This window comes from Canis lupus, chromosome 13 (assembly GCF_048164855.1).
Source record: "Canis lupus baileyi chromosome 13, mCanLup2.hap1, whole genome shotgun sequence".
NCBI classification, from domain to species: Eukaryota; Metazoa; Chordata; class Mammalia; order Carnivora; family Canidae; genus Canis; species Canis lupus.
This window is the reverse complement of record NC_132850.1, coordinates 52,758,808-52,830,626: the sequence shown is the minus strand read 5'-3', so window position 1 is coordinate 52,830,626 and position 71,819 is coordinate 52,758,808. Positions and strand designations below refer to the sequence as shown.

General features: G+C 43.1%; 2 protein-coding genes across 6 annotated transcripts; one reads left to right on the top strand and one right to left on the bottom strand.

The window, feature by feature from the left end:
• Positions 1-21,725: 21,725 nt before the first annotated feature.
• On the top strand, positions 21,726-56,987 carry RNF175 (ring finger protein 175). Of its 2 annotated transcripts, XM_072773712.1 has the most exons (7): positions 21,726-21,861; positions 37,587-37,741; positions 41,974-42,081; positions 44,863-44,983; positions 49,580-49,713; positions 52,954-53,055; positions 54,779-56,987. In XM_072773712.1, the coding sequence occupies exons 1-7, from the start codon at positions 21,736-21,738 to the stop codon at positions 54,897-54,899; spliced, it is 867 nt and encodes a 288-aa protein (XP_072629813.1). In that variant the 5' UTR covers positions 21,726-21,735; the 3' UTR covers positions 54,900-56,987. The 2 variants fall into 2 exon arrangements, with proteins under 2 accessions (XP_072629813.1, XP_072629814.1); XM_072773713.1 differs by lacking the exons at positions 49,580-49,713; positions 52,954-53,055; positions 54,779-56,987 and adding an exon at positions 46,169-46,537.
• Positions 56,988-59,848: 2,861 nt separating this feature from the next.
• Positions 59,849-70,655, bottom strand: TLR2 (toll like receptor 2). Of its 4 annotated transcripts, none has more exons than XM_072773708.1 (2): positions 70,637-70,655; positions 59,849-62,418 (listed from the first exon to the last, which is right to left on the bottom strand). In XM_072773708.1, exon 2 carries the CDS (start codon positions 62,400-62,402, stop codon positions 60,045-60,047), a length of 2,358 nt encoding a protein of 785 aa, XP_072629809.1. In that variant the 5' UTR covers positions 62,403-62,418; positions 70,637-70,655; the 3' UTR covers positions 59,849-60,044. The 4 variants fall into 4 exon arrangements, with proteins under 4 accessions (XP_072629809.1, XP_072629810.1, XP_072629811.1 ...); XM_072773709.1 differs by having other exon boundaries at positions 70,526-70,643; XM_072773710.1 differs by lacking the exon at positions 70,637-70,655 and adding an exon at positions 70,029-70,145.
• Positions 70,656-71,819: the final 1,164 nt, after the last annotated feature.

Genomic DNA, 71,819 nt, shown 5'->3' with positions numbered 1-71,819 from the left:
CTGAAGGCAGCCACTCTGCAGTAAATAATTTAACAAACACAAGGTATTCCTATGAACTGCATTCTAGATTGATTCACATATATATAAATGCAAACATAAATTCCCTTAAAATTATGAAATGTCTCATAATTTTATTTCTTAAAATTGGTTTCTATCCCCACATTCTATTGATTTAAACTTTTTAAAAAGTAATTTCCAACAGTTCTGCTGTTTTTTTTTCTGAGCACTAATTCTTTGATAGCTAGATATATGCACATTACATTCTCTTGGCCCATGGCTTGCTTCTTTTTAATGTCAACTTTTTATTGTACAGAAATTTAAAATTTTGACGTAGACCAATTTACTAATCTTTTCCATTATGATTTGTTCTTTTTGAATTTTGTTTAATATATTTTTCACTATCTTGAGATGATAAAGATATTCTTTTAAACTGTCTTCTTCAACTTTTACTTTTTAAATCACCTGTTTTTTCTTGGCATGGCAAACCAACTACTAAATAGTCCATGCATCCCTCCTACCAATTTGCCACTCCTGTCCCAAAACTAGCTTCCCATAAACGCATGGGTCTATTTCTCTACTCCTGCACCAAACAGCATATTTAATTTTCTAGATATTCTTGAATCCGCCTTTTTTTCCAAACACCTTTATGACATTAGCTCATTTCTTTCATTACATCATTACAATCACCTCAGGGCTCTAGACCAAGACATGACAGGAGGATACATGAGCTATGGCTAATATGCTGAAGAGATGAGCTCTAAGCAACAGGAAGGCTGTTGATCTACTCCAGAATTTGGAGCAGTCAGTTGCCAAGCATTCGATTTGGGAAACAAAGTTGCAAAGTAACTAACTTTGGTTTGGGCAAGCCACCCCAGAAAGCAATGGTTACTTTCTGGAAAACAAGATATTAGTTCTGTATCTGGAAAGGAGTCACTAAAGGAACCAGATATGATAGAGTAGAGCAGAGTAAGTCCATTACTACCAGTAGGGAAGAAATGGTCTTTTGAGTTTTATTCCCTGATGACTGTTGAGCTGAAATCAGAAGGAAGATGATTTCCTTTGTGCTTACATGTGTCTCCAGTGAAACACGTGGACGTTCCTGGTGTCAGTCATCCAGGGAAAAGAATCTCATATCAGGGAATCAGAACTTATATAATGATAATGGACCAGAATTTTATAGGATAGAAAAAGTCTATTTCCATCCATACCTTGGGGGGCAGGAGTAGTTGACCTAGAGGAATCCAGAGGAATTTGAGACATCCTGGAGTGGAGAGGGGGGAAAATGGCCTTTTCCACATGAAGAAAAGCCAAGAGCCAGACAGTGAGGCAACATGTCATTATCTTTGTTCCCGGAAATCTGCTGCTCTTTCCATATTCCCATTCTCAGCACCCTCTGCCCAGATACCGAGCTGCTCAAGCCACATGCCTGGGAGCCATCCTTGAGGATCCGTAAGTCTTATGTAGTCTATCACCTAAATCTCTTGGCTCCATCCACATCTCTCCACCTCCCTTCCCCTCCCCGCCATCCCTGCACATACGCACATTCACCACCAAGGTCATTGCTGTGTTTAACTGGAACTACAGCAAGAGCTTTCTGACAGGCCCCCCTGTCTTGAATCATAGTTGAGACCTCCTGCTCACCCTTGAAGCTAAAAGGCAAATTCCCACTGCACCCCCTACTGGGTTTGAAACTTGGACAAACGTCTGCACCTGTCTGTGATTCAATCTTCTCTGTAAAATGGAGGTAATAACACCCCTGCCTGGTGGCCTTTGAAAACTGAGTGAGTTAACACCGAGTAAAGTACTTGGAATAGGAAGCACTCGGCACAGTTAATGGCACTGGATGTTTGTCTCTACACCCTGCTAGACCAGACGTTCTACGATGGCCGGGAGGTGTCCGTCTGTTGGTCAGTCCCCACTGGTAGCTCCTTGTAGGTGTGGAAAACAATGAGCCACCACAACCTGGGATGGAGTGAGCCGTATTTTGTAAGTCAGACTATCTACTTACATGTTCCCTTTTTGTCTATTGCCCTACCAGTGCACTCCTCAAAGCCTCCCCAAATGTTCCAGATTGTTCCCAGCCATAAGACCAGACTCAGGGACTTCTGGGTGGCTCAGCGGTTGAGCGTCTGCCTTTGGGTGAGTGCGTGATCCTGGGATCCCAGATCGAGTCCCACGTCAGGCTCCCTGCGTGGAGCCTGCTTCTCCCTCTGCCTGTGTCTCTGCCTCTCAATCTCTCTCTCTCTCTCTCATGAATAAATAAATTAAAAAAAAAAAAAAAAAAAAAAAGACCAGACTCAGCCTTCTGCTGGGGACCCTTCTGTCCCCAAGGGACAAAGGCCAGCTGAGGGTGATTTCCCAGGGGCGAGTGCAGGGCAAAGCAGCACAGAGGCCTAAAGGGCCAGCCCTCTCCCCACAGTTGAGTTTCCCTCCCTTGTCATCTTTGGAGGAGCCAAGTGTGACCTCACCGGGGACCTGTCTAGATCATCAAAACTGCGGATAACAGGGCAGAAGGGGCGGCGGGCCCGGAACTGGAAGGCACTGGAGACGCAGCAGGGAGGGCTCAGTCTCGGGGCTCCGCGCGGCCACCTGAGCTCGTGTCTTCGGTAAAGGCTTCTGAAGGAAGCGGCCGGAGGAAAGGACCCTCCCGCCTCTCACTCCCCGAGCCCGCCGCGTCCGCAGCCCCGCCCCCCGGGGACAGCGCGGGCCCGGCCCGGACGCGCAGGAGCCCCCGCCGACCGCGGGACTGCGGGACCCACCCGCGCTGCCCCAGGGTCCCCGCGGCGGCGGCGGCGGCGGGCGGGAGGCTCCCGCAGGGCCCGGGCGGGGGGCCGCAGGCACCCGGGCCCGCCCCACCCGCGCGGCCGGAGAAGGCGCGGCCCAGGGCGGCGGAGGCATGGCCGCGGGGGCCGCGGGGCGCGGGGCGGCGCCTCCCCAGCAGGAGCAGGTGCGGGCGCGGGGCGCGGGGCGGCGCCTCCCGAGGGGGGCAGGTGCGGGGCGCGGGGGGCGGGGCGGCGCCTCCCCAGCAGGAGCAGGTGCGGGCGCGGGGGGCGGGGCGGCGACTCCCCAGGGGGAGCAGGTGCGGGGCGCGGGGCGCGGGGAGGCTCCTCCCCAGGGGGCGCAGGTGCGGGTCGCGGGGCGGGGGCCGCGGGGCGTGGGGCGGCGCCTCCCCAGGGGGAGCAGGTGCGGGGCGCGGGGCGCGGGGCGCGGGGCGGCGCCTCCCCAGGGGGAGCAGGTGCAGGGCGCGGGGCGCGGGGTGGCGCCTCCCCAGGGGGAGCAGGTGCGGGGCGCGGGGCGCGGGGCGCGGGGCGGCGCCTCCCCAGGGGGAGCAGGTGCAGGGCGCGGGGCGCGGGGTGGCGCCTCCCCAGGGGGAGCAGGTGCGGGGCGCGGGGCGCGGGGCGCGGGGCGGCGCCTCCCCAGGGGGAGCAGGTGCAGGGCGCGGGGCGCGGGGTGGCGCCTCCCCAGGGGGAGCAGGTGCGGGGCGCGGGGCGGCGTCTCCCCAGGGGGAGCAGGTGCGGGGCGCGGGGCGGGGGCCGCGGGGCGCGGGGCGGCGCCTCCCCAGGCGGAGCAGGTGCGGGGCGCGGGGCGGCGCCTCCCCAGCAAGGGCAGGCGTGGGGCGCGGGGCGGGTCTGGCCTCCCGAGGCCCACGCGGGGCGGGGCGTCCGCAGGTCCCCGAGCCTCCCGCCGGGGCGCGGGATGGAGGGGCGGATGACCTCCCCGGAAGGTGCTCGTCGCTTCGCCCCCCACCCCGGGGAGCCGAGCCCCTCCCCATTTCCGTGCCCTGCCCCTTCTCCGGGCCCCTGCTGCTTCTCCCGCCCGCCCTCCGCTCCCCACCCCGGGGCCCCTCCGAGCCTCACCTGCCGCATCCCTAGCTGTTCCCCGTGGTCCCTGCTGGCGGCCCCCCTCCCCGCTCCCCGCTCCCCGCTCCCCGCAGGAGCCCCAGGGCCCCCAGAAGGCGGAGGGCGCAGGCAGCGGGCGGCTGGAGGGTGCTGGGTGGGCAGCGCCTTCGACTGTGGGCTCCGGAAGGGCGCGGGCATCGAGTCCCTCTCTGAAGGCTGCTTAGTGGCGACGGCGCCGACGGGGGCACGTGACGGGGTGAGCGCGGGGTGGTTCACTCTGTGGTGGCAAATAAATAAATGTAAACAGCCCTCGTCAGTTGGTCACAAAAATTATAAAAATAAAAAGCAGATAGTTGGGCTCAGCCCCCAGGGTTTCCAGCTCCTGACGTCAGGGATAGTACCTGGTCATCCCTTAGAAGTCTGATTAATTACCAGAGGGGCTAATGCTGACGTTTTGAGAACTCCTGGGCTGGCACTTTCTATCCCCCAGGCTCTCCCCACCCACGCCCTTTCGTGATTTCAAATCTAAGTCATTACTATTTTTCGTTCATAGACGAGTCTTAGGCCATGATCACATGCCAAGAACTGTGCTGCTCGTGGGTAAGGGTAAGGGGGCCGCAGGTAGAGGTAGACCTTTCCTCTGGGAGCTCACATCCTGGAACGAAAGTGTAACAAGGAGAAAATAACTCATCGAGGGTAGAAGGGATTACTGTCCCCAGAAGAGGTTCAAATGAAGTTTTGTAGGATTTCTAGGAAGCAAGGAATTGCTTCTGGCAGGGAGGGTGGGCACAGGCTGGCTGATTGGGAGGGGATGGCGTGGATTTTGTGAGCTGAGCCTCAGATGGATGAGATTCCATGTGGCCAGGAGGGGAGATGAGAGTTCTCTGCGGAGGAAACAGAAATACCAAAACTACATGGAGATGAAAAAAACTGTTGGGAGATGAGAGGTGAGCATGGAGAAAGGTGGGGTGGGGGTGGATATTCACTGTGACCTGGATAGAAATCCAGGGTTCGTGAAGCCTAGCCAGAAGGGAAAGCTTGGTAGTGACAAGTCTTTTTTTTTTTTTTAAGACTTTATTAATTTATTCATGAGAGCCACACAGAGAGAGACAGAGACACAAGCAGAGGGAGAAGCAGGCTCCATGTAGGGAGCCCGATGTGGGACTCGATCCCGGGACTCCAGGATCATCCCCTGAGTCAAAGGCAGATGCTCAACCACTGAGCCACCCAGGCATCCCAGTAGTGACAAGTCTTGTACCGTAGTATGCACTGGAGATTTTTTTTCTAAAAATGGGGAAGCTATAAGGGAACTCCATGACTTACTTGCTGATTTCAAACCCAGATCAAGTCCTTCACTGTGGGTTTCAGATGAAGAAGTCTGCAAGCTGCGAAGGGCCGGAGACTGGGAGAGTCACTTCTGCAGCTAAGGTCTGCTGTCCCTAAGGCTGCTGTCACCGCCTTGCCCACTGCCCTCAGGAGGCATGGTCCCCTGTTAACGCTGCCCTGGGAGGAACTCAAAGCTTTTCCCTTAATCCCCCAGAGCAGAGCCATGTGGTCTAGGAACCAATAGCCAAGGTGTCACCTGACAGCCGATTAGAAATGCAGAGTCTCAGTCCCCCACCCCAAACCTACTGGCTTCCAATCTGCATTTTAACCAAACGCACATTGAGTAGCACATCAAAGTTGGAGAAGTGCTAGTTTAAAATAGACTTTATAAGAGCTGAGGATAGTGAAAGAAACATAGGTATGGTTACTGACCACCCCAACCCCATAAGAATTAACTGAACCCCCTGTATATTACGGAACCCTCTGACTCTAAACCTTCCCCTATTTTATTGTCATTCATCATCCTTATTACCCCTTGAAGAATGTCTATTTGTTTTTCTGAGAATCTCTAACACCTTGGAAGCTCCAGCAAAACAGACACTTGATCTGCTTTGCTGGCTACTGTATTTCCAGAACCCAGCACAGAGCCTGGCAAATGACAGGGCCTCAGGAAATGTTTATTGGACAAATAAGTGAGTAAATAATAAACCTACAACTTCATGATCTGCCCACCTCCCTGTATACCTTTTTGGGACAAACAACATCTCCCTATTCCCCATCCTCCAACCGCCACCCCCAAGCTATACACCCTGTGGTCTTTTGAGCCAGCTACACACCCTGTCTACTCCCAAGACTCCTCAAAGTTGAGGTACAAGAGAGCAGACAGGGTGGATCCAGCAGTTCCCTCTTCTGCTTGTCTGAGGCCTGCTTTGCAGCGTCTGATTTTCCTCAGAGGACCCACCTCTGCCCCAACATGGTTCTCTGCCTTGGAACAAGCCAGACACAACACTTCCCTCCCCTCCATCCATGGAAGTTTTGTCCTCACCCAGTGCCATGGATTCCATTACATTAAACACATCTCTCCTAGCTTAACACGTCCCTACCGCCCTCACATAGGTCCCAGGGACAGCAGGAGTTTGAGTTGACTATTCAGGTTTCTCCACACATTTCTAGCAAGATTTTCCTAACAGATGGATTTTTGTGAGGGAATCATTCAAAGTGGGGACACCAATTTGGAGGCGACAGCTGAGGTGAGAGGGGAGCACTGGCCCTAAGAGAGAGGCATCTTCAAATACGGTGGACCCTTGAACAACATGGGTTTGAACTACACGGATCCACTTAGATGCAGGTTATTTACAGTGCAGTACTGTAAGTGCATTTGCTTTCTGATTTTCATAACATTTTCTTTAGGGGACTTTCTCATAAGAACACGGTCGTCATACATATGACATATGTAATACGTGTTGCTTGGCTGTTTATGTTATTGGGAAGGCTTCTAGTCCTCAGCAGACTGTTAGCTAAGCCTTGGGGAATAAAAGTTATATGCAGATTTTTGACTGTATGGGGACTGGATTGGCATTCCTAACCCCTGCATTGTTCAAAGATCAACTGCATATTGATTGAGTACGCGATGTGCCAGACAGGGGGTACCCAGGGTGGGGTGAGACAGGTACGAAATCACCAGTGACCATGCAGTTCGGTAGCAATGTTCCCTGGAGAGTGGGTCTCCTGGAGAGGCCTAACCCAAAAGGCTTCCTGGAGGAAGAAGAATACAGAGCATCCCCAAAGTATGCCTGGGGGTGGAGGAAAAGCGTTCAGGGGAAGGAAGGTACTACTTGGCTGGAGCGAAGGGTATGCAGGGGCTGTGGAGAGAAATGAAGCTGGAAAGAGCCCCAGGAGCCATGTTAGTGACAAGGGCAGCCACTTGGCTTTTGAGCAGGGGATCAAACGGCATCAGTTTGCTTTTCATTGGATCACCCTCCCTGCTCGAAGGGAGAAAAGAAGTGAAGGCAAGAGCCCCTTGTGAAGAACACTCTGCATGCTGCGTTGGATCTCTCTGCGGGCTCAGAGAGGCCTTCCCTTGCCCACCAGTCTAGAGAGTAACAGCCCCTCCCCATGCTGCCTTTTTTTTTTTTTTTTAACTACACAACCTGTTTAGTTTCTTCAGAGAATTGACCACATTCGGTCTTTGTTTTCCTTGTTTATTGTCCATACTTTGTCTAGAACACAAGGCTCAGTTCATGAGAACAGGAACCTTGTCTGTCTTACTCACCTTTATTGCATGCCAGCTCCTGCCCGAGTGCCTGGCACCCAGGAGGTAGTCAGTAGATGTTTGTTGAATGAATGAAATGGCAGAAGGGTACTGGGTTGGGGGTGGAGGGTTAGGGTCAAGAATGGTGCCCCACAGTTCTGTTTTGAAAGATGGGATGTGGGTCTATTGAGTGAGAAGGGGTGCACTGAGGTGGAAGCAGGTTGGATGCAAATTGGTATGTTCAGTGTGGGCCAGGCTGAGCTTGTGTGTCTGAGGGACATCCCAGTGGAGATCTGTGGAAGGCACTTGGAGAGAAGAATCTGAAGCTCTAAGTGAGCTAAAAGGGGAGGAGAGGTAAATAGGGAAAAAGGACTAGGCAACCGATAGACAAGGAGGAGAAAAGAGAAGCAGCATCAGAATAACAACTTCTTTTAAATGACATATGTTCATGCAGAATATATTCAATATAGACAAGTATTAAAAAGGAGTAAGTATTCCAGTACACATCAGCACTCACGGATCATTCCTGTCAGCACTTGGGTGACCATTCTGCACATCTCTTTCTTCTCGATGTTTCTTCACTCTTTTTTTTTTTTACATCAATGTTTCTTTATTCTACGTAACTATATATTTACATTAATAGGTTTACATTATATACAACTTTTTTAAAGATTTTATTTATTAAAAAAAATTTTATTTATTTATTCATGAGAGACACACAGAGAGAGGTGGAGACACAGGCAGAGGGAGAAGCAGGCTCCCTACGGGGAACCTGATGTGGGACTCGATCCCGGATCCTGGGATCACGACCCGAGCCAAAGGCAGATGGTCAACCACTGAGCCCCCATACAACTGTTTTTTAAGCATGTTTTTTCTCTTAAAATGTCATGGAGATGCTTCTGTGTCAATAAGTATAGATCTGGGCAGCCCGGGTGGCTCAGCAGTTTAGCGCCGCCTTCAGCCCAGGGCCTGATCCTGGAGACCTGGGATCAAGTCCCACCTTGGGCTCCCTGCATGGAGCCTGCTTCTCCCCCAGCCTGTGTGTCTGTCTGTCTCTCATGAATAAATAAAAATCTTTAAAATAGATAAATAAGTAAATAAATATCTGCACAATGATTTTAAGAGCCAATAGATTTCCTTTGTTATAGATGTATCATAACCGATTAACCGATCCCCCACATAGGGGGGTTGACACATAGATAGTTTCTCAATATCATAAATAAAACTATGAGAACACCTGTGTCATCTTTCCCTGTGTTTTTCTCTTCGCTTCATGAGAGAATATTCCTAGACCATTCTACATAGGATAAACGAACACTTAAAATGTTGACATGCCTTGCCAAATTTCTGTTCAGAGAAACTGTCTTCATGTACACAACATACCTGAAGGGCACAGGAAGGCTATTTTCCTCAACAGCACTGGCTGATGCCAGCACTAAACGTTTTTCCCTTTTAAATGAAAATTTTGTCTTACAGTTATGGACATTTTTTCTTATTAATGTTAATTTTTATTAAAACTATGGATGCCCACATTTTAAGGAGTCAAATAGTTCTACAAGACTTTTTTTTAAATTTTTTTAATTTTTATTTATTTATGATAGTCACAGAGAGAGAGAGGCAGAGACACAGGCAGAGGGAGAAGCAGGCCCCATGCAGGGAGCCCGATGTGAGTTTCGATCCTGGGTCTCCAGGATCGCGCCCTGGGCCAAAGGCAGGCGCCAAACCGCTGCGCCACCCAGGGATCCCATTCTACAAGACTTAAAACAAAAACACCCAATGGGACCCCATCACCACCCCACTCTTTCCCGTTCCTGATTTCCCACTCTCCAGAGGCAACAACTTTGAACTGTTCTCAGGAACCGGTAGTGGACCCTCCCTGGCAGGTGGCAGGCAGGGGCTCAACACCAGGGCAGCAGCATTCTCATGCTCACAGAAGATTCCAGTGCTCAGAGGGACTTATCCTCCCCAACCCCAGGGATGACCTTCTCACTCTCAGCCCTGCAATAGGGGACATCCAGAAGCAAGAGAGTGCAGGAGCCACCTCCCAGACCACCCCGTGTGTCCCACCTCCCTACTCCCAGGCGGCAGGCACCCTGGGTCCTCTGCCCACAGTAATGAAGTGACTGTACCCCATCACCTCCCTGTCGCCCTGCATGTGGGGTCAAGGATAATGGGCGAGGTGCAGTGAATGGACTCATCCATGGCTGGAGTGAGTGGACAACCCCCCTACCTTTTCCCCTACAATGTCTGCCTGCCCCTTGGCCCCACCAGTCACCTCACTGTCCTAGAGAAGGCAGGGCTGGGGGATCCTGGGATCTAAAGATTCAACTAGCTCTCTCAGTGGACCCCCTGAGGCTCTCCGTGTGACCCCAACCTGGTTTCTGGTCCAACCAAATCCCCCTCAAAGTCCCACAGGTTTTAAACCATCCCTTTGGGCAAGGCTCTGACCCTGAGCTCCTCCTGGCTAACCACTTTCACTACCAAAGTAAAGTTCTAACTTTCATTCTACCCAGGAAAAACAAAAACAAAAACAAAAAACAACTGTTGCCTTTGTTGTTGTTTTTTTAACTCTATAATTTCTGGTCTCTACCAGAAATTTTTCGTGGCTGGCACAAAATTTACCAACTGTCTTTAATATAGCTTAGTCGAACTTTCGTTCATGGCTTAATTTTTATCACTGCTGTATCCCGTGGGGGTTAGGCTCAGCAAGGTGTCATGAGCTACTTTATGAGTGTGCTTGATACCCACTCCTTTAAATCATCGGTGATGTTGAGGGCATTCTCACTGGGGTGTGGAGGGTGCGTGTGTAATCTTACTAAGGACTAATAGGAAGGCTAGGACCAAACCTTTGTGTTTATGGAGTCTTATGACTCATCCAGGCATTTTCAGTGCCTTGCTTTATTTATTAAGCTACATTAACAAGTATATTTGTATTGGCACAAATTTATGTAAATGTTAAGTTTGAATTTATTATATATTAAATGGAAGGATGGAGTCAAGGAAGGCCTATCTATAGATTGCAGATCTAAGGGTTGTAATTGTTTTGCTGAATTAGCTAAGGTGTTAAATTTGTTGTATGAAATTTGGATACTAGCATATATATGTTGCATTCACTTAGTCCTGTTTGGGGGATTTGGTGGGACACAAATAAGTATATTGTGTACATTGTGTACATTATAAGTTTATGGGCATAAGGGGGGTTTGGTTAAGTTAATGTCTTACGTGTATGTGCATACATATACGCATATGTCTACGAAAATTTGTATGTCCTTTTTTTTTAAGATTTTATTTATTCATGAGAGACAGAGAGAGAGAGAGACACAGGCAGAGGGGGAAGCAGGCTCCATGCAGGGAGCCCGATGTGGGACTCGATCCCGGGTCTCCAGGATCACACCCTGGGCCAAAGGCAGGCACTAAACCGCTGAGCCACCCAGGGATCCCTGAAAATTCATATGTCTTGTGACCCTTGACTGAATTGCACCTTATAGTTATGTGATGCTGGTTTATGATATTAATTAAGCCTGGCTACAAGTTATTTGACTGCATCAAGACCTTTACAGTCATAGCTGAGTGATACCAAGTCCCCTACCCCTAAAAATTAAAAGATACCAAATGCATGACACCACAGTTATGTGTGATCATGGGCTGATTAGTCATTAGTCCATCGAGATGTCCCATTTGAGAGGATTATAGGATAGGAGTAAAGGAGAACATGGCCCTGAAGTAAGAACCAGAACCAGATGCCAGGTATAGTTTCAGGCTAGAAACCCCCACGTGGAAATGGGCCCAGAGCAAGAACACTTCACACAAGGATTGATGGTTTCTCGAGGCCTGGGGATCAAGCCCTTACTGGACTAAATAAAGAGCAATAGTTCATTTCCAGTTGAAGAGAAATAGTGATTGAATGTATGTCCTTATGTAATATTAATATTAATAATAACATGTAACATGCTTATATGCATGGGGCAAACCACTAATGCACAACATACGTAGGGATGTCGAAGACTATGGGCCATTGATGTATGGCTATGGTAGAGAGGAAAGGGTTCGAGAATGTTGACTTTTGTATTGGTTGGGTAGTGGGAATGGAAGTTTTTTTAGGCATACGGGCATAGCACATTAGAGTTATAGCAATATATGAATTGAGAAAGTTGTCGGGTAGGATTTGTCTATCAGGGAATAGTTCAAAAATAGAATTTCAGCTTTGAGTGCTGATGGTGGAGATGATGCTTCTTTCTTGAGTCTTGGGGAGAATGATTATTCTCCATCTTTGGTTTACAAGACCAAAATAATTATTATACTACATAGACTCTTCACTTTAGGAGGTTGTTTTTGATAATGCTAGTGATTGGTATTAGGATTAGGATTTTGAAGTATAGAATTGATGCTATTTGACCAATTATCACTTATATAACTATAAAGGGATGTTCTACTGGTTGTCCCCCAACTCATGTAATGTGAGCAGGTCTGCTGTTAATAATCAAAATATGCATTGGCTAAGTGGTCAAAATATCATTCCACGCTGTTTGGATGTGTGAAGTAAGGGGATGATTGCTAGGATTAGGATGGAGAATACTAGGGCGAGCACTCCTCCTAGTTTATTGGGGATGGATTGTAAGATAGCGTAGGCAATTAGAAAATATTATTCAGGCTTGGTATGTGGAGGGGTGTTAAGAGGGTTTGCAGGAATACAGTTGTCCGGGTCTCCTAGTAGGTCAGGTGTGAATAGGACTAGTGATATTAATGTTAGAATAAGGACTGATGCTCCTAGAGTGTCTTTGATTATATAGTAGAGGTGGAATGGGATTTTGTCTGAGTCGGATGAAATTCCTGAAGGATTGTTGGATCCTGTTTCATGTAGGGACAGTAAGTGAACTATAGCTAGGGCAGCAAGGATGAATGGGAGAATAAAGCGGAATGCAAAGAATCATGTTAGGGTTGCTTTGTCGACTGAGAAACCACGTCAGATTCATTCAACTACACTTGTTCCAATGTAGAGAATTGCTGAAAGTAAGTTTGTGATGACAGTTGCTCTTCAAAAAGATATTTGTCTTCATGGTAAGACGTAACCTATGAATGCCGTGGCTATAGTTGCAAATAGGAGGATAATTCCAATATTTCATGTTTCTATGAATACGTAGGAGCCGTAATATAATCCTCATCCTTTGTGTATAAATAGACAAATGAAAAATATGGAGGCTCCATTTACATGTATATATCGGATAATTCAGTCGTAATTTACGTCTTGGCAAATATGGGTGACTGATGAAAAGGCTGTTGCTGTGTCTGATGTGTAGTGTATGGCTAGGAATAGTCCTGTTGGAATTTGTAGGATTAGGCATACACCCAGTAGGGATCCGCAGTTTCATCATGCTGAAATATTTGATGGTGCAGGAAGATCAATGAATGAGCTGTTAACAATTTTGGCTAGTGGGTGAGTTTTTCGAATGTTGGTCATTAATATTCTTGTAATCGAACCACAACGATGATTTTTCATGTCATTAGTCATGGTAGAGTCCATGTAGGAATAATGATAACATGCATTGTCTTTATTTTAAGTATTGTCTTTGTAATAAGTTTAGTGGGTTTTGCCACGAAACCTTCTCTTATTTATGGTGGGCTCGTACTAATGATTAGTGGAGGTATTGGTTCTGCTATTGTGTTGAATTTTGGAGGATCCTTTTTGGGGCTGATAGTCTTTTTAATTTATTTAGGGGATATGCTTGTGGGTTTTGGTTATATGACTGCTGTAGCTACTGAGCAGTATCCTGAGGTTTGGGTTTCTAATAAGGCTGTATTGGCTGCATTTATTACTAGTTTGTTATCTGAGTTGTTGAACTGCTTGCTATATTTTAAAGGATGATGAGGTTGAGGTAGTGCTGAAATTTAATGGAATAGGTGATTAATTTATGGTACAGGAGATTCAGGGTTTTTCAGTGAGGAGGCTATGGGAATTGCCGCATTATGTAGTTATGGAACTTGATTGGTGATTGTTACTGGTTGATCATTGTTGACTGGTGTTTTAGTGATTATAGAAGTCACTCATGGTAATTAAGAATTAGTAGGCTAAGGGCTATAGTAATTATAAAAGAGAGAAAATAGAATTTAATTAGGCCTTTTTGGTCAGAAATTAAGGGGGAGGATTTTATGTGGAAATAAGAAATCGATTTGGGTAATACATTTTCTAGTCCGATTATGTCTAGGAGTATTAATGCTGATTTTTGGCTTATTAATAGGTTTATTTTTGGTGTGAAGTGGTGTATGATGATAGGATAATAGCCTAAGAGATTGGAGAATTTGAAGAAATGTGCTGGGTAATTAAACTTGAGGCCTTGTATTGTGCTCCAAAATCTGTGGATCCAATCATAGTTTTATAACAATCGTTCTTGAAATAGTCCCACTTTCATATTTTGAAACTTGTTCTGCCTTAATGCTATATAATCACTGAGACCATTCTCGAATTCACCATGGCCTTAACTCAAGCCTATGTTTTCACCCTGCTAGTGAGTTTATATCTACATGATAGCACCTAATGACCCACCAAACTCATGCTTATCACATAGTAAACCCAAGCCCATGACCACTAACAGCAGCTCTTTCAGCCCTTCTTATGACTTCAGGCTTAATCATACGATTTCACTTTAACTCAATAGCCCTACTAGCATTAGGGCTGACAACCAACACACTAACTATATATCAATGATGATGAGATGTCATCCAACAAAGTACATTCCAGGGATACCAGACTCCCATTGTCCAAAAAGGACTGTGCTATGGAATAATTTTATTTATTGTATCAGAAGTATTCTTCTTTGCGGGATTCTTCTGAGCTTTTTACCACTCTAGTTTAGGTCCAACCCTCCAACTTGGGGGCTGCTGGCCGCCTACAGGCATCGTTCCCCTTAATCCCCTAGAAGTTCCACTACTCAACATCTCTGTTCTCTTAGCCTCCGGAGTCTCGGTGACCTGAGCCCACCACAGCCTTATAGAAGGAAACCGCAAACACATGTTCCAAGCCCTATTCATCACTATTTACCTAGGTGTTTATTTTACACTTCTTCAAGCTTCAGAATACTACAAAACATCTTTTACTATCTCAGATGGAGTCTATGGCTCTACCTTCTTCATAGCCATAGGATTCCACGGATTACATGTAATTATTGGCTCAACTTTCCTCATTGTCTATTTCCTTCAACAATTATATTTCCATTTTACATCCAACCACCATTTCGGATTTGAAGCTGCTGCATGTTACTGACATTTCGTTGATGTAGTCTGATTATTCCTATAGTTTCTATTTACTGATGAGGATTCTACTTCTTTAGTATCAGCTAGTACAATTGACTTCCAATCAATTAGTTTCAGACAAACCCTGAAAAGTAGTAATAAATATAATATTAACCTTAATTATCAATGTATCCCTAGCGTCTTTACTTGTAATAATTGCATTCTGACTTCCTCAACTAAATATTTAGTTTGCAGATAAGGCAAGTCCCTATGAATGCGGTTTTGACCCCATGGGATCTGCATGTCTACCCTTCTCCATAAAATTTTTCCGGTACTTAAGAATATTTTGTCCACTATATGATTACCAAAACATTTACCCATATTTTCTTCTAGTGCTTTTAAGACTTTCTTTTTTACATTCAAATATTTGGTACATCTGGAATTTATTTTGAGATGTGGAGTGTGGATCCAGCTGTATATATATTTTTTCAAATGCCTAACCAGTTGTCTCAGCAACATTTGTCGAACAATCCATTTTTTTTTTCTCGCTGATTTGAAGTGACTCATTTATCATGCGTACTTGGATCTGTTCCTTGGACCAGTAATACTTTTAATTAATTTCTGTGGCTTTATTGTGCATTTCAGTACGTGGCAGGCCAAATGTCCAGTCTTTACTCTTCTCTTGAGTTTTCCGCACTATCCTTAGACATGCTCATCTTTCCAGATGAATTTTAGTGTCATTTTAATTTCCAAAATAAATCCTCATAAGATATTGAATGGGCTTGCATAATAGCATACCAGAAAAAAAAAATTGTCAAAAAGTAGACTCCACCCTCGAAAAAAAATATCGTACTACGGGGGACTATCACTAGAAAAGAGATGTCTCCAAAAATATCATCATCATCATCATCATCATCATCATCATCATCATATTCACTTTATCCCCAGGAAATGAGTGTTTTTCAGTATACTTGATCTAACAAAGTTCTTACTTGTGTTTAGTAGAAATCTTTTCAGCTATAATTTCTACTCCCTAAGCTTTCCTGGTCTTCAGTAGAATAATTTATCATGCTTCATTAAAAATGACTTGTAATCTGGTGAATAGTTACACATTTATGCCCAGGGTTATATAATTAGTCATAGGCAAAAGTAATTTTTCTTCTCAACTAAAGACTCGGTTCCCTTTTTAAAATTGATTTTTAATAAGAAGCACTGTGAACCTGTGATGCTGAATAGCAAAAAGAGAAGTAGAAGAGAGTAGTAGAAGTAGTAAGTTATAACTTCTATTGAGATAATTGGCCCTTGGGTTGAGCACCAACAAATCTTATTTATACTCACAACAGTCCCACCAAAGCTAACAAGAGCAGCTATTCTATCAATCCCCAGTTTCTAATAAGGAAACTGAGACAATCACAGGCTATTGATGTGCCCAAAGTTACCCAAGGAACGAGTTAGCTCAATGTCCAGTGCTGGCGGTGCTAAATGGGTGCATCATTCATGGCTCTAAACCCATAACAATGTTTTCTACCCCAAAACACCAGTCAGCAGAGAGGGACCTGTCAGGTGGGGACTCAGGTGCTGCTACTCCCTAAGGGTTGCCACTAAGGCTTTGCTCCTAGAGGGCAGCATGAAGCCCAGCTGTTCTGACCTCTGTTTGAATATCAGGGACCACCTGATGGGATCATCCAGGAGCAGGGAGCCATAGAGAAGCTGCCAGCATCACTTGCTGCTTTCCCCACTTCCTCTTTCCTGGCATTAACCTGGCAAGTCCTGGCATTGTGCAAATATTGCCCAAGCCCCTACTTAGCTGTATTATCTGAAGTCTTGTTCTCTCTTCTAAGAGAATCCCTCAAGCCTCTGGCAGAAGCACAGATTTTATTATGGAATCTTTACCGGAGCCAGAGAAACCTAGATTGAACTATAAATGGCATTGTTTTTTCCCATTTGTCAAACTTGCTGATGCCATTTGAAAAAATATATAGAAAAAAACCTAGGTAGTATCATATTTGTGTAACAAATGTTATATTTGCCTTCCCTTCTTTGCCATCATTGGGGAGCTTAGCTTTTAACATATAGAACTAGGGATTAAGCTCTCTGTGCTCTCCATAAAAATTATAAGTTATACCTTTTCAAGGATTGCCTTAAAGGCTCCAAATAACCAAATGTAGTGGATTAGCAGTGATCGAGGGAAGGCAGGCAGCCTGTGGCTACAATCTGTAGGTCATACAAAAGCACTTCCTGGGGTAGTCTCTATGCTCTCCAGCTCAGTCTGCAAGGGCAAGGCCTTAAATTAAATAAGCAGGACACAAAAAATGCTCTAAACAGGTAGAGCCTCTGGTCAGCTCTGTCTCCAAAACCTTGAATGTGGAGATATTCATTCATTGGCATCACTGGGGACACCAGCAAGAGAGATTCTCTGGGATTCGCATATATCTCAAAAGCCAGGGTGATGCTGCCTATTGGGAGGCCACACTCTACAACCTAGACTAAATTGCCTGGTAAACTACAGAAATGAAGCTGCATCTGGTTCTCTGACTTAGGAGCAGAATCAAATATTTATTAATAGTAATCTTATTACCCTTTTGTTTTGGGGTGTGTGGGTGTGTGTTACTTCCATAAGCAAATATTCTACTAGGGCTGTCATCTTAAGTTATTCTAGTGCTAGAAAACATCACTATTTTTCATGGTTTGGGTTTTCCATTTAATGCTGTAAAATACAAGCTGCAAAAACAAAGAAATTTTGAGAAGGGCTCTTTTTGTTTCTTTCAGATCTCTCAAACAAAGCTTTCTGCGGATGATGAGTGGAAGTAAGTGATTAATATTTACATTTTTTACAGCTATTATACTAAAAGTTACATTTCCACCTTAGCATTTTGAGAAATTAAACAAAGCATGATTTATTTGTAAATACCTTGAGCTACAGAAGGTGGGTTAGCATAGCATGGATGGGCAAAGATAAACCGACACCACAGGGATTCCATGTTTCCTACAGTGTGTTCCATGCAGTCCTACAAAGCTGGATTTGTATGTCCTTCAAAATAAGGCAGTGTCAAGTCAGTATTTATTTTAGGCACAAGATCCATCTGGTTTTCTTTATATGCTATTTCCCCTGTGTTCTGGTACTTACTATGGGGCCATTAGGGCCCTTGGGCACCAAATGAAATGAAATAAAAATGAAAAGTTCCTCCTTTTTTGCATGATGGTAATCAATTCTGAATGTATTCCTAATCAAAATAGGAAACACTTACTATATTTGCATACTACTTTATACTTTGCAAGGTACATCCACATAGGTTATCCATTTCATATTTGAGATGTGTTTTCATTATATATACACAAAAGAGATGAATGTCAAAAAGCATATTTTGTTTTATTTTTTTTTTTTTTTGCAATATTTTTTTTTTTTTATTGGTGTTCAATTTACTAACATACAGAATAACACCCAGTGCCCGTCACCCATTCACTCCCACCCCCCGCCCTCCTCCCCTTCTACCACCCCTAGTTCGTTTCCCAGAGTTAGCAGTCTTTACGTTCTGTCTCCCTTTCTGATATTTCCCACACATTTCTTCTCCCTTCCCTTGTTTTCCCTTTCACTATTATTTATATTCCCCAAATGAATGAGAACATATAATGTTTGTCCTTCTCCGACTGACTTACTTCACTCAGCATAATACCCTCCAGTTCCATCCACGTTGAAGCAAATGGTGGGTATTTGTCATTTCTAATAGCTGAGTAATATTCCATTGTATACATAGACCACATCTTCTTTATCCATTCATCTTTCGTTGGACACCGAGGCTCCTTCCACAGTTTGGCTATCGTGGCCATTGCTGCTAGAAACATCGGGGTGCAGGTGTCCCGGCGTTTCATTGCATTTGTATCTTTGGGGTAAATCCCCAACAGTGCAATTGCTGGGTCGTAGGGCAGGTATATTTTTAACTGTTTGAGGAACCTCCACACAGTTTTCCAGAGTGGCTGCACCAGTTCACATTCCCACCAACAGTGTAGGAGGGTTCCCTTTTCTCCGCATCCTCTCCAACATTTGTTGTTTCCTGCCTTGTTAATTTTCCCCATTCTCACTGGTGTGAGGTGGTATCTCATTGTAGTTTTGATTTGTATTTCCCTGATGGCAAGTGATGCAGAGCATTTTCTCATATGCATGTTGGCCATGTCTATGTCTTCCTCTGTGAGATTTCTGTTCATGTCTTTTGCCCATTTCATGATTGGATTGTTTGTTTCTTTGGTGTTGAGTTTAGTAAGTTCTTTATAGATCTTGGAAACTAGCCCTTTATCTGATATGTCATTTGCAAATATCTTCTCCCATTCTGTAGGTTGTCTTTGAGTTTTGTTGACTGTATCCTTTGCTGTGCAAAAGCTTCTTATCTTGATGAAGTCCCAATAGTTCATTTTTGCTTTTGTTTCTTTTGCCTTTGTGGATGTATCTTGCAAGAAGTTACTATGGCCGAGTTCAAAAAGGGTGTTGCCTGCATATTTTGTTTTATATCCATGCAAGTCCATTTTAGATCGATGATAAATTCACTCTTCTATCTACATGGCATAAGTTGAAAGTCTATTCACTGAAAAGAATATTAAATAGATATTTTGGACTAGGGACTGTAAAAACTATAAGTGCTTGTACTTTGTTTTTCTTCACTTCCCATTTCTTCAGAGGAATGAGTGCATTTTTTAATGAGCTTCTGAAAATCAGTCTTGTCTTAAGCTCAGCTTCCAACACACACAGACCGTTAACAATGTAATTTTATTCAGACTGCTTACCTGATACGGACTTAAGCCTCTTCATTTGATAAACGTAGGGGTTTCAGCACATCTAGTGTACCTTCCAGCATTAAGGCTCTAAGATTCCATCCCAAAGAAGCTCAACTCAGGCAGGAATATTTACTAGGCTCCGCAGGCTCATTTCCACACATCTCCAGCAGGGGGCAGCCTCAGTGCCCTTTTCGGAGGCACTTGGTACTTTTTAGAGTAGCTGGATAAATTACTGGTAAAGGGGGAGAACCCAACCGCAGACCCAATGAGTGCCTTTAAAAGGCCACAGTCTTATAGCACAGACATTACCCTGCAGTGTTTTCTAATCGGTACATTAAATGCACACTATAGCCAGTCGTAAGTGGAAACTTCAAGAGATTTTGTGACATATGGTGCCCCACTGGGGTGAAAGATAATGCTAACCACTATTTATAAAGTACTTGATTGGCAACATTCATAATTTTCCCACTGTCCCTAATCTTGACCCTGGACTGCTGGGTCTTCCTATAGCCCAGTGGTTCTCGATCTTGGCTGCACCTAAAAATCACATGTGGATCTTGAAGTGCCATACCAGTACCACAGCCCTGGTGGCTTAAACAACAGAAATTTATTTTTTCACCCTTCTGGGAGCCAGAGGTCAAAGGTCAAGGTGTCCCAGGTTTGGTTTCTCCTGACACTTCTCCTTGCCTTGCAGATGCCTGCCTTCTCACTGCATCTTCACACAGTCTTCCCTCTGTGTGAGTTTCTATCCAAATATCCTCTTCTTCAATGGACACGGGTCAGATTGGATTAGGGCCCATTCAGCGATGGCATTTCACCTTATTTGCCTCCTTAAATTCCTGTCTCCACATACAGTCACCTGAGGAACAGGGGCAGGACTTCAACATATGAATTCGGGTGGGCACAGATCAGCCCAGAACATGCAGAAATGGTCATTTGATTGATCTGGTCACAGGTTGGACAGTGGGACTTTTAAAAGCTCCCCAGTGGGCAGCCCGGGTGGCTCAGCGGTTTAGCGCCGCCTTCAGCCCAGGACCTGATCCTGGAGACCCAGGATCGAGTCCCACGTCGGGCTCCCTGCATGGAGCCTGCTTCTCCCTCTGCCTGTGTCTCTGCCTCTCTCTCTCTCTCTCTTTCTCTCATGAATAAATAAATAAAGTCTTAAAAAAAAAAAAAAGCTCCCCAGTGACAGGTGCCTGGTGGCTCAGTCGGTTAAGCATCTGCCTTCGACTCAGGTCATGATCCAGGGTCCCTGCTCCAGGGGAGCCTGCTTCTCCCTCTGCCTCTCCCTGCCATTCCTGCTCGTGCTCACATGCTCTGTCTCGCTCTCTCTCTGTCAAATAAACAAATAAAATCTTAAAAAAAAAAAAAAAAAAGCTCTCTAGTGATTTCCAATTTGCAGCCAACATAAAGAACCACTGCGCTCGGCTTTATCTGAAGCCACCTCTGCTATAGGAATTTAAACCAGGTGACATACTACTATAGTGTCTCCTCTACCGTTATACAGACCCAGAGTCCAACTAAAAACTGAGATACTCAGCCATCCTCCAAACGTTTATGCCTGCCTAAGGTAATAGTTAGGCTTCTTCTTTCTCCTTAAAATAAAATAAAAATGTATACAGCTCCTTCAGGAATTTTCTGGAGCCCTTTAGGTAATATTCGGTCCATTGGCACCATCTGCAGGATATCCTTTTATTTCAGAATATTAAAGGTTACTTGAAATTACCATGATTTTAGTATTTTGACTTTCAAAAATGGCAATTTCATGTTTTAATCTACTAATTATTATGCTTCTTTAAGAACAAATAAAATAACATGGATGTTGCAGTTCTCGAACAATCTCATGAAGTACAGAGGGATCATATTTTAAGTTTGCAAAGGAGGATACTGAGGTGCCAAGAGGATGAGTGACTTCCACGGGTCTGTGTGGCAATGACATAGCAGATCAGGGACTGGCATCCCCCGGTCTTTCCAGAGCCCATCCCTGCCCTTTTTTTTTTTTTTTTTTTTTTTGCCCCATCACTTAACGTGAAAGGACAAGGCTGAGACCAAAACCACACAGGCTAGCTAAGGCTGAGAGGAACTGGTTCCCCTGCTGCACTCAGGCTCCTCCCCTCTGCCTCCCCCTCCTCAAGCCTGGGTATAAAGGAAAAACCAAGAAAAACTTAGGAAAACCATAATCAAAGCTTAAAACCCCCTATGTTTGAAATCTCCGATGGCTTTCTATGAGCCCAGACATTTCTTTTCCCCCTAAATGTGCTGTGCAAGGGTTGAAGGCTTTTTCAGATGACCTCATTTGCTGGTTGCAGCCTGCAGCAGGAGAAGATGTACAAGATGCACCGTGGCCATGAGTCCATGCACGTGGAGATGATCTTAATCTTCCTCTGCACCCTGGTCATCGCCCAGATAGTGCTGGTACAGTGGAGACAGAGGCACGGCCCATCCTACAACGTGAGTTGCCCCCCGGGGCCTCTGGGAGCCTGCTCCTCCTCCTGCCACATCCCTCCCTTCTCACCACTTTGAAGGAAATGCTTTGGTTTCAGTCAGTGGTTCTCGACAGGGTGCAGTTTCACCCGCAGGAGATACTTGGCAACATCTGGAAGCATTTTTGATTGTCATGCCTTAGTGGGAGCGGGGAAGAGGATGGGAATTGCTTCTGGCATCGAGTGGGTAGAGGCCACAGATGCCACTAAACATGCCCAGGACAGCTCCTCACGATAAAATATCAATAGTGACAAGACTAAGAGACCGTGGTTTAAGTAAATCAGTTTTCCTTTAGCCTGAACAACTTCGACCAATGGCCTAGGAGAAGGAGGATTTGGAACAGCAGAAACAAAAGATTGAGGCTAACTTCCTTTTTGTTAGCAAGAAACTCTCTTGGCATCCATAGATTGCATATCTATGGAAATGTGTTAGTGCAAACGTTGTGCTCACCTCAGCAACACAGAGCGTGATCCCATTTGCACAGATCAATCCCACCTGAGCATGTCCACTGGAACTTTGCCACCTCAGGGCCTGATCCTGAGATCACAGCCAAGGCCATCTTGGAATGAGACCTTGCCATTGCCATGTTTGGAGCAGTGGTTCTCAATTCTTAAGGTGCATCAGAATCACCCGGAGAGGTGAATCAGATTATTAATCAGATTCCCAGGTCCCACCCCCAAAGTCTCTGATTCAATAGGGGCCCAAGAATTTGCATGGCTAACAAGTTCCCAGGTGGTGCTGGTGCACCCGATCTGAGACCACATTGAAGAACCAATCATTTAGACTTGAGTATGTTGCAAAGAAAGAACGTCTTCAATTAATACTCCACAGGGCTCTGGGTCTTGGACTGGTCATTGTAAAAATAATGTCACAGACGTAGGAAGTGCTGGCTTAGACCAGTATTTTACTGTATTTTATTTTTACCCATCATAGAAATTATTCCCTGTCTAGCACAGGATCTAAAGGAATTCTTTTGAATTCTGTATAATGTTTAAGTTTAGACAATTGGAGTGTTTTCTTTAGAAAGGGAAATCTTGTCTCTTTGCTTTTTTAAGCAAACACATTCTTTTGCTGCCTTGCCTCCAATGTCTTGCCAATTAAACTAAACATCCTCTATATTGCTCTTGAACAAATTGTTTTGACTAGAGTGAAACTGCATTAGTTATTCACTAATATCAAAAAAAGCTCCTTAAATATATCTTAATCATGGTTTTCTTATCTGCAAAACGGAAATAACCTAATATACAGAATTCTGGAATTCTTAAGTAGGAAGAACACTGGCTTCCTAAGGAAACCATTCATATCCCTGTTCCATCATCCCTAACCCTAACTGATAATAATCTCTGGATTAGATATTTTAAAAAACATGTTCAGTTCCCATGGCAACGCAGGGGTAGATTTTGCATAGAAAGCCCCCTGCCCTTGCAAGGAAATGTCATGTGCACCAACTGACCTACACTGTGTCTCACTACTCCTCTGCCATTTGTATTTGATGTATTTGATGATTTTGGGGGTGGCTTATGCCAAAAAGAATCTGTCCTTGTCTTGTGTTTGAAGAAATTGCCCCTTTGTCAACCCTGTGAAGATGTATATCATTGTACCAACTCGATATGGAGCTAATACCCTGGCTCTACCTGCCTCATAGACCTGCTCATAAGTCCAAAGCCACTTGAAGGACTTGTTGCCTTTGGAGGTTCTAACCCTTGACAACTCAGGCGACATTGGAACCAGGTAGATAGATGTCCCTGAGCTTAACAACTCTTGATTAGCTGGAGTGATCTTCTCAAACTGTTTCCTGTTGCTCACTGCACAAGCTGTGCTGCCTGAAAAAACTTTGTGGGCTTGTTACTTTTGCTTGCACCCTATACCTCACGTACAACTGGTCTCCCTTAGTCACTGCACTTCAGCTCTCCAAGGTTGCTGTTTCTGTGTTCTGTCACACAGCTCCTCTATTTTATGGCTACTGAGAGGGACTCTGTGGTCCTAAGGATCCCCTTGGAGGTGGCCAGATGCCTGTGATAGTGGCCTTTCTTAGAGTGATCCTACCCGGCAGTTTAACAAAGCCAGGAGCCTAGATAAAGTTATTCCACAGTGGTCAAGGACAGATTTGGGTCTCATGGTGGCCCTGTTGGGACTCTGTTAGATTAGCTCTTAGACATGGTTGGCCTTTAGACTATTTTCTACTTCTTTGCCCATCAGTACATCTATATTTATTAAAAACTTTAAATATTTTATTTATTCATGAGAGACACAGAGAAAGAGAGAGAGAGGCAGAGACACAGGCAGAGGGAGAAGCAGGCTCCATTCCATGCAGGGAACCCGACGTGGGACTCAATCCCGAGTCTCCAGGACCACATCCTGGGCTGAAGGTGGCACTAAACCGCTGAGCCACCCAGGCTGCCCATCTATATTTATTATCACATGTCTCAAAGGAATGGGTGGAGTAGCCCCTCTCCCCTGCATGTCTCTGTTGACAATCTTTGGCTCAAGGTGAGAGCCAATCAACTAACAGTTGCATTCAAGAGATACTGATGTAGGGGCACCTGGATGGCTTAGTGATTAAGCGTCTGCCTTTGGCTTGGGGCATGATCCCAGGTTCTGGGATGGAGTCCTGCATTGGGCTCCCTGCATGGAGCCTGCTTCTCCCTCTGCCTGTGTCTCTGTGTCTCTCAAGAGTGAATGAATGGAATCTTTAAAAGAGAGAGAGAGAGTGTGTGTGTGTGTGTGTGTGTGTGTGTGTGAGATTGATGTATGTAACAGTTTTACAAATTTAATCATACACTATAAAACCAGTTTAGTAATAAAAGAATCATTTTCTGAACACTTTTGTAAAGCTAAAGTGAACACTCAGCTATTAGTGTGCGCTCTCTGTTAGGAGATTTCAATGCATTGTTTTTTTCAAAGCAGTACACCTTTTTCTCCCGCCTTGCCATACCCTCTGCTCTACCATATGCTTTACCTGCAGAGGGTTCCCCAGACTGATTTTGTGAGAGGTATTAATAGCAACCAGAGGCAAGATGGTGAAGGGAAGAGCACCAGCTTAGGAGTTAGAAGACTTTAGCCACTCGTTTAACCACAATGAGCCTCAGTTTCCTGCTCTTTCAAATGATGGAATTTTTTTAAATGGGAAGGACTTTTGGTCATAACTCTGACATGTAAAAAGCTTGAAAGTCATCACCCCATCTTACAATGAGAAAAAAATAGACAAACTGCATGTCAAGAAGCTTTCTTGGATCTATCTGAGAACTGAGGTTAGTGAGAAAACCACCACCTCAAATCAAGAAACACAGGAGAATGGAGGGAATCACAACCAAAATCTGCTGACTGGGAGCAGAAGCTGTAAGAGCCACACAATGGTAGAAACACTTAGGGGATAAATTTGAAGAATTCCTGGAAGTAGAGTTTAGACTAGTGTAAGAGTGTAAACTCTTGGGGGCCACAATCTTAGGGGCTTTTCGATATTTTTTTAGGTTTTAGCTCTAGGAACCCTAGTAGATTCCCATGATATAAGACCAACAAAAAAAATCCTTGTGCTTCTGACTGGGGGAGGGAGAAAGTAATCATTCTAGATGCAGAGTGTTCCCCATAACAAAGACGTATACAGCAATGGAAAGCAGACCCTTCTCCAATGTGGGGGAAGAGAAATTACCCACCCCAACCTCCTAGAGACTTCCTGCCTCACTTAAAGGGAAAACAAAATTTTAAAAAACACTTGTGAAGGTCATGCCACAGAGACAGAGGCTCACAAAGACACAAAGACTTAATCACAGAATGATAGAATACTTGCACTGTCCCCATGCCTTACCACCACATCAACAGTTGTCCAATATAACAGTGGATTATAGCTGAGAGAGCTGCAAGACTCAGATGCTATACAAGGAGTTTTTATGGAAACCCAAAGACAAAGATGGAGACACAAACAAGTATACTAGTGCAAATTGAAGCCTCTGATACCTACAGCAAACATTGATCTTAGCCCAACCCCTAGCCAAATTAACACAAAAGATCTATTTATCTCAGTTCTTATTACCCTATACATTATGTATACCTTTCAACCAAAATTGAAAAGTCATACTAAAGGAAGACTAAAACACAATCAGAAGAGACCAAAGCAAGCATCAGAACCAGGCCCAGATACTGCAGACTTGGGAATCATCACACTATGAATGTAAAATAATTATAGTTAATATGATAAGAACTCTAATGGAAAAAAGTAGACAACATGTAAGAATAGATGTGTGATGTAAGCAAAGAGGTGGAAACTCTATGAAAAAAATTAAAGAAATGTTAAAATTAAAAAAGAAAACTGTAATAGAAATGAAGAATGCCTTCAGTAGGCTTATCAATAAGGTAAACATGGTTGATGAAAGAATCAGGGAGCTTGAAAATAATATTAGCAGAATCTCCCCCAGACTAATAATATACAAAAAGGAAAAAAATAATTTAAAAAGCCAGAATATTAAAGAACTGTGAAACAATTCCAAAAAAAATAATATACACATTTGGAATGCCAAAAGGAAAAGAAAGAAATGTGGAGCTAAAAAAATATTTGAAGTAATAATAGCCAACGATTTTTGTTTAATTAATGACAGACACCAAACCAAAGACCTAAGAAACTCTAAGAAGAAGCAGAACAAATATCAAGAAATCTATACCTGGGGACACCTGGGTGGCTCAGCAGTTGAGCATCTGCCTTTGGCCCAGGGCATGATCCTGGAGACCCGGGATCAAGTCCCACATCAGGCTCCCTGCATGGAGCCTGCTTCTCCTCTGTCTGCCTGTATCTCTGCCTCTCTCTCTCTCTCTGTCTCTCATAAATAAATAAATTTTTAAAAGAAAAATGAAAATCCATAAGAGAAAATTATAAGAAAAAATATTTTTTAAAAAATAAATCTATACCTGGACATATCCAATTTATAACTGCAGAATGACAAAGAGAAAATTTTAAAACAGCCAGAGGGGAAAAACACCTACCTATGGAGGAACAGGATAAGAATTACATCAGACTTTTCTTCACAAACCATATATGCAAGAAGAGAATAGAGTGAAATATTTAAAGTATTGAAAGAAAAAAATCCACCAACCTAGAATTCTATATCCAGAGAAATTAACCTTCAAAGTGAAAGTGAAAGTAAAAAGTATCTTCTCTCTCAGATAAACAAAAAAATAATGAGGGAATTCATCACCAGTAGACTTGACCTGCAAGAAATGTTAAAAGAAGTGCTTCAGAAAAAAGTAAAATTATATAGGTCAGAAACCCAAGTATACATAAAGAAAGGAAGAGTGTCAGAGAAGGAATAAATGTAGATAAAATAAAATCTTTTATTTCTTATTATTAATTAACCAAATAGATAGCTATTTGTTCAAAGTAGAAATAGTAACAATGTACAGTTGACCCTTGAACAACAGGAGGATTAGGGTGCTGACAGAGTTGAAAATCTGCATTTAAAAAAATCTGCATATAACTTTTGACATCCCAAGAACTTAACTACTAACTGCCTACTGTTGACCAGGAGCCTTACCAATAACATATGGGCTGTGCACTGGGCATGGAGCCTGCTTAAGATTCTCTCTCTCTATTCCTCTCCCCTACCAAACCCTGCTCACACTTTCTCTCTTAAAATAAAGGAAAGAAGAGAAGAAGAAAGAAAGAAAGAAAGAAAGAAAGAAAGAAAGAAAGAAAGAAAGAAAGAAAGAAAGAAAGAAAGAAAATTGAGTCAATAATCAGCAACTTTCTAAAAAGGAAAGCACCATTCCAGATGCTTTCAGCAGTGAATTCCACCACTCATTTAAGGAAGAATTGATACCAATTCTTTACAATCTTTCAGAAACTAGAAGCAGAGGGAACACATCAGAACTCATTCTTGGAGGCCAGCATTACCCTAATACCAAAACCTGATGAAGACACTGCAAGAAGGAGAAATTATACCAATATCTATCATGAACATAAATGTAAAAATCTCTACAAAATATTAGCAAATCAAATTAAACAATGTGTAAAAAGAATTACACACTATGACCAAGTGAGATTTATTCCAGATATGTAAGGTTGGTTCAACAATTAAAAATCAATTTATGTAATCAATCACATTAAGAAGCTAAAGAAGAAAAATCATATGATCATATTAATAGATGTAGAAAAAAGCATTTGACAAGGTCCAACAGCCTTTCATATAAAAACTATCAACAAACTAGAAATAGAGAAGAACTTCTTCAAATTGATTAAAAATATCTATAAAAAACCTACAGCTAACATTATACTTAGTGGTGAGAAACTGGATGCTTTCACCTTAAGATAAGGAAGGCTAAAAGAAAGTCCTCTCTCACCACTCCTATTTGAATTGTACTGTAAGTTTTAGCTACTGCAATAGGACAGAAAAAGGGGAGCAGATAAAAGGTATACAGATTAGGAAGGAAAAATAAAAGCATCTTTGTTTGCAGATGACATGACTGTATGGAAAACTGCAAAGAATCAACAACGAAAAAATAACCCTGGAACTAATAACTGATAATGACAGAGTTGCAGTATACAAGGTCAATATACACAAGTCAATTGCTTTCTTATATACTAGCAATGAACAAATGGAATTTGAAATTAAAACACAATACTGTTTACAATAGCACTCAAAAAGGGAATAATTAGGCATAAATCTGACAAATTATGTATAAGATGTATATGCAAAAACTGAGAAGACTTAAAATAAATGGAAAGATAATCCATATTCATGGGTTGGAAGATTCAATATTGCTAAGATGTCAGGTCTTCCCAGTTTGAGCTATAGATTCAGTACAATCCCAATCAAAATCATAGCAGGCTATTTTGTGACTATCAACAAACTAAATCTGGATCTTTTACGAAGAGGTAAAAGATCCAGAATAGACAATACACTACTGAAGAAAAACAGTGTTGGAGGACTGAACTACCCAACGTCAAGACTTCCTATAAAGCTATAGTAATCAATACAGTGTGATATTGGTGAAAGAAGAGACATATAGATCAATGGAATAGAATAGAGAGCCCAGAAATAGACCCACACAAATAAAGTCAACTGGTCCATGACAAAGGAGCAAAGATAAATCAATAGAGAAAGGATCATCTTTCCAACAAATGGTGCTGGTGTTGTGCCCAAGATTGCGAATCCGAGAAACCACCAAGGAGCCGACACCGATGCAAGTACATGAGGGTTTATTTACAAGCTCAAGCTTGGGTCCAAGTATACTCCATACAGCAGAGCAAGGGCTTGGACCCTGAGACTAAGAAGCATAGTAGTGTTATAGGGGTCGTGGCCAATGAGATTGTAACATACGTAGAAAGTTGCACAGTCATGTCAGTCCACACGCAGGTGGCTAATTGAATTATGATTCACCCTATAGTGACCATTTGAACTAGCCTACTATTCTAGTTAGAATTGGTGCGCAGGTTTGGCGGGAAAAAGAGGGGTTTTCATTCCTTGGCTGGTTAAAGGTCAGAGGTCCTGCATTCCTATGTGTGCTAGTTTCTGATAAGGGTGTGCTTAATAGCTAAACTAGGGTGAGGGAGTGCCTTAAACAATAGCAGGTCGTGGGGGGGAGCGGTTTACATGAGATGGCAGGTGTAGCACAAAATGGAGTTAGTCCTGCTCTGCTTGTCCAGGGGTAGGGGATTTTTGTTAGATTTCCTGGGTCCCACACTGAACAACTGGACACCCATATGCAAAAAAAAAAAAAATCTAGAACATGTATTTCACTCAAAATTAACTCAAAATAGATCATGGATCTAAATGTAAAATGCAAAACTATAAACCTCTAGAAGATAACATAGGGGCGAACTTGGGTTTGGTGATGAATTTTTAGATACAACACCAAAAACATGGTCCATGAAAGAAAATATTGATAAGTTGGATTTTATTGCAATTAAAAATTGGTCTATGAGAGATACTATGAAAGAAAAAGACAAGCCACAGACTGGGGGAAAATAACTGTAAAACAAATATCCATTTTAGGACAGTTATACTTAAAATATACTTAAAATTCAATCATAAGGGGCACCTGGGTGGCTCTGCCTTTGGCTCAGGTCACGATCCCAGGGACCTGAGATTGAGCCCCACATTGGGCTCCCTGCTCAGGAAAGAACCTGCTTCTCCCTCTCCTGCTCCCCTTGCTTATGCACTCTCTCGCTCTCGCTCTCTCTCTCTCTCCCCTTCCTCTCTCTCTGTCAAATAGATAAAACCCTAAAAAATTCAATCATAAGAAAATAAGCTAAATGGTGAAAGATCTGAAAAGAGAACTCAGCAAGGAGGATATACAGATGGCAAGTGCTTACAGATGGAAAGCTGTTCATCATCATATGTTATTAGGGAATTGTAAATTAAAACAATAATAAGATACTAATACATATCTATTAGAATGACTAGAATCTGAACAAACTGATAATGCTAACCACTGATGAAGATGCGGAGAGCAGGGAATCTTGGTGGGAATGCAAAATGGTAAAGCCACTTTGGAAGTCAGTTTGGCAGTTTCCCATAAAGCTAAGCAGTCTGCCTATATAATCCAGCAATAAATCTACTAGGTATTTACCCAGTTGAACTGAAAATCTACATTCACACAAAAGCCTGTATGCAAATACTTATAGCACCTTTATCCATAATGACCCTGAACCGGAAACAACCAAGATCTCCTTTAAAATAGGAATAAATAGGGGATCCCTGGGTGGCTCAGCGGTTTGGCACCTGCCTTTGGCCCAGGGTGCGATCCTGGAGTCCCGGGATCGAGTCCCACGTCGGGCTCCCGGCATGGAGCCTGCTTCTCCCTCCTCCTGTGTCTCTGCCTCTCTCTCTCTCTCTATGTCTATCATAAATAAATAAATAAATAAATCTTTTTAAAAAAAAAGGAATAAATAAGTAAATGGTGGTATATCCATCCATACAATGGAATATTATAAGCTATGAAAGCCATGAAAAGGCATGAAAGAAACTTGATTAAACAAGCTAATATGAAAAGGCTGCATGCTGTACGATTCCAATTATATAACATTCTGAAAAATACAAAGTCCTAGAGACAGTAATATGATCAGTGGTTACCAGTGGTTCAAGGAGGAAAAAGGGAAGGACAAACAAGTGAAATGGGGATGCTGGGGCCGTAAAATTGGCCCATATGATGCTGTAGTTGTGGATATAAGCTTGTATGCATTTATCAAATCCCATTGAACAGTATAGCACACAGACTAGAGGTCAAGGCATGCAAATTTTTAAAAATTCATTTAGGAGACTGAAGAATCCCCACGAAAGGCAGATGGTGACAAGAGAATCTAACCACATTACAAATCTATGAAACAACTTCACTGAAGGGAATTGGGAGAAAGGTGCTGCTCTAAGTGCCTTGGAAATCAGAGTCTGTAAGATTGAGGCGATAGGACTTGCACATGCGCTCTGTACCTTGCTGATAGAACTGCTCTCTATAGATAGTGGAGTGGAACAATCAAGCAAATAGATGACAGATGGTGGGAACCAGGTTACCTATTTACACCTTGAGGATATTGTTTGTTATATACAAAATACTATTATTTTCACATTATTTCATGAATAATTTGGATCATGTACTAAAGAGGTGAGAGTTAGGACTAATCCAAAACACTCAAAATTTTTTTCAGATTGCAGCTGGTAAGAAGTATGTCTGTCTTCTGTTCTGAAGTCACCGTTTGTCTTAGGTTCTGTTCTATAATAAAAAAAAAAAAAATTCTGTTCTGTGGTCTGTAGGAGCGGTATATGTCCCATCAGCTTATTATAAATACCTAAAGCAAAGGAAACGTGTTATTTAGAAAACAAAGTTTAAAAAATAGAACATTATTGCTCCTAGGGGATGTCAAAAAGTGAAGAGTGGAAGTAGATAGGAAGTGGAAAATTCTTATTTTGTTTGGAATACTACTAAATACCTGGCTGTTTCTGGGGCACCTGGGTGGCTCAGTCGGTTAAGTGGCTGCCTTCAGCTCCGGTTACAATCTCCAGCTCCTGAGATCGAGCTCTGCATGGGGCTCTCTGCTCGGCAGGGAGTCTGTTTCTCTCTCTCTCTCTCTCTCTCTCTCTCCTTCTGCCCCTCCCAACTGTTCATTCTCTCACTCCCTCTTTAAAATAAATAAATAAAATATTTAAAACAAATAAATAAATACCTGGATGTTTCCAAATAGCCACATTTTTAGTACCATATAGGCAGAGCATCTGGGAATTTGAATTTTTCTCTCTCGAGCTGATGGTGTTGATATGGTGTAGACGTGGCAAAGCTTCAAAGTTAAATCATTTCCAAATGCTTTTAACAGCGTTTTTTAAACGGCATTTAATTAAAAATGAAATTTCATTCAACACCACCCTCTCCACCTTCTTTTATATATCCTGCTTTTCATATCTGCAGGAAATAGGGGGGAAGGTGCCAAAAAAGAATCCTTCTACTTCCCTTCAAATCAGTAGAAGGCCTGATGACTCCATGCACAGAATTTGGGCTTGGGACACACTGTTAACTTGCCTCAGCACACGGGCAAATAATTTGCCACAGATTGAAACATTGCTCTATTTAAATGAACTTCCTGCCCGTTAATAGCTGTGAAACACTAGAACATATTACTGTACCAATGAAGCCTTGTGCCTGCTTGAATCTTTTTAAAATGAGGCAATACACAAATACATACATACAAACATAGCATCGCAGGATCTCCTTTAAGATTTTTTTTAAATTTTATTTATTTATTATAGGCACACAGTGAGAGAGAGAGAGAGGCAGAGACATAGGCAGAGGGAGAAGCAGGCTCCATGCACCTGGAGCCCGACGTGGGATTCGATCCCGGGTCTCCAGGATCGCGCCCTGGGCCAAAGGCAGGCGCTAAACCGCTGCGCCACCCAGGGATCCCTCCTTTAAGAATTTAAAGAACAAAATTAGCAGTGTGAATTGATTTGAAGACAGAAGTAAGGACCAAGGGAATTTCAAAGAGCCCTTCATAGCCAAGATTCCGTACTTTAACTTGTCTGATTTCTGTCCTCCTTCGTTGGCTTTGTACTAATAATAGCAGCAGCATTGCCTGGAGTCATTTATTTATATGATAATTTTCTGCTTACCTCTGGCATCCCCTTGCTCTTGCTCCACCTCCACCTATACAAATACACACAGACACATGTGCAAACGGCTGCAAATATTCTGGGATTTGCCGTGAAAAGGAAATGAGCATCACACAACTTCCTCCCACCCTCCCTGCCTCCTTCTCTCTCTCTTTCTCTCTCTCTCTCTCTTTCTTTCTTTCTTTCTTTCTTTCTTTCTTTCTTTCTCTCCTTCTCCTTCTCTCCCCACCCCCCACTCCCTCTCCTTCTCTCTCTCTCTCTCTCTCTCTCATGTTGTGTGGTCCATTCATCATTCTGTATAATTAGGCAAATAAAAAGATATCTTTGTTTTGACTTGATTTGCTATCCTTTTCAGATTCATTATGGGCATAGCTACAAGAAAAAAAAAAAAACGTGGTACCTTTGGGCAGCATCTGATTCGTCAGGAAATTCCTTCTGCCACAATGTGTGGGTGGGGAGAACATTGGGTGATGTGATCCAGATGCACCGGGCGCCCTCCGCCAGTAATGCAGCTGCGTTTTATATGCACATGCCCAGATGGTGACCCCTCTGGCATTATTAATGCGTCCCAGCTGCCAGGCCGCCTTCTTTGCATGCATGCACCTCGATTTCACATATATCGTGCATTTATTTATGAGGCACCAAATTCCTACATTTCATATGTGGCAGTTGCTATTAAAAATGAGAAGTTTTAACTGCTCTGGATATTGATAAAGAATCTTTTAAATTGATACAAAATGTGGCCTTCATTTCAAAATGACCTCTACAGTTACTGAATTCATAATGTAAATTTCTGACCTTTCCCCTTATATGATGAGAAAATATGGCACTGGCTATACACTTTAAAGATAGTTAAGAAATTAAATATTTGCATTCCTGATATAATGATTTTTTTTATTTTCTTTTATTTCTGATCTCTAAGGCCTATTTTTACTAAGTAGTGTGTCTATACATTTGAACATTGTTATTCAATTAAACCCAGGTATCAAATAAGAGAAATTTGGGATCTTCTAGAAATGAGTAGCACTTATAGATTCACAAGGAGAACTAGTATTATAAAAATGTAATCCAATCATTGCTTCAAAATATTATAGATTATAATAACTCCATGGATTTGAAGAAATGGATTAGTCTTATCTATTTTGGCTTATGATCTAAAGTATAAAAGTATACAGGCATGGTAGTTTTGCTAAATTAAAATGAACTGTTAACTTATTTTTTAAAAATTCACCATTTTTATGGGAGAAATGTAAAGATGAATCAAATTTTTTTTTCAAATTTTTATTTACACTCTAGTTAGTTAACATGCAGTGCAATGTTGGTCTCAGGAGTAGAATTCAGTGGTTCATCACTTACAACCTCCAGAGCTCAAGATGAATCAAACTGTTAAGACAGAAAGATAAAAAATGCAAAAGATTGATGATCAGGTTTTGAAAAATGGAGTTCATGTCCATTTCCTTTTTAATATCAGAAGTCATGAACTAAAAAAGCCAGAAGACCTATCATTTATCATAGGTAACCATCTCCAAAATCAGCTATAGGAAATAAATGACCAAAATACTGGGGTCTCCCGTTTTTACTTTCAACAGCACAGGGTGTCAGTTGCTAGTGCCAAAGTAGGCCTCCGTCGTGTCTTACCTAGTACACGGTTTCTGGCTCTCAGGATCCACATTTTACTTCTGTAAGTAAAGCCTGTTTGTCCTGTTTAGATATTATAGTCATCTTGACTTTGTAAGTAAAGGTGCTAACTCACGTATTTACTCTAACCACACTCATGAGGTAGGATGGAAAATTAAAGCAATTACAGGAAAAAAATAAAAAATAAAAAAATAAAGCAATTACAGGGACGCCTGGATCACTCAGTGGTTGAGCGTCTGCCTTTGGCTCAGGTCGTGATCCCGAGGTCTGGGATTGAGTCCCACATCAGACTCCCCACAGGGGCCTGCTTCTCCCCCTGCCACCCCCCTCTCTTCCTCTGTCTCTCATGAATAAATAAATATAAAACCTTTAAAAAAATTTTTTTAAAGCAATTACATGCATACCTTGGAGACACTGCGGGTTTGGTTCCAGACCACCACAATAAAGCAAGTATCCCAAGAAAGCGAGTCCAGTGAATTTTGGGGTTTTCCAATGCATATCTTAGCTATGTTCACACTATCCAGTAGTCTATTAAGTATGTAATAATAGCCTATGTCTAAAAAAAATTGTATGTACCTTAATTAGAAAATATTGCTAAAACAATTCTAACCATCACCTGAGCTTTCAGGGAGTTGTAATCACTGATCACAGTTGACCGTAACAAATACCATAATGAAAAAAACTTGACATACTTGACATACTTCTTGGCAATAGCCAGAAGTATCAAAATGTGACACAGAGACACAAAGTGAGTAAATGCTGCTGGAAACGAGGCGCCAATAGATGCTCTGGACATAAGATTGCCACAAACCTTCACTTTGTAAAAATCCAGTATCTTCAAAGCTCAATAAAATGAGACAGGTCTGTATCTGACTAATTCAGGCCAGAGTAAAGAATACTCTTCCCTTAAAGTACTGCCTGGAATTTGGGGGGAAAAAAAAAAAGGAGGTTATAAGGATATTTTTCCCCAAAACTCTCCAGATAGTTACTTCAGATTGGCTCCATGTGTATTTTTGGTGAAGTGCACATGTTCAATAACAACAACCCTAGTGTTCTCTCAAAGATTTAGAGCAACTCTCAGAACACTTTAGATCACGTTGTTTATGGGAATGAAGCAATAAAGAAATGAAAAGCCTCGGAAATGTCTTCTTATTTGGTGTGGAAAGAGGAATGGCTGTGGCCTTGCCTTTTTCATGGACATTTGAAAGTCTTATCAGATAATATTGGCTCTTGACCTTAAGGCTATTACAACTGAGACTTTATTAAAGGACCCATGGGCAGCCTGGGCAGCTCAGCGGTTTAGCGCCACCTTCAGCCCAGGGCCTGATCCTGGAGACCCAGGATCGAGTCCCACATCAGGCTCCATTCATGGAGCCTGTTTCTCCCTCTGCCTGTGTCTCTGCCTCTGTGTGTGTGTGTCTCTCATGAATAAATAAATAAAATCTTAAAAAAAAAAAACAGGAAAGAAAAAATATTAAAGGATCCAAAAATATATCCATAAACTTTTTTTTCCAAGCTGCCTCCTTTTATGACCAATATGAAGAAAGTAAAAAATAAATAAATAAAATAAAACAAACAAACAAATGACATCAGTAGTTGTTATACTCAGATGACAAATATATAAAATGCATGCTCCAACCACTGCTTCTGCATCACTGGCAGGCATAATTAACCCATCACGATACTCTACACCAAGACCCAGGCTCAGCATCCTCCTCAACAGAGCATTGCCAGGTGCCACTACTTAAGGTCCACACCTGAGACAAAACCCCTTTGCTATCCCCCTCTTCCACTGGTGCTAGGCAAATAATAGGTGGTTAGTCTGCATGTGATAAAACACAAACGATCAGAGGTTCTGGCTATTATTCAAACCTGTCTTCTTTTCACAAGAGAGGTCATAGCTAGTGTTTGGCCTGATTTCAAGAACAAGAGTGACACTGTGGTCACCATATCAGGTTGTTGACAGACAACCCTGCAGCTCGATCCATCCTGTTTCTGCCACATGGGATTGGGGCCAGCCAACTTAAAGAACCCTTTGCAGGCCACTGGCACTCAGGTCAATGGCACAAGTCATAGAAGAGTTACACACAGGTGAGCAGGAGTTTGATCTGCATCTTGGCCTGCCTGGAAAAGGCACCAGTAACTAAAAAGGAAAGACAAGAGGGGCGCCTGAGTGGTTCAGTGGTTGAGTGTCTGCCTTCGGTTCAGAGCATGATCCCGGGGTCCCAGGATCGAGTCCTACATCGGGCTCCCCACTGGGAGCCTGCTTCTCCCTCTGCCCGTGTCCCTGCCTCTCTCTCTGTCTCTCATGAATAAATAAATAAAATCGATTTTTTAAAAAAAGGGAAGACAAGAAGCATAAAGGTGGGCTGCATATCCACTAGTCAGGGGTGAGGGGGCCTCACCCTTGGGCCTCTGTACTGAACCCTGCAGGGTGCACTGAGGCAGCAAGCAAAAGAGGTCCCAGAAGATACTGGGACGCCATTCCTTCTTTGCCATCCCTGCATCCGTACATGTGCACATGATGGAAACAACAGCCCCCTGGCTCCATGTATTACAGTACTGTTTCCAGAGCATTCCCCACCGGTCAGCACGGGCAAGCAGGGCAGGCATTTTTATCTCCAATTTTACAATAAAAGTGAGGTTCATTTGTTCAAAATCACATAGCTTTTAAAGCCCAAAGTTGTTTTCACCTGAACTATCCAGGAGAAAAGAAGAAAGAAAAAAAAAAAAAGAAGAAGAATATTTTGGATTCTTTCCCATATGAATGTTCAGTTGATCACACCAAGTCCTTCCAAAACTTTGCACGTATAGAAGAGCTCATAGCTGGATGGTGAACCAGTTGCATGTGCCAGGCGGGATGGTGAGGATGGTTTCCCCCCAAGAGTAGCTTCTGAATCATTTAGTAGTGGACATAACATTCCTGGCCCTCAGTCATTGAAAGAGACTTTCTGTTCATTTTTCCAACAGCTGGTGACACTGTTGCAGATGTGGGTTGTCCCTCTGTATTTCACGATAAAACTTTACTGGTGGCGGTTTCTGTCTATGTGGGGAATGTTCTCAGCTATTACCAGTTACATCCTCTTCAGAGCTACCCGAAAACCCCTCTCAGGGAGAACACCACGGTATGTATTCCATTTCCTCCTTCCTTGATGTCCTTCTTATTGTAAGCACTAAGAAGTAAGCTTTAATTCCATTTTCCCAGATGGGAGAGGAGGGGATTACACTTCTTTTGCCTCCAGTAACAAAACTGTTTGGATATTAGCTATACTGCTGTTGGATCATGTTCATTATTTAATGACTATTCAGACATACAGGTAAAATATATTACATCAGCTACTAATAAAAGCCAGAAGAAAGAGAAGTGAAAGTATTGATTAAACCTTCTAGAACACTGTTTGCATATTTATTTTTAGCTCAGCATTTTGTTTGACTCCGTTATAAGTTGGGTCACACACATGTTATAATAGAGCGAGAGTTAGATGCTTATATTTCTAACAACTATGTATGTGTTTTATGTTAGATAAATCATAAGTAATGGACAACTTATTCCTCTCATAACAAATGATGCTTTAATATTCCGGTGATCATCATAATTACCATTGCCAACCTCTTGACATTGCTATGATTCGATCACATCATCTACAAATCTTTCCAAAGTGCTTACAAACTTCATAATGTGCCCACAAGTTTACTTTCACTGTCCTTGTCCTGTAGATAAGATCTGAATCTGAATCTAGATAAACCTCAAGTAGGATAAAGGGAAAAATGTACAAGGTGTTACATGGTAATAAGACAATGTCAAATTTTGATCTCTGTTGAAGAATAAATCATAAGCTCCTGTGAAATGCTTTTATGATTATTTGGCCATTCTTAATCCTCTAAAAGAGTGGGAGAGACAAATACCAACTTTTCCTTCCACTCTGGAGAAGAAAAAATATGCAGTGAGAAAAATCAGATAAATAAATGTAATGAAAAAGATTAATATTCAAGGGACTCTTGGCTGGCTCAATCAGAAGAGCATGCGACTCTTGATGAGTTCAAGCCCCACGTTGGATGTAGAGCTTGCTTAAAAAAATAATTAAAAGAAAAGATTAATATTCAAGTAAATGAATTCAGGTTGATATTTTAATTTAAATTTTAACTAATTAAAATCAAAATTAATTAAATTAATTAATTAATTATGGGAAGAGCTTTGGGGTGGTGTTAGGAGACTTCCTAAACTGGCCAAGTTGGGGTTTTAGACAGCCTTTTTGGCCTAGTCTCCCCATCAGCACATGGACATACAGAACACTTTCTCCTTCTTAAAAAATGTTGTAAGTTATTTAAGACTTGTGATAGTAATCCAAATTTTGTATGACTCAAAATGTACTGGTTTTCATTCCCTAGATATAACCTATATTGTATTTCAGTGAGAATAGTTTGCTTCTCCACTGTAGAATGAATTATTCTAGTTAAACACAGTATTTCTGTGCATGTCAGCTCATTCAGTGCAGAGGAACTTCATGGCAAGAAATATCCAACTGCTGCCTTGTTACACTCCATGCCTCATTTACCTCAGATGGCCAGGGGCCCGGCCGTCTCCTTCTCGGGCCCACAGTCTACCCAGGTCAGCTTCTCCTGCCTGCACACCTCATTAACCCTTAAAGAAAGACCTAGCCACCATGTGAAGAGCCAACAATGGGAAAGGCTAATTAGGACCCCATTTCTTCTGGGTAAAGAAGCTCCTGTTTGTGAGAGGTAGTTAGGCCCTAAAGATCTTTATGGATCTTTCTTTGATCATCATATTATAGGTAAGTCACTTCTTAGCGATTTTCCATTTGAAACAAGATTTCATTACAGGCTGGGAAAACTGATCCGAGCAGATCCGCATGGTGCAAAAGCGAGCCCAGGAGGAGTGGTTCCCCCCATGGTGGGGTTTAAAACCCGGCTGTTCCTCCCCCTGGCTGTGGGTCAGAATAACAGAGAAGTGGAGTGAGTTTCTTCTCTCCTGCAGCAGGATTCAGGCCCCCAAACAGGCCACACGCTGGCCACAAAAAGCTGAGCTTGGTGCCATCAGTTCCAGGCCAAGCTGTCCTTCTGGAGGCTGCTCTGAGGCGCTCACCTTCCGGCTGTAATCTGGGGAGCAAAGGGGTTCTTTTTTTTTTTTTTTTTTCTTACAGGTAATTTTTTTTTAAAGATTTTATTTATTTATTCATAGAGACACAGAAAGAGAATGAGAGGCAATGACACAGGCAGAGGGAGAAGCAGGCCCCTTGCAAAGAGCCTGATGTGGGACTCGATCCAGGGTCTCCAGGATCACACCCCGGGCTGCAGGCGGCACCAAACCACTGCGCCACCGGGGCTGCCCAGCAAGGGAGTTCTGGGCTCCCAGTGCCCTGGACACCTGTGCCCCCAGTAGGCAGGAGGATTTGGGGGTGGAGGGGATTTGGGAGTATCTAGCCTGTCTGTAATAATGATGTGACCCGGGCAGCCCGGGTGGCCCAGCGGTTAGCACCGTCTTCAGCCCAGGGCCTGATCCTGGGGTCCTGGGATCGAATCCCGCGACAGGCTCCCTGCATGGAGCCTGCTTCTCCCTCTGCCTGGGTCTCTGCCTCTCTCTCTCTTTCTCTCTCTGTCTCTGTCTCTCAAGAATAAATAAATAAAATCTTAAAAAAAAAAAAAATACTGATACGGCCTTCCTGACCTCACAGGTGGCTTCTTGGCCCAAAGAAGCGGCACAGGTAGAGTCAGGAAGAGCCAGGTGCTGGCTCAGCCTTGAGAGGAGCCCCTCCGGGGGCAGAAAGGGCTCATGGAGTCGGGGGACCCCCACCGGGACGCTGCCCCCCGTTCCCCCTTCTAGCGACAGCAAGCCCCGGCCGGCTGCCCAGAGCAGCGAGCCAGTGGCCCAGCGCCTGCGGATCAAAGGGAGTTGCTTGGGGGGCGGAAAGGCCCCCCTCGTGGAGAGGACTACGGCCAGGAGCGCCTTGACCCGAGGCCGCAGGGTCCCCCCACCCGGCGGGGTTGCACCTGCCGCAGGAGGCGCGGCCCCCAACCCGGGGAGCCTTTCCCAGGGCGAGGTGACTGACAACCCAGGTCTCAGGCCCACCCGCGAACCCCCATTTAAAGCACCGTGTTCCAGAAGGTCCCTTCTGACCAGAATTCAATGAAGCGGGGCGTAGATCTTTTAAACTAACGTCGAGACCTTACCTGGGCAATACCCCGGAGCGTGAGCCTTGGGAGCACGGCTCCCCCTGGGAGGAAGTGGGACGGTGGGAGACCTGCTCAGGAGCAGCGGTCAGCCACCCCCCTTCTTCTCTCCCAGCACCCAGGACGGCATCCAGCTGCTCCTTTCTCCACCCCCACTTCTTGTTCCGTGGGCACAGGACGGATGGATCTGGGCTCCCAGCCTCCCCCACATGCTCCCAGGCATGCAGCAGCCACGTGGCCCCTTCTGGGGTCTTTCTAAGGGCTCTCACCGCCAGGCATAAGGGAAACAGGGTGCGCGGCTCCCTTGGAGATAGATCATCTACACCCTTCCTCTCGATCCCCATCTCCCACTTCTCCACTTTGAGCCCATGGGAAGAGGCAAAGCCTTTAAGAGTGGTCATGGTACTTGCTGGGTGCACAGAGGCCCCATGCACACAGCAGGAGAAACCCCGCCTGAGGCTCACTGGTGATTCCACCCTTGGGCTGGGGGAGGGGCTGTGTGAGTGGAGGGATTGGGATGAGGCTGAGGCCACCACGGCTGCCATCTGCCCTGGGGCTGGGGTTTGAGGGGCAGCAGGTGCAGCTGTGCAGAAAAACTCCTGGGGGAGGAGGTCCCCCCTCTTGACTTCTCTGCTCATCTTTTCCTTACCTCCAAGCTACTCTTGCCAAAACCACTCTAAGCTAACCCTGGGGCCAAACAAGAGAAGAAGGGGAGGCGGGGTCCCAGGCAGAGAAACCATCCCCCAAGGCCACTCTTACATGAGGAACGCAGATAAGTTACAATGAAACTGTATATGCACGATACTATGTATATAGTACAGATACATTAAACCTATAGATTATTGGGCAGCCCCGGTGGCCTGGGGTGTGATCCTGGAGACCCGGGATCGAGTCCCACATCCAGCTCCCTGCATGGAGTCTGCTCCTCCCTCTGCCTGTGTCTCTGCCTCTCTCTCTCTCTCTCTCTCTGTCTCTCATAAATAAATAAATAAAATTTTTTTAAAACTATAGATTATTATTGAGTTTAGCTGATATAATCTATGCTATGTATATTACATAATGAACAGAATTCTAGAAATTAAAAACTGACTTACAAAAATGTTTGAAAAAGATAAAATACTTTCTAATGTATCATGTTCTGTTTTTCTCCCCATTTTACACTCCACAGATTGGTCTACAAATGGTTTCTTCTAATCTACAAACTCAGCTATGCATTTGGTGTTGTGGGTTATTTGGCTATCATGTTCACAATGTGTGGATTCAATTTATTTTTCAAGTAAGTATCTCTAGTTAAGATCTTAATATCTGCAAGCCCTTGTTCACAACATTCACCTGGTCGCATTCTCTGTATCTGAAATCATTTGGCCCTGTGATGTTCCAGGCCCACATTGTTTGTAGTAGACATCATTGGTGGAAACCGCTAGAAAAGTATAAGAGGAAACCCTAGAGAAGAAAAATTTTCAAAAAATTGTAAGCTTTAAAGAAAATCCATACTTGATAGGCATATTTTAAAGATCACCATTAAAAGCAGGCTACATTTGTGGTAGAGTAAGTCTGATTGAACTACAAATTTCCCCTCCATAAAATTCTGAAGCATCATTTCCTTGTATATATCTTCTTCCTTAAAACCTCTAGAACTACACTGTCTGGTGCAGTATACGATAGATCATGTGATCGTTGAGCACCTAAATTATGAAATAAAATTATCTGTAACTATAAAATACACATGTCAAAGTATGAAAAAGAATTTTTTATATTGACTGTTGAAATACAGCATTTGGGATGTATTAGTGAAATTAATTTGTGTTTCTTTTTAACGTGACTACTAGGAAATTTTTAATCTAGATTTCTATATTGCCATGAACAGCACTGCTCTAGAATTTTGTTTCTGCTACCCATGAAATCCCTTTTGCTTAGGGCAGTCAGAAAAGGACAAAACTAAGTGCTTAGAACTTGAAATGAGGAGTAAGGAGATAATAGAACAAGAAATTTCATCTTGGGAGCAATCAAGGAAATCAGGATAATTATAACTCAGAACAGAGCACCCACTAGAAAGTTGGTTGCTGAGATGTGCTGTGGATGAGGTTCTCGTGGGCAGAGCAATGGCTGTGTGACACCACCCTGTGGTCTGAAAAAGGGGATTTGAGACCTACCACCCAGCTATGGAAAGCAGCTCAAATAAAAAATTCCTCAGAATATCTCTCACATTGAAGTTCCTCTAAGTGTCTGGGAACTTAACAGAAATATAAGGGCACAGATCGGTGACCCTTAACTCATAAAATAGGGTAGGCAGTTGGATGGGGTTGTCAGCTCTGAGGGGAAAGACTCTTCTATGGCAACATTACTGATTTTATAAGCATTTCATGACACTTCCAGAGCAGGAGCTCCCACCCTTTTCTAGCAGGAAAGGGATAGAAAGTAAGTGTACACACCTATGATTTCCATATTATTTTGCATATAGAAAGATTCTGAATTCTTTTTTCAGCGTACTGTCTACATAACTTTACATTAGTGACTGTAAAAATATTTATAAGGGCTGTATGAAATCACTGAGCCTATAGTTGTCCCAAGACTATTGTCCATAAGATTTTAAGATCCTCAGCCATGACTCCTCTTACAATGAGGTTTACCAAGAACTTAACCCTTCAGGCTGGCAAGGAATTGTTTTTTACTGTTATTGATTATCACTGTTTTAAAATTCTTTTCTGTGGAACCACAAATCTGTCACTATACTTTTTATCAGTAAGATCATAATACATCCTTCTCCAAACATGGAGAGAATCTTTATTCCTCCCCACTGCCCCAGTTCTCAAATAAACCCAGGCAAATCTTGAAAGAATAAAGCCACCATTTGTGTTGGAATTCCCAATTCACATTACCAAAAGATCTGTACCTCTAAGTCTACAAAGCAATCTGCCTTTACTCCTTCCTCCTCAAATTAACAGAGCACAAAACAACCAGATAGTGTCCAGAGAGAGACTACCCAGCTCCCCTCCACTCCCTACTCATTGCCTGACTCAATCAGATCTGGCCAGGGCTAATATTTGAAACTGTTGACAGATACAGCAAACCATATGTACTATGATTAAGATTCATTAAATTAGGGGCTAATTAAATTAGGGGCTGATTGTTCACTTTTTAAAGAAATATTCCAAAAAAAAAAAAAAGAAAGAAATATTCCCCTTAGAAATGAGGTGGGGTGTATCATAGATAATCCTACTGTATTTGAAATATGATCCAACTTGCAAAATTTTTTCTCTAATTAATATATGGCAACTATGACACAGTAGCAAAGGGCCTCAAAATTGGAGCTCGATCCCTGGTTTTGTTTTGTACCAATTGTCATGATGAGCAAATCGCTTTTTTTCCAAATCTCCATATTCTTCAAATGCAAAATGAGGATAATCTTGTCTACCTCAAGTATTTGCTAGGTAAGTGAAGTATTTGCAAACAGTCTGTAAAATCTAAGTTTGATAACAAGAAATCCCAATCTGAGAAGCTTCTAAAAAGCACTGCTGTGTGGACTCCACCCCAAGCCACTTACATTACAGCTCCTAATCAGTGGAGTCTTAAATCTCCCCGGGCTTAATTCTAATCTATATCTAGGGCTGAGAACCACTGCTCTATTAAAGAAGTTCTTAATGTTAGCTGCCCACTAGAGTCACCTGGGATCTGGAGAGGTTCCAAAAATATTGCTGCACAGGCCCTACCCCCAGAGAATCTGATGTCATGGGCCTGGGATGCAAGGGGCAGATGAGCAGTTTTACAAGCTACCCAGGCTTTTCTTTGCATAGCTCAGCTTGAGAACCACTAGTTAGAAGACCCTCTCAAGAATTACTTTGTCCACTTACCACTAAGTAGTCAAGTTTAAGGGGAATTTAGAGAATTTTAAAATTCTTTTAAAAAAGGGGGGAGGGGATTTAAAAAAAAATCCATTAAAAAAAAACACTCCCAAGTTTCTGTTAGATACTATGGCAGGAAATTTCTTCTAAGCTGCAGTCTTCCAGAGCCCCCTAAATGCCACATTCTTGTTTCCTTACACTCTTGTTTTCAATAGAATCAAGGCTAGAGATTCCATGGATTTTGGCATTGTGTCCTTGTTCTATGGCCTCTACTATGGAGTAATGGGAAGAGATTTTGCAGAGATCTGTTCGGATTATATGGCTTCTACAATAGGGGTAAGTGTTGTTCTCATTCTCTGAAACCACCACAGCACATGGAGATTTGGTCTCATCTTACATATTTGTATCCGGATTCAGAAATACATGTCTTTTTTGGTTGTCCCAGGCCAACTGCTCCCTGATTCTCCCGGCACCAAAAATTATCTTTGCTAATGCATTAGAAAATATACTTCTTATTTCTATAAAGTGATTGGGAAACAAGGCATCTCATCGTATTTATTTATTTATTTATTTATTTATTTATTTATTTATCTATCTATTTATGTTTAAGTGACCTCTACACACAACGTGGGGCTCAAACTCACAACCCTGAGATCAAGAGTCACATACTCTACTGACTTGGCCAGCCAGGTGCCCCCAAAGCCCTCTTACTAAATAAAATAATAATTTAAAAGCAACCTTATGTAGCATACTCCAATTGTCAATATTGAAAGGATTAGTAGGGGCACCTGGGTGGCTCAGTGAGTTAAGCGTCCAACTCTTGATTTCAGCTCAGGTCATGGTCTTACAGTTGTGAGATTGGGCCCCATGTCAGACTCTGTGCTGGCCATGGAGCCTGCCTCAGATTCTCTCTCCCTCTCCCTCTCCCCTTCCCTCATCTCTCTAAAATAAGAAAAAAAAGAAAGGATTAGTAAAAATTCAATAATAACAAAAACCTTGGTATCGGCCTAATACAGAAAGTCATATTTGATGCACATAAAGCACTTTGGAATCAATCAGTGCCTCCGGGTAACTCTTCATAAAGATCAGTTATCATCATATAGCATTAGAAGAAGTAGAAGAAGATACAAAAACTGCTAAATATGTTCTGACTGTATGTCGGTCTCTAGAATTTAAAAAATATCCCTAACATCTTTTTTAAATACTCTTTTACGATTAAAACTCCAAATAGACATACTTTCTGGTTAGATGTATTCCAGATTCAGGTATTAGCAGCATTCATCTATGTCTGAGACATGCATATCTCCTTAAAATTTACAGGGGCTCCAGGGATGACCCAGTGGTTTCAAGAATTTCATGTCTCTGTCCTCTATCGGTCCCTTGGTACACAACAGATATGAAATGGAAAAGCTAGTGTGAGTGTCAAGGACTGTTCTTCTCTCTCTCCATTTATGGGGTGAGACTAAGTAGACATGACCCAAACTCCATTCCCATTGCATCTGCCCTTCTCCATTTCTGTAGGTTCTATCTTATTCTTTTCTGATAGCCTGGAATACAACTTCTGTGGTGAAATGCTGGAACAAAATGCCTTTTGGGATTCCTCTGTCATGTGTCATCTACAAGACAACTGCCTTTTTTTTTTCTAATGTTTATGGTGCGCATGGGAGGGAATATTTCCACTCCTACTTCCTCCAGCAAAAGCCAAAAGCCATACTCCTTAAAAAATCCCCAAAGCCTCTTGTACTTGTTTATGGACAGAAGACAAGGAGAAGAGTTGTATGTCCTCTGTGGGCCAGGAAGAAGAGATTCAACCTCCCAAGACAAGTTTTTAAGCACTAACTTTCTGGAGACTTCTCATCTGATCCCACCTCAGAAGTCTTCAACTTCTTGTCATCCTAAAAAAAAAAAAAAAAAAAAACCCCTTCTTGTCATCCTTTGTCATCTTAACTCCATCTACCAAATATATAAAACCCACTGCTCCAAGCATTGGCATAACCACCATTGACTTCAACTGATGGTGTGTGTGTGTGTGTATGTGTATGTGTGTGTGTGTGCATGCGCGCACACGTGTGCAAGTTTGTACACAGGCCTATGACAGAGGTAAGGAGGAGGCAAAGGAGGAACAATTTCCATTCTCACACCAGTGCCTAAGCCCCACACCAGACTAATTAAGTCGAAATCTCTAGAAGTAGAGCCAATGCATCTGCTTTGTTTTAAATCTCCTCAGGAAAAGGAATGAGCTATCAGGCCATGCAAGAACACGGATGAACTGTAAATACATATTGCTAAGTGAAAGAAGGCAGTCCAAAAAGGCTACATAGTATGATTCCATTTATATGACATTTTGGAAAGGGTACAACTACGGAGATAGTAAACAGGTCAGTGGTTGCCAGGGGCTTAGGGAGGGAGCAGTGTTGAATAGGTGAAATACAAGGAATTTTTTAGGGCAGTGAAATTATTCAGTATGACACTGTAATGGTAAATACACGACACTATCCATTTGTCAAAATCAATAGTATTTTGAAGCAGAGAGGGGGAAACAATGTATACAAATCCAGAAAATCATTTAAGATGTAAGAGAATTCTAGGAAAGAATGTAGACTGTGACAAAAGAATTTAAGTGTATTACAAATACATGAAATACCCACAGTGAAGGAAGTAGGAAAAGAAAGTGCAGATCTGAGTACCTCTGAAGTGAACAGAAATCCAAGATTAAAAGCAAAGGAACTGAACATAAGCTCTGTACTCTAGTTCATACAGTGGTTTCCCTCAGGGCTATGGGTGACTATGGGTGACAATCCTGACACTGCTCTACATGTATTCTGGAATTGCACGGCTACGTAAGTGGAGAGCCCTTAATGGGAGCTATGTTTCTCACTCCCAGAGGGTTCCAAACAGGTAAGGAGAGAAGGCTAGAATGATCCATGTGGTAATGGATAAGAGTTAAAGACTTCAATCTGAACTCATGTTTAGCTTAATATAGATTATATGTATCTTAACATAGATGGGCACATAAAGGACTGTCTATTGCTATGTTATAAACATGAGTTAGTATATACATATATATTTCCTTGCTCTGTTAGCTAAGAAGCCCTAAAGCAATGACACCCCAGTAACAAGGAGCACACCTCGTGCCCAGATCTTTTCTAATACCATTGTACAATAAAAGGAACCAGGGCTTCCTGGAGAAATAGTTGATTCTAGGTCTTGGCAGGAACATTCAATTGAACCTGAAGTATCTTGTATTTCCAGAAGTTAAGGAAGTGCTCAAAAAACCAAACCACAAAAAAAAAAAAAAAAACCCACAAAGATGAGGGAAAGTCAAAGAGATACTGAAAAAGCTCCCAATGGCCAAAGCTAGAACAATCTGTACAACAAAATAGCAGCAGCAGCAGCAGCAGCAGCACTGGGTTATAACAAAGTATGAAATAAATATCAAGAGTCCATATGACATGAATGAATAAATGGAGGAGAACAAACAAATCTCCTATTCAGAAGAATTCCACATAATTTATGTAGATACTCCAACCATAAGAAGGTTGTGTGGTTAAGTTTTTTGTGTCAACTTGGGTAGGTTATGGTGCTCAACTGTCTGATCACATAGTCAAACACTAGTCTAGATACACACACACACACACACACACACACACACACACCATGGGTTCCTTTTTTCTAGAGAAACCTCACTGACACTGAGATAGAGCATAGCCGACCCCTCCTTATGAATGGGCTGCTCATGGTGATGTCCTTCCAAAGAGTACAGAACAAGGAGGAGTAAAAGAAAGAGTAGCTAGTGGAGAAACTTGACAAACACTGCCACAAGCCAGGTGATTAAAGTTAATAGCAACAGTGGTAAGTCATGCCGATAGCATGTACCTCGCTGTGGTGTGATAAGAATGTCACCTTTGTTGTCTCCTTCCCTAAAACCCACACTCAGTATAATGAAGAGAAAAACACCAGTTAAGTTGCAACTGAGGGACATTCCACAAAATACTCCCCTACACTGTCAAAATCATAGGAAAAAAGGCAAAGTCTGAGAAGCCACCATAACCAAAAGGAGCCTAAGGAAACATAAAGACTAAGTGGTATCCTAGATGAGATTCTGGAACAGAATAAAGACTAGATTAACAACAACAACAACAACAAAACCTAAGTAATCTGCATCAAGTATGTACTTTATTTCATAATTAGTGTCAATGTTGGTTCATTGATTGTGATGAAGGTACCGTACTAATGTTAGAGGTTAATAATAGGGGAAACAAGGTACATGGTATATGGGGACTTGTATTATCTTCCTATCTTCTATTTAAAACAAATATTAAATGAATATTTATCTTTTAAAAAAGCAATAATCACCGCAGTACTGGAAAGATATGGGTATCCCAAGTTAGAACTCTAAAAGCATCGCCTCCCAGTGGGATTAATCTGTGTGCTCCTTCTCATCACATGGGAATTAAAAAATATGGAGATGCCTCAGCTTACCCCAGATCTGTGTGTGAATCAAACTCCAAAATAAGAGGAAGAGTCAGGCTATGGGTAAGCTTAAAAAGCCTCCTGTGTGACTCTGAACTATAGCCCTGGATAAAAACTTTCCCCCCCTTTTTTTTAAATTTTTTATTTTTTTAAAATAAATTTATTTTTTTATTAGTGTTCAATTAAAACCTTTCCCCTTGAAGGATTCCTCAATGGGAAGATTAAATTGGAAGTTATAATTAGCCATGTGCCTTGGGTCCACTTGGGGTTCAGTAGGTTTTTGCCTGGAGACCCTGGCCCCACTGAAGCATTCCTTTGGGGAAGAGTGTTTCAAGTTCTAGACCAATGAAGAAGCAGTAAAGACTGTGTCCCAAAACCTGGCAGTGGCTTCCCTGTGTTCGGAGTATGCATGGCACGTGCTCGCCTTTCCAACAGCGCTCTGTGCATGTCCCCCAACAGTTCTACAGCATGAGTGGGATGCCCACGAGGAGCTTGGGGGATAACGTCTGTGCCGTCTGTGGGCAGAAGATCATTGTGGAGCTCGATGAGGAAGGACTCATTGAAAATACCTACCAGCTCTCATGCAATCATGTGTATCCTTTTCACAGGAAACCGTATGGGCTTCATCAAGCCAGTGATGGGAGGCCACTTTCAAAGAATCTGTGTTGGTCATGGCAGATGTCAAGTCAGGGAGCTCATCTCATCCCTTCCTCCTCCCTCCTCTCCTCCCCGCTCACCATCTCCTCTGCTTGCTCAACTCCCATCCTCAAACCCCAGGCCTTTATCCTTTGCCACCTGTCTTGTTGAGACTTTCTGATAATCCCTGCTGAAAAATGAATGCTAACTGAGGTGAAGTTCTCCCAGTAATTTCCTTTGTAAAAATGAATCTTAATGCCACATGGACAGGAAAACTGCATCCTCTGCCCAAACGCTGGCTGGGAAAGTTGGCAAAGCCGTAAGCGGACAGATAGCCATCAAGGCCCAGGGAGGGAAAGGTTTGGGGATGAGAAAAAGTGGAGTTTCAGGTTCAGGGAACTACTCAGGACTATCCAGGTGGAGTCTGCGTCTGAGTCTCACAGGACTGAATGCAACAAAGTGTGCTTTGCTTAGAAATAATCCTAGAAACCTGCTTGTGTCAACAGTTGGTGGAGGGGGTGGGCAACCAGGTGGTGTCAGCTTTGGTCGTAGAAAGGGGCTAGTGGCACAAGCAGTAGGAAAGAGGGACCAACACTTGCACCCAGTTCTTGGACCACTTGGCTCCTCTGCCTGTGAATTCCACCCCAAGTGGCTGACAGATCTTTAGGTGTTAGGAACCAGACAAGCCTGGGCCTGGAAACTAGCATTCTTTGGGGATTCCAGTGACTGTTGAGGAAGACCTCAGTATGCGGAAACACACTGGGCTCAAGATCCTTGAGCGAAGCAGCTTATGCTGCCTAAGCATGGAACTCTGGACACTAAAGTCGTGTGTGGGTTGGCCGACAGTCGGTATTTTAATTCTTTTCTAAATACGGGGGGGGGGGAGGTATCATTTTTCTTTATTTTATACTACAATATCAATTTGATAATATTGCTCTACACCCAGTTCAGACCTCTGGCATTATCAGGTGGTTAAACCATCTATCTTTTGCCTCTGAAGCCCACCGAGCTCGCTAATACTCTAGACGTGCAGTGCCCCTGATCCCGTTCTATTTCATCTGGACAGATTCCAATTTTTCAATCCTGAGAGTTAAAAAGTGGACTAAATGCATCTGAAATGTACTCGGAGCCCTCACTCCAACATTTAAGCCATATCTCAGTTAAATTTTTTTTTTTTTTATGATAGTCACACACAGAGAGAGAGAGAGAGGCAGAGACATAGGCAGAGGGAGAAGCAGGCTCCATGCACCGGGAGCCCAACGTGGGATTCGATCCCGGGTCTCCAGGATCACGCCCTGGGCCAAAGGCAGGCGCCAAACCCCTGCGCCACCCAGGGATCCCTAAGCCTTACTATTTTAAGATTAAAAAATACAAAGACAACCCATATAGAATTCTGTGGTGGTTTTTCAGTGTGACAACTTTCCCAAAAAACTATCCTTCTTTGGTAGAAATTTTCCAAATCTGGCCTTAGTTTTAAATGTGATTACTTTTCAAATGTTGGAACAGAGCCCCTTCTGCCATTTGCAAGTGGAAATATTTTCTCTCTCCACCTTTAAAAGCACTTAGGGATTGTTGTACACGTGTGCGTATGTACTCTAAAATGTAGTCACCTTTAAATTTGCTTTGCAGGGAGTATTACTAATGGCCCACTTTGGCACGAGTCAGATTAGCAAGGAGCAGGCAAACGTGAGTCATATTAATAACGTGAGGCAGGAGAAGGAATCAGAATATTGCTCTGCAGCAATTCTGACAGCTTGGAGACTTTACAGCATTGAGATTTTGAAGATGAGACCAAGATTATTAAAGAGGAGGTGGACATTTCACTGCTGTCTCTAGGACCCCTGAACTCTGTATCTCTCTAAAAGATGGGGCCATCCTCCAGCCCTTTTGAATATAGAGCTGTAAGGGTTTTGGTTTAAAATCTTTGTTGTAGTACACCACTTTATATAAACCCAAGCCTATTGCAAAGGTGACCCAACTCCAAGAACATAAAATAGTGGTAACTCTTAGCTGCGTGAAGATCTGATATTGAGGAACTACGTACACGGCCTCCACTTGTCTACACCTCACAGTTCTCCACTTGTTAGAGAGGAGACCTCCACATCATTGCTGTTCACATGGGTGACAGCGGACTAGTCAGAAAGTCCTGTGATCTGGATCCAGAGAGCCACAGTGAGATCAACAACTGTAGAAAAAAATAAACCACTAGGATGGATCAATAGGACAGATCTCACTACTGTTAATCACTTTGCTCAAATCTACAATGTTGTCAAACCTGAGAAAATGTATTAGCAAAAGCAATTGGTTTTGAGTGATCCATTCAAACATTTATTTAATAAATAGGCCCTCAGGCACTGCTTACGGTGCTGAGGAAACAGAAGAATGAGACCTGGTCCCACAAGTAGCATGCAGTCCAGGAGAGACGTGTATGCTCATTGAATGTCATGATACAATGTGATAGGAGCTTTAATAGGAGCGGTCCCCTGATGCTGTGGGAAAACATAGGATGTGCTCTCAACTTTAGGGGCAAAGGGCCAAACTCTCTAGACAGGGAGATATATGCAAATGAGTTTGTAAATGCCTAGGGTTTCAGAATTTTATTAGGTTTATATTCTATTAAAAATAAGTGGCTCCTTATCAGTAACAAATAACCTGAGATAGGACTATGAAGCTAATAGAAATATCTGTAAGTTTGCGGTTTATGACTACAAGTTCCCTAAGCTTGCCTAAGTCCTTAAGATAAGGCTGATTCCACAGTACAGTAGGTAATGAGTAGTGCCCAAAAAGTAGGATAGGGAGGTGCTATGGTAAATGCATGAGAAACACACGATGAGCGAGGCAGGGAAACACCGTGATACATTTACATAAAATATTACTGTAGAAAGGCACTTTCATATTCTTTATCTACTTTAAATCCTGGAAGAATCAAGTGAAGCAAGAACAAAACCAAGGAGCCACGTAAACTCTGAAGGGTCCTAAAGCTATAGCAGCTCTGATGCAAGCTCCCAGTCCCTGGGGGTTCCGTGGTCCTGCCGAATCTTCCTTAAATAGTGATGTACACAATCAAGTCATGACTGAGCCATTCTCATCCTCTACTCCCCCCTCCACCTCCCGCAGATGGGGTCATTTCCATTATGCCATCATGAAGTAGACCTTGCCCTTTAATATCTAGAAACTTCCATAACGAGATACCTAAGCTTTCATGAATTCTGCATCCGCGGTTGGTGTATAGTTGGTAAAAAGCAAACTTGCCCTTACTGCAAAGAGAAGGTTGATTTGAAGAGGATGATCAATAACCCGTATCCTTTTTTAAAAAAGTTGTGAAGTATTACCTTAAATATTTGTGGTAATGCATTCTTCAATCAAAATTTTCATTACCTTCATGAAAGTTTTAGCAGAAAAAGTTTGTTTTCCCTAGCCATTTATTTCAAAACAACTTACTGGTCTCTTTTCTCCCCTGTGCCTATCTTAATACTCTGGCTAGGAACTTGAGTGCCAAAAAAGAAACATTCTACTCTCCATATTCCATAATGTTCCACCCTAAGGGCTTTAGTGAAAATGTGATGGGATATTGCGAGAGATAGGTAAATATATGGAAGGATTAGATAGATGATAGATAGATGATAGATATATAAATAGATGATGGATGGATGGATGGGCAGATAGATGGATGACAGGTAATGGGCGGATGGGATGAGTAGGTGGGTAGATAAATATATAGACTGGAATTAAAATTTCTTTTAAAGATTTTGTTTATTTATTTATTTGGGAGAGCATGAGAGGGAGTGGAGTAGGGGTGGAGGAGGAGGAGGAGAGGTAGAGGGAGAAGCAGACTCCCTGCTGAGCGGGGAGCTCATGTGGGATTTGAGGCAGGGCTCCCTCCCAGGACCCCAAGATCATGACCTGAGCCCAAGACAGACACTTAATTGACTGGGCCACTCAGGTGCCCCTGGAATTGAAATTTCAAAAGCCTCAAATGTGAACTACAATATGGAAAGGAATTTTGAGGGTGTGCTAAATTTTATTATTTCCAGAAATGAGTAGAGTTGTTTACCCCCTGTATTTTGGCCTTTTAAATTCCTTACCATGCCTCATCTTGTCTTAAGCTAAACCTGAGGGATAATAATATTGAAAGAAAATGAGAAAAAAAATAAAATAAAATAATAAAAAATAAAAATAAATTTAAAAAAAGAAAGAAAATGAGGACCTAGAGACAGCTAGGATTTTTATAGACACCATGCTTCTCCAACTGAGGCCACAGGAAGCCTCAATGGCCCCATCCAGAGCTGACTATAAAGACTTAGTCCTCAACCCCACTGGCCCAAGACCATGGTATATGTCCTCTAGGAGGGTACATGGGATTAAAACATATCCCAACCCTAAGGAGAAAACACTGAGAGGTCGGCATCAACCTGCCAAGTACTCTCTCTTCGCCTAAGAGCCACTACACTTTCTAGGTACCGGTCACCCAAATTTTACAGTGCTAACGGAGATACCGCCCTTGTTCCCTGCTCCCCTACTCTTCCCCAACCCTATACATGGATTTAACGATGGCTGTTGGCAGCAATGCGTCCATCTCTGAGAACTGCCAATCAAGGGAAGATTTGCTGTTAGGGTAGCAGGGGAGGCAGCACCGTGGCTGGCTGTGTCGTAGGGCCACAGCAGCAGAGCACCTGTGCAGCCACCAGCTCCATCTATGGGCTTGGCCTTTCTCAGTGAGTCAGCGTAACTGAAGCACAACCGAGGCTAAAGGTGTGTGCGGCTTCTCCCTCCCTCCTCTTCACGCACCTGCCCTGAAGTCCCTTCTAATATGGGCAGACCGAGTCAAGAACCACTTCTGGTTAATACCTTATAAAGCTAAAGGATATACATCTTTGTTATAAATGCTTTTAAATGAGCACATAGAATTAATGAGAAAGGAAATACCCCCTCATGGCGTTGCTTATTGTATTTGCAAATGAGATTCGTGAATATGTCTGCTACTTGACTGTACGTAGAGCAACCTCCTTAACTGAGATTTAGCTGGGAGCGCACACACTTTTTGTATGGACAAATCCTTGATTGGCTTCGTTATTTGGTGGCCTGGCAACCCGTGGTGATTGGAATAGTTCAAGGCATTAATTATTCACTAGGGCTGGAGTAGTACAGCAGACCTACTCCAGAAGCAACGAGTTGCATGTTGAAATATTTTTAAATCCTTGATCCTACATTTATTATTGATATTCTTTTTTTTTTTTTAATTTCAGAGATAAGCGCAAGAGTTTTTAGAACTGGATAAAACTCAGGACCCTACAAAAAAGGCAATCTGCCTATGTGGAAAGAATTTAAAAGAGAAGTTGAATGTCAAAAGTTCAGAAAAAAACCAGAAAACCAATGAATCAGCAAAGTAGTAATTAGTAAAAGTTTGTTATGCACACATCAAAAAGATAGTTTGCAAACCAGGAGCACTCAGACCAAAACACAGAAGGAAGCTCAGAGGTATGGGTTACACAACCGCTTATCTAGTTTGGAGGCAGTGACTGTTTATTCTTCACAGTGATTGGTTACAATATTGGAATTTTCTTTATGGAAAGGGAATTGATTAGTGATCACCTCATATCAATTTTGGGAAAACAATTTAAGTTTTGCTTATGATTTTCAGAGGCGTAAGCAAAAAGCACCTGGGGCAAGTTACCCTCACTTGTCTTGCAAAGTAAGCTAAATCAAGCTTTGCTTGTGAGACTAAAAACTGGTTTTGTCTGCTCTGGGACTTCTAAGTCTGGTCTCTGTGTTTGATTTTAACGTGAGCAACAGCATAAACAAACACAGCATCCTTTGCATCTTTCCCATTGTGATCGTTTTCTAATCCATGCGTGCAGCCCATTTGTTAAACCCACCATGGACCTGCTATCTCTAATGTGGCTGATAAGGTACTTCTTACTACAGCATTTAGCTATAACTAGGATCTTCTGATCAATTCAAAGAAGTAGGCAGAGTTGTTATGTAAACTACAGTTTAAGGATAAGGTCTTCTCTGCTCTCTGCTTGTCACCACGTGGCAGCTTTGGTGACATAAAGCCCTTTGGCATGGAGGGTGTTATTCTGGAACTGTCTGGCATTAGGTGCCACAGCCCATTCAATGAGCCAGACGTGCACTGCATTTGCTGGGCCTTCCAAGTGCACCTGACCCATCCAAGGGCTGCACTAAAAAAGGGGAGAACCACTCTCTTCTTCTGTGCCACTCCGTTCACACACACACACACACGCACACACACACACACACGTGACATCACTCTCTTGCTATACTCTTTTATTTTCTTCATAGCACTTATCAATACCTGAAATCATATCATACATTTATTTTTTTATTTGTCTTCCCCTCCATGAAGGCAGAGGATTTGATCTATTTAGTTCCCTATTTTATGTCCAGCACTCAGAGTAGTGCCTGTTACCTAATAGGCACTCAATAAATATTTGTTGAAAGAATGAATCAGGGGTGCCTGGTTGGCTCAGGGATTGAGCATCTGTCTTTGGTTCAGATTGTGATCCGGGGGTCCTGGGATCGAGTCCCGCATTGGTCTTCCCACATGGAGCCTGCTTCTCCCTCTGCCTGTGTCTCTGCCTCTCTCTGTATGTCTCCCATGAATAAATAAATAAAATCTTTTTAAAAAAGAGAATGGATTAATTAATTAATCCAGCAGGAAGGGACAAAATTAATAAAATAGGAAAGAGTAGTCAGAGAGAATTAAGAACAATACATTGGCCTCCCCAAACATATTTGTTTTTAATTGCTGGCGAGTTACTAAACAGCCACCACTGTATGCCTAATATCAGACATCTGTTCTCGTTACCTGGAGACATTACACTTACAGGAAGTAGACAGGGAAGCACATCTATTGTCAAAAACACAGGCAATGAACTTAATGCTATTCAAAGCCTTATTACAGTTGTAATGAAGAAAACTCATGCTAAGATCTTTACCTGTTGGTAATTTGCCTTCTTGAAACTGCTCAATGCTTCAGTATTATGATTGGTTCACGATCTAGATTATTAGATTTAACCCTGGTTTAAGGAGATAAAACAAGATCCCTGAGCTTATAGTTTACTGACAAAAGACCTCATTGCTGGCTAAAGTATTAGCTAACATGTTTTTTCTTCTATAAAAGAAGGAGCCCTTAAATTGATCTCTGATGTATTTCCCAGTTATTTTTTTTTTAAGATTTTATTTATTTATTCATGAGAGACAGAGAGAGAGAGAGAGAGAGAGAGAGAGAAAGAGAGAGGCAGAGACACAGGCAGAGGGAGAAGCAGGCTCCATGCAGGGAGCCTGACATGGGACTCGATCCCGGGACGCCAGGATCACGACCTGAGCTGAAGGCAGCACTAAACCGCTGAGCCACCCAGGCCGCCCCCAGTTATTTTTTTTAAGAGAGAGAGTGGGAGGAGGAATAGAAGGAGACAGAGAGAGAGAATCTCGAGCAGACTGCAGTGAGCATGGAGCCCAATGTAGGGCTCAGTCTCATGACCCTGAGACCATGACCTGAGCCAAAATTGAGTTGGGTGCTTATCCAACAGAGCCATCCAGACACCCCTCCCATTTATCTTTTATGGACAGCAACTGCATGAGGGTAGCTTTTAGAACCCTTTAGAACTCTGGGCAGGTAAACCAGTATGTATCTGCATGGAGTTCTGAACGACCCTCGGAGTTCAGAAATGTTGGATAATCCCTAAACAACTTCAAACACACACAAAATAAAGATGCTATTTTCTTTATAGTTTAGGTATTTAAAATCTAATCCCAATTTCATGAAGTTATATATATATATATAGAAAAAATTATGGCGAGCTATACACTACAGTTACCAGTGGTTATCCCAAGGTGAAGGGATAAGAAAAATTCTTTCTTTATAGGCTCTTATCTCTTTCCCAAAATGTCTACAGTGAACGTGTTTAACATCTGTGATGAGGGGATCCCTGGGTGGCTCAGTGGTTTAGCACCTGCCTTTAGCCCAGGGCGTGATCCTGGAGACCCGGAATCGAGTCCCACATCAGGCTCCCGGCATGGAGCCTGCTTCTCCCTCTGCCTGTGTCTCTGCCTCTCTCTCTCTCTCTCTATCATGAATAAATAAATAAGTCTTTTAAAAAGAAAACATCTGTGATGAGAAAAATAAAGATTATTTTTATAACATTACTTTCAATCTACCAACCAACTACAGAGCTCTTTCTCTTGCTGTCTAGATTATTTAAATTAAATCTACGGACCAAATTCATGTTAAATTTGTCTGGTTCTCATGGTAATTAACATCGTGCTTAAATGTAGGATATAGAGAAATAAAGCAAAAAGTCCATTATTGTCTTTTGTTTCTGTAGCACCTCATTTCCTTCCCCTGAACTCGTCCATTGTTTTTCTTAGGCTGGCTACTATTTCCTCCATAACACTCTCCCAGGAGTTGGTATGAGAGAGAAGAAACACTCTTTGACTTTCCCCAGAAACTATGCGCTTATTTCCCTGGGATATTTTTCTGTGAAAAACAGGGTCCCTGTGGCAAAGCTTGTACCCCTAATAGGAATTTCTACATTCACAGACTATGATCTATAAAAAGATGAATCGCATCTCAGGAAAAAAAATAATAGCAAACACCTACTACAGGCATTGCTGTTACCCCATGTGAGCATCATCCATGGTTCTTATTCTCAGAGGCTTGGTCCCTCCACCCTGCCCACCCATCCAGAGGGAATGGTAAGTGAGGGGCACGCACTCAGTGGTTAGCCTACACAACTGTACATTCACACCCACATGATGTAGATATTAGTGTTCCTGCTGTAAGGGCAGAAAAATATTTGGGGTCAGTTAAGTGACTTACCTAGAGATATGCTTCTACTGACCCAGATTTTTCTGACCTGAGAGGCCAATCAACCACACAGACCCAGTTCTGTCTACAAACTGAGCAGGTCAGAGGAAGTTCCAGTCCTGTCGCGGGTGGCTCCCATCTTAAGAAGAAATTTGCGTTGAATCAGGAAATAGCTCTAGCCTAATTAATTGCATTAAATATAATGTATATTAACTCTAGATCATAAAGATTAACACGTGGAAGTACTATCTATCTTTAAATTATTGTGTATCCACTATTTTTTGGGTCATTTTGAGGAATCACTGGGTATATATTCGTCTAAAAATCTATTTAGCCCACATGCGCTTTTGTAAATGTTCAGAGGGAGAAAAGGAGCCTTTTTTAGAATCAAATAAGACTTTTTCAGAAGAAGAAAGCATGATGCTTCAGAGGAAATGGATTAGAAGATGGGGTAACTAGAAACTAATCAGAACTTCACATGGAGGGGATCCCTGGGTGGCGCAGCGGTTTAGCGTCTGCCTTTGGCCCAGGGCACGATCCTGGAGATCCAGGATCGAATCCCACGTCAGGCTCCCGGTGCATGGAGCCTGCTTCTCCCTCTGCCTATGTCTCTGCCTCCCTCTCTCTCTCTCTCTGTGTGTGTGACTATCAAAAATTTTTAAAAAAAAAATTTTTTTTAAAAAGAACTTCACATGGAGTTAAATGCTGATGGAGGATCAGACTCAGGGATGTGGGAGCTTCTTTGGAAATCCTCTAAATTGAGTATTTTATTTACACTTGGCCCTTGAACAACACTGGTTTCAACCGCATGGGCCCATTTATGCAGATTTATGATTTTTTTTTTAAAGATTTTATTCATTCATGGGAGACACAGAGAGAGAGAGAGGCAGAGACACAGGCAGAGGGAGAAGCAGGCTCTATGCAGGGCGCCCGATGTGGGACTCGATCCCTGGACTCGATCCTGGGACTCCAGGATCACTTCCCGAGCCAATGGCAGGTACTAAACCACTGAGCCACCCAGGGATCCCCAGATTTATGATTTTCTTAATGACATTTTCTTTTTTCTAGCTGACTTTAATAAGAATACCATATATAATCATATAACATACAAAATGTGTGTTAATCGGCTGTTTATCTTATCAGCAAGGCTGCTGATTGGTGCTATTTCCTGATGAACTAAGCCAATGACTACAGATAATTCTGACGTCAACAGTGGACTTGGATCATGATTATCTCATAGGATAAGGAAAAAACCAAGAACCTCTTCTTTCCCATCTGGTAGTTTTTATAAGACAGCACTCTAGACAAAATATGAACAGTAGTAGTGGCTTTAGTAAGCAAGAGCAAGTCTGCAAAGGACAGTGCGTTCACGTAGTTGAGAGACAACTGTGTCAGAGCGGACTTAGCTACAACCAGTGATATGAAGGCCAGGCCCAGACTAGCCTTTCATGAAGGAATCTAGGATTTTATTGCTGTTCTCAAATTTAACCAAAACCCTTCCTGCTGAGCATCATCGGTGGGCCACTCCAGGTACGTCTTGGTGTTCATTATCTTCCGCAGCTTACAGAATCGCTGGGGGATGGCCTTTTTCTCAATGGGCTCCAGAAGAATGAGGATGGCAGCATCGTTGTTCTCATCAAAGAGGCGAAAATGGGAGAAGTCCAGCTCGTACTTGCACCACTCGCTTTTCACGAAGTTTTCAGAAAGCACAAAGATGGTTTTGTGGCTCTTCTCGATGGAGTCAATGATATTGTCAATAATCCACTTGCCGGGAATAAAGTCCCGCTTGTGAAGGCACAACTTGAATGGGGGATTGAAGTGCTCCAGCTTCTGGACCAGAAGGTTCTCCACCCAGTAGGAATCATGCTCACTGTAAGACACAAAGGCGTCATAACAGACGTCCCTGGAGGGGGCTTTCCTGGGCTTCCTTTTGGCCTGGAGCCAGGCCCACAGCATTCTCAGGTACCACAGCCCGTGGAAATGGTGGCACGCCCCCGCCATGAGCAGGACCAGCAGGAGCAAGACACAGCACACGGCGGCCACCAGAGCTGTCCGGTGGCACTCAGAAGCCGGGAGCCGGGCGGTCCCAACCCGCTGGCCCCGCACGTAGGAGGGGGAGTGGCACAGGTAGTCCTCTGGCCAGCCGACCAGGAGCCCGGCCAGGGCCTGCTGCTCCTGAGTGAAAGACAGGAATTCACAGGAGCAAAGGAAGTTGTTGCCACCGGCCTCCAGGGTCTGCAGCCTGTGAAAGGAATCCAGTTGCTCCTTCGAGAAAGCGTTTATTGTGTTTCTGCTGATTCTCATAATTTGTAAGGTGGGTAAGAAGGAGGCATCTGGTAGAGTCTTCAACTTATTTCTGGAAATAGAAAGTTCTTTAAGTTGTGGCAAAATCAGGGAAAATGACTCGAGATTATTATTGCTAACATCTAAAATTTCCAGTGTCTGAGGGATGCAACGGGTTATACTTTGCATTCTTGTGTCGGATAAGTTCAAACATTTCAGCTTTTCTGGCCACTGACAAGTTTCAGGCATAGAAAGATAGTTATTCTTACTAATATCAAGGTTCACCAGGTTTTTCAAAGTAAGCAAAGTTTCTCCAGTTTTCTCTAAGGATTTCAAACGATTTTGCCTTAAAATTAAGGTTTGCAGGAGGGGCCAAGCATGCTGACAGGCTGAGTTTCTCAAGTATTCTTCAACCATTAAATTGTCGCTGAGATCCAAATATTCTAGGGATTTTAAATGTTGTGAAAGTGAGCAAGGAACCAGAAAGACCTTACTGCTTTCTACTGTGATTCTTTTAACATCTTCTGTAAGTGAATATATACTACTCATATCGTAAAATGAGTAAAAGTGTGGAATATGCAACCTCCGTACTGTTAGTGTCTCTATCTGACCTATATTTTTAATTTTGTCCACATCAGGTATGTCAAAATCACCGAGCCCATAAAGGGTACAGTCCTCAAACTCTACTTCTAACACTCCAGAAACATAATTCAACAGTCTCACAACCTCAGTAAAACTTCTATCGGTGACTTTCACATTTCTAAATGTCCACTTTTTAACCAACGTATGTGTTTCATTGATGGATGCCTCTGAAAAGTGGAAAGTGTCCAAATGAGTATCTCTCAGTTCTAAATGTTTCAAGGAACTGGAAAGATCTACAAAAATCTCCACCAGTAAAACAGGCTGCTTCATACGGAGGGCCAGATAGCTGATGTTCTGAATCGATTTCAAACTCTTTGGCTCATACCTCTGGAGATTTGAAGCATCGATCTCCAGTTCCTCAAGAAAGGTTAGCCCAGCAAAATCCTTATCCTGAATCTCAGTGAAGCTGTAGATATTTCCTACTTTCAGAATTCTTAGATTTGTGAGCTGAGAAAAAAGAGGTGTTTCCCCAAGTGATTTGTAAGGATTTCCCAGTAGGTTTAAGAACTTCAATGAAGAAAGGGGCCTGAACCAGGAGGATGATAAGTTAGATAAGAGGTTATAAGATAAGTCCAAATGTTCAAGACTCCACAGGGAAAAAAAAGATTCTTCCTCTATTGTGTTAATTCCATTAGACTCCAGCCTCAGAGCCTTGAGGTTCACACAATCCCGAAGGTCACTGTTGCCAATGTAGGTGATCTCATTGTTGGAGAGGTCAAGGCTTCTCACAGCTGCTGTGAGCCCTGAGGGCATGGAGTTCAAAGATCTGGAGCGGCCATCGCAGACACCAGTGGGGTCACAGGACAGAGAAGAAGACTGGTCAGGGGCCTCTTCCTTGGAGAGGTTGGTTACAGCCCCCAAAACCCACAATGTCCACAAAACACGTGACATTGTCCAGTGATCCAACCTACAAATAAAAGAGGTTCAAATGAGTGATTGTGTTCGACAGTTTATTATGATTCCAGTTCCTGAGAAATGTTTTGTAAGGCATCACACACACACACACACACACACACACACACACACACCTACCTACCAGGAAATAACAGAAAGGCAAATGGAATGTATGCATGGGGATTAAAAAATGGATTCCCTGGTGCATCCAGCAACATGAGCACAGAGATCTTGCCCCTGTGCCAAGACCTAGAAGCCCTATACCATCTGAGTGGCTCAATCAGTTCAGCATCCAACTCTTGCCTTTGGCTCAGGTCATGATCTCAGGGTCTTGAGATCAGGCCCTGCACTGGGCTCCAGGTTTGCGGGGAGTCTGCTTCTCTCCCTCTTCCTCTGCCTCGCCCCACCTCCCACTCATGCTCATGTTCTCCCTCCCTCTCCCAAATAAATAAATAAATCTAAAAAAAAAGTGAGCTAGGCTTAACCGTATGGATTTATAATCACCTACTCCTATGCTTCAAGCCTTCTTGGATATAAGCATACTCTTTCCCTGCCTTGGTGCCCCCATGAGTTAGAGATGTCACAGAGCCCAACCACAGCTTTTGCGGGACAACTATTCACTGAACACAGCTCCAGTGGCAAAAGAAAAAGTTCCCATGCTCCTCCAGCTTGTCTGACACTTAACTACTAGCAGGCAGGAGGGATGCTGGGAACTCCAGGCAGAGCAAGGTGGTTTGCTGGGCCGAGGGACAATCAGACCAACCATCAGAACCTTCTCTTCCTGCAGAGAAGTGCAGAAAGCAGTGCCCCGGTCTGGATGGGCTATTCAGATGAATGTGGGGGAAATAAAGCTGTTTGCATGGTCTCCACCGCTGCTGGTTTCTTTCCAGTCATGAATCTAGCTCTCTCGCTCGCTCGCTCTCTCTGCCCTCTTTCTGGGCCCTGTATCCCTCTTTGGCTCTATTCAGCTCTCTCATTCTTTATGCTTTGTACTCCTTTGTCTGTATTTGCTCACTGCATAAACTGCACAAATTTAAAAAAAAAAAATATAACCCCAAGAACAAAACTTTTTATGGGTAAAATTAATTTCCCACACCCACAGAATCTGAGGTTATAAAGGCCTAGGCTGTATAATTTGTAGGAACAGATATTAAAACACAAATAATATTAATACATACTTGGTTTGGAAATTTAATAGCTGTTGCAGCCAGAATCTTTATGGCCACACCAATGCAACTGCTTTGCACCCCCTCCTGTCTCTTTTAGATAAATGGGGCCATACCTACCATGCATAATTATTCTAGACTTTCACTTTTCACCTAACAATATAACTTGACATCTTTCTACGTTCACATATAGAAACTTTTCTGATTCTTTCCCAATGGATCACAGTGTTTCCTAGTATGGATAAACCATAGTTTGCGTTCCCATCAGCACTGTATGAGAGTTCCAATTGCTTTCTATCTTGCTACCACTTAGTACTGCCAGTCTTTTTAATTTTAGCGATTTTGGTAGGTAGGTAGTGTAATCTCTGTTGTCTAAATTTTATTTCCTGGACTAATAATGAGCCTGAACATCTGCATATAGGATCATATTGTGTATGATCATTTGGAATTCTCGGTTGTAATGTGCCTCTTTCAGTTTTTGGCCTACTGTTTTCTATTGGGTTGTTGCTATTATAACATAATAATTATTATAAATATTACATACATATGAAAATAAAAATGTATACTCTCAAAACGGAAGATACATGTGTTACAAATACAGGCATTGCTGAGAGATATTGTGGGTCTGGCTCCACCACAATAAAATGGCTATTACAATACAGAGAGTCCGATGAATTTTCTAGTTTCCCAGTGCACACACAAGCTATGTTTGTACTACACAGTAGTCTGTTAAATGTGCAATGTCCAAAAACAAGCACACGCCTTCATTTAAAAAAGGATTTATTGCTAATGAATGCTAACCATCATCTGAGCTTTCGGTGAGTCATTATCACTGATCACAGATCATCGTAATGAATATACTAAAGTTAGAAATACAGCCAGAATTACCAAAATGTGACACAGAGATACAAAGTGAGCAAGTGGGATCCCTGGGTGGCGCAGCGGTTTAGCGCCTGCCTTTGGCCCAGGGCGCGATCCTGGAGACCCGTGATCGAATCCCACGTCGGGCTCCCAGTGCATGGAGCCTGCTTCTCCCTCTGCCTCTGTCTCTGCCTCTCTCTCTCTCTGTATGACTATCATAAATAAATAAAAGTTAAAAAAAAAATACAAAGTGAGCAAGTGCTGTTGGAAAAATGACAGCAACAGACTTGCTCAACACAGGGTCGCCACAGGCCTTGAATTTGTACAAAAAACAAAAAACAAAAAACCACAGTATCTGCCACATGCAATAAAACAAGGTATGCCTCTCTCTTCTTCCACTGTGTGGCTTTCCTTTTCACTTTCTTGGTGGAATCTTTTGATGAACAGATGTTCTTAAACATTTTCTATTTTGTTTCTTAGTAGTGATTTTGTGGTCTGTTTTAAAAGCCTTTTTTTATATTATCATGAAGCTATTCTCTTTATTATTTTTCCAATCCGTATACCTTTATTTTTTTTTAATTTTTTTAAATTTTTATTTATTTATGATAGTCACACAGAGAGAGAGAGAGAGGCAGAGACATAGGCAGAGGGAGAAGCAGGCTCCATGCACCGGGAGCCTGACGTGGGATTCGATCCCGGGTCTCCAGGATCGCACCCTGGGCCAAAGGCAGGCACCAAACCGCTGCGCCACCCAGGGATCCCCCAATCCGTATACCTTTAGTTTGTTTTCTTGATTACTGAATGTTGACCTTTATTAAATTTTTTTGTCTTCCTATATCTATTGAAATAACACAGGTTTCCTCACATTAATCAATTTAGTGTTGAGACAATGTTGAATTGTTTAGAAGAAACCCAAGTTAGTCTGGACATATTATCCTTTTTTATATTTTACTGGGTATATTTGTTTACTAATATTTCCTTTAGAACGTTTGCATCTATATTCAGAGTAAAATTGCCCTATACATTTCCTTTCTTTTCTGTGGGTAGAATTCACCAATGCCACCTTCTGAGCCTGCAAGATTTATTGCTATTATTTGTATATTTATCTTGTTTTTATAAAATTCATTAAATATACTTAACAGCTATGAAACTATTCAGATTTTCTTCTTCATCATCTGTCAGCTTTGGTAAATTGTGTTTTTCAAGGGATTGAACATTTTCTTTTAAACTTGCAAATTTACTGACATAGTTACTTAGAATATCATCTTACTATTTTATTTTATTTTTTTCATCTTACTATTTTAATGTCCTGTCTTGTAACTTAGATGAGTTTTTTGTGCCTTATGATTGTCTTCAGTGTCAGCGGTTTATCATTTTTTACTAGCATTTTCAAAAACCAGCTTCTCATTTTATAGATCCTCTATTTCCTTTCTATTCCATGAATTTCTATTCTTAAATTACTATTGCCTTCCTTCTGCTTCCTCTAGATTTATTTTATTGTTCCTATTCTAATTTCTTAAGGTAGACACCTGCTCATTAATCGTCAGCCATTCTTCATGTCTAATATATACATTTAAGGTTATAAATTTTCATCTAAGCTCTAGCTTAGCTCTATTTTCCAGGCCTCCTTCTCTTCTGTTCTTTCTATATTTCACCTCTTCAAGTTTCAGTCTCGATATTTCCTTCTGATCTACTTTCCAGTTTATTCTCCTCTCTTCAGCTGTGTTTAATCTATTGTTAGATCCAGCCACAGCATTTATATTTTGCAGTTACTGCCATTCTCACCTATTTAACTTCTATTTGGTTCTTTTCTCCATCTGTATGTCATTTTTTATAGTTTCCAGTTCTCAGCCAATATTTTCAATCTTGTCTTCCACCACCTTGAATATAGTAAGCCTCATCCAATAGGCCATACAACACTCTGACAGCCTGAAGGACACAGAGTATATGTAAGGTTAAGGTCTGGGGCAATCACAGATGGAAAGGCAGAACTGAACCAAGGGAAACCGAGCCCTTACACAGATTGTAGCACAGTTCTGACTTATCTGGATGGCTCAGGCAGTCTCAGGCTCTGAAAAGGGATTAAGATGATTTCTGGAATTCTAGTGCTCAGATACCTGCAGAAGCAAAGGGAAATTTTCTCTAGAAGAGAATACTACTGGGATCCCTGGGTGGCGCAGTGGTTTGGCACCTGACTTTGGCCCAGGGCGCAATCCTGGAGACCCGGGATTGAATCCCATATTGGGCTCCCGGTGCATGGAGCCTGCTTCTCCCTCTGCCTGTGTCTCTGCCTCTCTCTCTCTCTCTCTCTCTCTCTGTGACTATCATAAATAAATAAATTTTAAAAAAAAGAAGAGAATACTACTATTTGAGGCTTCAAATTTCTTCCTACAAAAAAATGTTTCAAAGTGAATGTCCAGTACACCATAAAAAAACAACCAGGTACTAAAGGAAGCAAAATAATGACCAGGAGAAGAGCAAAAATTAGCAGGCAATGGAAACTAACCCATAAAGAACATAGATCCAACATTGTCCCCATCTCTAAAAGTGACAGGGGTAAGTTGAGATAAGAATACTGTTTGGTACTATATTTATCCCACTGTCTTTCTGCTGAATCCATTATTGAAAAAAAAATCATCTTAGTATTACTGTCCTGGGCAACCAAAATTTACTTGATCATTTTGTAATAAATAGCACAAATCTTAAGAAATCCATACAAGCTTCCAGCTAATATTTAAAGGTCAGATAAATCTATTTTTAAATTTTTCCTAGCCTTCTGTCTTTAAACTGTAAAATTAATCAGAGCAGGGATCTTGGGCTATGTTCATCCACATATTACATGGTACCTACTGCATGGTAACTTTTCAGTAAATATTAATTATTAATGATATTAAAACTACCACTACCAATCTGACACTGAAGATGAAAGTCTTATCTCTCTCCTCCCATTTCCCCTCTATGCAATGGCATGGCACTGAGAAAGAGAAGAGCAATGGCTCCAGTTAGACTGAATGGAGTCATATCTAATAAGGGTGGTAGGTCTAGACAAAATATAAAATCATCTGCTTAAAGATTCAGAAAATTAGGGCACCTTGGGGCTCAGTGGTTGAGTGTCTGCCTTCAGCTCAGGGTATGATTTCAGGGTCCTGGGATCAAGTCCCGCATTGGGCTCCCTGCAAGGAGCCTGCTTCTCCTTCTGCCTCTCTCTGTGTGTCTCTTGTGAGTAAATAAATAAAATATTTTTTAAAAAAAGAATTCAGAAAAGTAACAAAATGCTGAGGCATTACTGGTCTGAGATCCAGAAAAAGACAGCAGTCTGACTGGTTAGCCTGGCATTGTGCTGTGCACATCTACTGATTGAGAACTGACAGGAAGTTGAAGCCCTGTGGCCCCCAGCAAAACCACGACCAGATACCCACATCAGGGCTGGGGCTGTGATGGTTGGGTGAAGCAGGAGTGGAGAAGGGACTCAGGGCCCAATGTGCAGTCAGAAACTGAAAGTACACCGGCAGGGAAAAAGCAGCTGCCCCTAATGTGAATAAGGATCTAAAACAAATCTCTGCCCTCTGGCCCTGGCTGAAAGCCAACCTACTAGAAATCCTCCATAAGAAATGAAAATTCAAAGCCTATCTTGTATGCTGCTACGGGTCCAACTATCAAAAGACAGAGTAACTCAAAGTTTTTTCAAATTGGGAAAAAAATAAGGTGCTAAATTTAAATGAATATTGAATCTCCAGCAAAAAAAGAAAAAAATTCCTCACTTTGCCCAAAAATAATGTAATGGTATTCTCCAAGGGCAAAGAAGACACACCTGCCAATCTAGATGGCAATACCCATTTAAATTATCATTCAAGAGTAAAGGTGAGGCAGGCATTTTCAGACACTCAAAAACAAAAAAAAAAAAAACAAAAAAAAAAAAAAGAATTTTTATCCCTAGTCTATCACTGAAAGAAGTAACCCAAAACATATGTTCTTCTGCAATTTGCAGAATAAACCTGGTAAGAGTAGGCAGCAAGAAGCAATGATTGCATTTTTTAAATTTAATAATTAATAAGAAAGAAGACAGCATTCAAAGGCTCAGGCATTTCTTTTTAGTATGAGGAAAAAGGAATATAAATTTTATATGATGTGGGAGTGAACAGAATTTTGACAAGCATTTGTCATTTATTCTATTCTATTCTATTCATTTATTCATGAGATAGAGAAAGAGAGAGAGTGGTAGAGACACAGGCAGGGAGAGAAGCAGCTTCCATGTGCAGAACCAGACCGGGGAACTCGATCCCAGGACTCCAGAATCAAGCCCTGGGCCAAAGGCAGGCGCCAAACCGCTGGGCCACCCAGGGATCCCCCAAGCAAGTCTTTTGATGAGGAGTAAATACAACTTATATTTATTAGGAAATCTTTATAAAAAGATCATACCCACAACTGTTTTAATCATAAATTGTACTCAATCACGAAAATCAAAACAAGATATCTAACCACCCAAGCCAAATTCTTAAGGAAAATAATACAAAAAATGAACTGATAGCTTAGAAACGTACAAGTCATGCTGTAACCTTCTGGCAATTTTTGTAAAATAAGTGCATCATAAGAAGTTTAATGATGAAAAACAAAGAAGTTTAAAGATGCAAATGTTCTCTGCTTAGAACAGGAAGAAACTTAAAATATCGGTGAATAAGTCATTTTCAAATAGGATGTCATTTCCTTTTTTTTTTTTTTTTTTTTGGTCTCTACTTTCAAATCTACCAGTTGCTTTTTGGTGAAGATCTGAGTTAGTAACAGCGCAGACAAGACCTTCCGCAAGGTCAGCGCCATCTCAGCCAGCTGAGCTGTTCAGCCTCATCCATCCGTCCATCAATCTCTCTCCCCACAAAACACAAAACAGTAAGACCACTCCGCGGGCTGCGTCTAGGTTCTCAACAGTTCTCATAGAAGGAAATTGGAGAAGTTAGAGGGGGAACTTCAGGGCGTCCTTACTTAGAGAACTCGTCTAGGCTTACGTGCTCTAAGTTACTTTCTCAACGGAGACAGAACTCGGGCGTTTCAAGGGTGGAGGAACGCGGAGGGGGGAAGCTCTCGCGCTCACACCCGCTCACACCCGCTCACACTCGCCCCCCGCCGCGCAGAGGCCGGACTGGGGTTACGGTGCGAGGCTCCTGGGCATGGGCACACCCCGAATCCCGACCCTTCCCCGCTTCTCCGCACAGTGATGAAACCCGGTTTGCGCCGTGTGGTCCCCGTGGAGACCCGGGAGCGCAGACACGCCCCCGCGCCCGCCCCCGCGCCCGCCCCCGCCCCGAGCGCGCCCCCCAAAGTCCTTACCGACCCTGGTGGCGCTGGGGGCGCTGGGGGGGGGCCGCTGGGGGCCGGGGGGAGCGCTGCGGGCCGGGGGGCGCTGGGGGGGGAGCGCTGAGGGCGGGGCGCTGGGGCTTACGAGAGCGTCGGTCCTTCGGGGCCCGCGCCCCCCGCCGTCCGCGGCGCTGCGGGGAAGCCCGGCCCGCCTGGACGCCCGCGCACCCGGGCGGTGGGCGGCGCGGGGAGGCCGCGGGGGCCGCGGGGGGCGCGGGGGGCGCGGGGGCCGAGCGGCCCGACGTACCCGGGAGGTGACGAGCGGCCTCCGGACGCGGCGCACCGGGCGGGTTGGGCGCAGGGCGCAGGGCGCAGGGCGGGTGTGCCTCCCGGCGGGGGCGGGGGCGGGGACCCCGAGGGCCAGCGGGCGGGCGTCCGGCGGGGGGGGCCGGGGGAGGCTTCGCGGGCGGAGCGAGTGCCCCAGGCGCCCCCGGAGCTCCGGCGAGGCCCCCTCGGTGGGGGCGCGGCCTGGGGCCCAGATCCGCCGCTCGTGCTCGTGCTCGTGCTCGGCCCGGCCTCCGCCGTCCGCCGCCGCCCGCACCCACGGACCCGAGCCCTGCCCGAGCGGCGGGTGAGGACGCCTGCCCGCGGCCGGGAGTGGGGGGGAGGGAGGACACGGGGGAGGGAGGGGGAGGGGGGAGGGGGAGGGAGGGGAGGCCCCGAGGTGCCGGCCGGCGCCCGCGCAGCCCGGTCCCGCCGCCGGGGGGCTCCCGCCCGCAGCCCACACTGAGTCCAGGCCCGCACCTTGCGTCGGCTCCTTCCCGGTCGTTCCCCGTCATTCCCAAAAGTCTCGGGTTGGCTTTTCTTCGGTGTCACAGAAACTAGTGAAGAATGTTTACAAGGGGGACGACCTACCTTTTAAGAATCAAACTGCCTCGGGCAGCCCGGGGCTCGGCGGTCCGGCGCCGCCTGCGGCCCAGGGCGCGATCCTGGGGCCCCGGGGTCGAGCCCCGCGTCGGGCTCCCCGCAGGGAGCCTGCGTCTCCCTCTGCCTGGGTCTCCGCCTCTCTCTGTGTGTCTCATGAATAAATAAATAAAATCTTTAAAAAAAAAAATCAAACTGCCTTAGTAGTATTCACTGAGTGCTGCTTCTATTCATAAGTACACCTGATCCTTACAAATTGAGGCCGAGGAAGCTCTCTTGCTCCTCTCACACGGAGGAAATGCCATGCAAATAGGGCAGTACTGAGATTTGGAATGAGAATTTTACCCTAAATCCAGGGTGCTATGTCTTGCCCTAGTCCCCATCCCTAATCCTCATTACCGGCTCCAGCATCCAGGCAAACTTCATCCGTAGGCATGAAGGTGAACTTCAGAGGGTGGGGCCTGATTGTCCCTACAGGTAACTGTGTGAATCCCCACCTCTCTTCCTCATGAGTTCTTAGGGCGTGTACCTAAGAAAACTTCTTTCCAATACCGCCCCCCCCCCCGCCCCCGCCAAATCTAAAAAATCTCTGTTCTTTCCCCATATGCCTTTAATCCAACTGCCTCGATTGATATTATTGCTTTGCAATCCCAAAGCCAATTAGAATGTTCTGGCAAAGTCAGGTGGAACTCATTTATTTACCCACAAGTTATTGCCAGTGTTATCTGTATACCATAAAGCTTCATAAACATTTCCAAAGCACTTTCAAATACGTCTTTTCATCTGAATCTCATAATAACTTGTGAAATAAATGGCTCTGATATTATTACACCTTTAGCTCAAGTGATTGGAGAACTTGTCTCAAGTTGCACGGCTCACAGCTCAGTGACAAACCCAGATTAGACTCTGAGACTCTAGTCAGTCTGTTTTTTGTTTCCCATAAGATTTTCTACAACTTACTACAAAACTGATTTGTTGAGTCAGAAAATGAGTGCAGAATATGGAAAGGTGTTTGGGAAAAGATAACTTCTGGTAGATATTTATATTTTTGAGCATGTGGCTGAAATTCTAAAATGAAGTTATCAAAATTCACAGTCTCCTTTTCATATAAAGTGACTTGCAATAGTTAAATAAAATAATAGCAAGTACACCTGTCAAAAATCACTTACTGAAA

What these genes read in the sequence shown, in the direction of transcription:
- TLR2 (XM_072773709.1), bottom strand. Translation starts at nt 70,560, where the DNA reads ATGACGGGGAACGACCGGGAAGGAGCCGACGCAAG. An exon ending in CGGGAAGGAGCCGACGCAAG is followed by an intron (nt 62,419 to 70,525) that starts GTGCGGGCCTGG and finishes TTTTATTTGTAG; the next exon opens with GTTGGATCACTGGACAATGT.
- RNF175 (XM_072773712.1), top strand. Translation starts at nt 21,736, where the DNA reads ATGTACAAGATGCACCGTGGCCATGAGTCCATGCACGTGGAGATGATC. An exon ending in GGCACGGCCCATCCTACAAC is followed by an intron (nt 21,862 to 37,586) that starts GTGAGTTGCCCC and finishes TTTTTCCAACAG; the next exon opens with CTGGTGACACTGTTGCAGAT. An exon ending in AAGAGGATGATCAATAACCC is followed by an intron (nt 53,056 to 54,778) that starts GTATCCTTTTTT and finishes ACTGAGATTTAG; the next exon opens with CTGGGAGCGCACACACTTTT.